General features: G+C 41.6%; 2 protein-coding genes across 3 annotated transcripts in view; one reads left to right on the top strand and one right to left on the bottom strand.

Moving 5' to 3' along the window:
* Positions 1-28,368: 28,368 nt before the first annotated feature.
* On the top strand, positions 28,369-46,649 carry NIPA2 (non imprinted in Prader-Willi/Angelman syndrome 2). 2 transcript variants are annotated; one of them, XM_006861870.1, is made up of 5 exons: positions 28,461-28,599; positions 30,998-31,054; positions 39,924-40,014; positions 41,132-41,292; positions 45,952-46,583. In XM_006861870.1, exons 1-5 carry the CDS (start codon positions 28,461-28,463, stop codon positions 46,581-46,583), a joined length of 1,080 nt encoding a protein of 359 aa, XP_006861932.1. The 2 variants fall into 2 exon arrangements, with proteins under 2 accessions (XP_006861933.1, XP_006861932.1); XM_006861871.1 differs by lacking the exon at positions 30,998-31,054 and having other exon boundaries at positions 28,369-28,599; positions 45,952-46,649.
* A 20,709-nt stretch (positions 46,650-67,358) lies between these two features.
* CYFIP1 (cytoplasmic FMR1 interacting protein 1) overlaps positions 67,359-72,089 on the bottom strand; it is an 86,323-nt gene continuing 81,592 nt past the window's right edge. The window contains exons 27-30 of the mRNA XM_006861919.1: positions 70,340-70,434; positions 69,734-69,972; positions 69,144-69,291; positions 67,359-67,523 (exon numbers count right to left, since the gene is read on the bottom strand). Of these exons, the coding sequence (XP_006861981.1) occupies positions 67,359-67,523; positions 69,144-69,291; positions 69,734-69,972; positions 70,340-70,434 (647 nt within the window). The remainder of the gene's footprint in view (positions 67,524-69,143; positions 69,292-69,733; positions 69,973-70,339; positions 70,435-72,089) is intronic.

The raw sequence follows: 72,089 nt of genomic DNA, 5'->3' as shown, positions 1-72,089 counted from the left end.
TGGCACTAGCCTTAGGTAATTAACATGACTAGATATTCAAACTTAACATAGAGCATGTACATTCTGATTTGAATGGTATTTTATAAATTCATGTTAGCATAATTCATTTGGAAACACAAAAGATATAAAAGTGAAGGATTATAGATAAGATGTATAGTTCTTAACTAAAACACAAAAGATATAAAAGTGAAGGACTATAGATAAGATTTATAGTTCTTAACTAAAAGCCTTCAAAGTGAGAGCTTTGGGAGAGGACCTTCTTAGAATAGGAATGGGTCTTTCTAAAAGCAAATACACATGAAACATTTCCATTGTTTTACTGTTTCACTGGATTTTATCTCAATAAACCTAAGAACAAAATATCTATTGTAAAGCTTCCTCTAAACAGCATGTTTCTTATCACAATTTGCAGATTTACTGTTGATAGATATTTAAATAGGCCATTTCTCTCATCTTCTATTTGGACTATACCATGTCTCCTCATCTGAATTTTTTATTAAGAAATTCCTTCTTGTCCTGCTCATTGATCAAGTGTTGGGCCTGTCTGAGAGACCACCTGGGCCATTTTGCTATTCTGTACAAGCTCCCACTCCTATCTTGGAAGAAGGTTCCTTGAAGGAAGTGGGTACCCTTGACCCAGTAGTGGTCTCGCTCATCCCTTATACTGTTATTATGATAGTCTTTTTATGTGAAGTGTTAGTGAAATCTACTTTGTTGCTCTCTGTACAGCAATAAATATTTTTTCAATTCTTATTTTCAAGCTAATTTGTTATACTAATTTCTATTTCTAGAAATTCATCCCAGTGCCAGTAGATTGGTTTTTGTTCTTTGGGTATCGTGTCTGTTTCTGATCGAAGAGAGCACTCTTCAGCTTCCCCACTCCTTGTGTTCCAGAACTCCTGGAGAACTCTGCAGGTGCAGTGTGGACACAGTGCCTAATCCCTTGACACACACCTGGTTAAATGACTGCCCTACTGTGCCACATAGTCCTTACTGGGGGAGGTCCTTTGTCCAGGTTGTTCAGCTAGCTTTAGAATTGTTAAGTGCTGTCCAGGTTGTTCTGATTCATAACCATCCTGTATAGGGTTTCCGAGGAGTGCCTGGTGAGTTATAACTGCTGACCTTGTGGTTCAAACCAACAGTGTGTAGGTTCAAACCAATCGGTGTGGTCCTACACTTATCCTAAAGTTTTAGAATAGATGTAGTAAGTGCTCAGAGCCACACCCCTCAAATTTTCCTGCATTATCTTGACTTTGGCTTCCTATGACAGACTAGGAAAATGGTTAAGAAAAAAAAAAGTTTTTTCAATTGAAAAGCTTTTCAAGACGCTGTAGATTAACTTTAAGGGTTTCAAGGCGTTGTCCTTTTTCATTGTATCTGTAAGAAGGAAGGCATTCATTTATCATGGAGGCCATCTCAGGGACAAAACTGTAACATTAAGTCTTGAGCACTGATCTTCCTCCCAAGGACATGCTCCCCTAATCACCATAGGTAGAGGTGTTACCTGAGTGGGTATAAGGAAAGACTAGTCTTCATGAGGATCACATCATAAGGCAGTTTATCGTGTGAAAACCTTTAATCTTCTGTATTCTTCATTTCCGCATTACAGTTGTATTGATGATGAATTTTAAGCATTTGTCTTATAACCCTGGAAACCCTACACTGCAGTTCAGCTCTGCCCTATAGGCTTGCTGTGAGCTGTGATCCATCTGACAGAAATGTGCTTGGATTATACTAACCTGTGAAATGGGGCTGTTTTGCTGTATTGAATTTGCAGTGAACTGATGCTGAATTGTCTGCTTTCAAGCAGATTGACTCGGACAGCTGTCAGGTCAATGTCAAAAAACCCCAAACCACCAGTGCCAAAGGATCACACTGAGTTGAAAAGTTTAGAATATCTCTTTTATTTATTTGTCAGAACATAATACTTTGATGCCCCTATCAGTGTTTTGGAATTTTGGAAAAATTAAAGGGTACTCTTTTTCAGTAGCATTCCTGAGATTTTTACCTTTTAAAATGATGAATATTACTTTCCTATAAAATGGAATATACATTCAAACCTTTCTTTATGTGGTCGCCACATCTATGAATTCTGCCAACCAGGAATAAAAAACATTCAGGAAAATACAAAACAATGAAGTGGTCAGAGCAATTCCTGAGAGGCTTAGAGGGAGGGGAGCAAAGTGCTATTAATGTAGCATGTACATTGTATCAGATACTTGAAGTAATCCAGAGATGATGTAAAGTATGCCAAGGATGTGTGTAGATTACATGCAAATACTATGCCATTTTATATAAGGGACTTGAGCAACAATAGAGTTTTGTATCTGCCAGGGTTTTGAAACCAGTTCTCCAAAGATTCTGAGGGATGACTGATTATGAAAGAGGAAGACTAGATTAAAAATGCAAAATGTTGATTGGCTACATAGAAGTTTTTTCATGTAAATATCAGTAGAGCTTCCTATTAGATACACACACATTGGTTAATGGCTTAGACTTGTTTGTGTTTTTCTTTATAAAAGTCATGACATGATGTAACTGCCTATGTAAATAAAAAGGATATCAAGTTTTCCAGTAATATATATTAATCTGTATGTATTTTAAAATAAACACTTCTAGCTGAACATATTTTGCTCTCCCCCCACCTCATTACTTGAAATGTTTTTATAGCTTCAGGTTCCGTATCATCCTAATTCTGTACTGAAAAGTCTCCAATTTTCTTTGTATAAATGAAGAAAGAGCCAAGGTTGCATAATGGTACAGAAAATGTCTCTATATGGTCAGGCCATCGTATGCCTACGTCATGACACAGTGAAATGATTGTTGAGAAGGCAACACTGCCTGAGCCATATCTCTCTCTCTCATACACACACCCTTTTCTGTCCCTTTTTCTTAGATATATGCTTTGATTTGTCCTTGCTTCTCAGATACTTGCTTTTATGAAGTGGATGGCCACTTACCTTAGTGTTGAAGCCTGCTCCTTCTTTGTGTGGCTTCTGAAAGAGTAACCACCCAAAAAACAGGCACCAGGAGAGTTAACCCTTTTGATCTATTTATCAGGACATGGGATCACCTTGTGAATTAATGCAAATGCTAGAGTACTAAGATTATATTGGGGGGGCGAGGCTTGCTGGTTAACATTGTTAATAATGAGGATAAACACTGCTTGTGAGGAACAGTGGCATCATTCCTCTTTGTGGGTGTCCCGGGAGCCTGCTTCCTAATAATAAAGGCTTTTCTCTTTGTTTATCTGGTGTATTTGTTAATTGCACCCAATGCCCCAGGGCATTGGATAGGAGCTTTTGGGGTAATAAATTTTGGTGCCCTAAATGGGGCCCCACCCTGGTTCTGTCCCCCTGGTGTCTGGTGCTGGGGAGACCAGGGAAAAGAGATGGTGCACCTCTCCTGGGACTAGGAAGCTCTGACTGCTTGACTTTTCATTAACTGTCGACATGGGAGGACTCCCGTGACCTTGAGCTGACAGCAAACAGAGAAAGAGACCTCTGTGATGGTTAAGGACACTTATCATTGGTTAGTGCCTGGATTCTAAATTCTCTGTAAAGGCCAGTGGGATATAATAAGTCCTGTGAGGACAATCCAAGAATGAAGTTCCATGGTGAAAGTACAAGAAAAGATGGGAAATTCTGTAAGGAAGAGCAGCTCAGGCGGCAAAGCAGGTCAGAGTCCTGGGAGGAGGCCGGGGAACCAATCTGGCAGGGCAGCTGTAGACATATCTTCTTGGTACCTAGCAGTAGACCAGGGAACTGTCTTCTCTATGGTAAGGCCTTTCTGACTCTTGAACCTCTTCAAGCCTTTTTTGATTCTTGAGACTTTCATTCTAAACCCTATTTTGCTTCTTCTTTCAGATTAGGAGACTGGAGATCCTAACAGGGCCAGAGGGTTGGCTCCCAGAATTTAGCTCGTGCTTACAAATTTTTGTTCAGACTATGCAAGAATACACCCGGCAGGGCCCTTCAGAGCAGACAGCAGCTTACCACAGAGTACAGGGAAGCTGGCAAAAAGCCTCCACCAAAGTTAGAGAAGAAATTTGAGATAGGTTAAAAAAAAAAATAAGCGTGTGTGTGTGTGTGTGTGTGTGTGCAGCCAACTGAGAGTTTGTTTCACTGTGTGAAATGGGTGTAAGATTCCCATTATGAGCCCCCTCAGGTGCACTGTGGCGAAAGGGTGCTGCTACTTTAAGGTGGTGGTGGTGGTGGTGGCGGGGACTCCGTCAAAAAGGGAAATTGAAGATGCTCTGAAAGCAGGTTTGGCAGCAGTATAATCTGGCAGTGATTTAGGTTCTAGTTTTATTCTGATTCATGTTTGAGTAAGTATCTATGGATGTATTTTTAAATTACCTTTCTTCTAACTTTGACCTAGATTTTATTAAGATTATGTGTGTATGTCTATATATATGATTACAAATATAATTCTGTGGAAAAAACAAAATAAAAGCTTCCCCATAATGTGAGGCCACAATATCACTTGGGTTGATAACAGCAAAGAGTTAATGTATCCAAAATCCTGGGTTCCCATGTCTGTATTATATAGCTTTTTATAAATCTGAGTTCTCATAATGTTTGTTTCACTTTACTGTAAAAGTTTCCTGTGTCTAAATTTCCGTTTTTCTAATAAGTTAAAAGCCATAGCTAGTGTTTTTCCATAAGGCAATCTAAAAATCTCAATTTTTTCCTAATGGGTGAAAAAATGGCTTCTTGTACCTGGCTTAAAATTCCTCATTCTTACTGGATTCAAAGTCAGTTGAGTGCTTGCGGGTTTAAAAGTCTAAGTATTGTAAAGAGATGATGAAGTGAATTCATTTTAACAAAGGTGATTGTGTTTTTAACAACTTTAAAAGCAAAATCTTTTAAAGTAATTTATAGTAAATATTACAAGATATAGTGTTTCTAACAAAAAGTTAATTTTGAGTAAAGGAAAATTGTTTTAAAAAACAAGGCCAGAGGAGAAAACAAACAAGATGGCGGATCCGGCAGCATTGCAGTGAGGAGCTCCGTCAGCAACAACACAGAATACCGGACCAAGCAGGCTCAGGGGATGGTGCCAGAGCTCTGAACCACATATAAAGGAATATTTACAAGGTTGGAAGGCTTATAGCCAGTGGAATTTGTAGCAGAAGGAAGAAATCCACTGCTTTCTAATGCAAGGTGCTCAGTTGCTCCCTGAGTGGCCATTGTGGGCAAGACCAAGCAGAGGAAGGATCCGAGCAGCCATGGACACGTAACAAACCCGCCAAGATAAAGGTGTGAACGTTCTTTTTTTGTATCTGTAGATCAGCACTGGACTGCGAACCACAAGGCTGGCAGTTCAAAACCACCAGCTTTTCTTTGGAAACCCTTTACAGGGTCACTATAAGTTGGAACCAACTCGACAGTACTTAACAACAACGTCTAGGATATCAATCTTTATGCATTCCATTTCATTTTTGACAACTTATAATTTTCCTAGATTCACACTTCATACATTCCATGGTCTGATTATTATTGGGTGTTTACAGCTGTTTCCCCTCGTTGTGAATTGTGCCCCATCAGCAAATGAAGGTCCTGAAAGGTACACTCCATTCGTATAATCAGAGTCAATTCTACTTTGAGGAGACACTGCTCTTCCCCAATCACATTTTGTGTGCCTTCTAACCTGAGGGGCACTATATCTGACAATATTCTGGTGCTATCTGACAGTGTTCCACTGCTATTCATAAGGTTTTCCATGGCTAAACATTCAGAGCATTCTGACTCTTCTTCCTAGTCTGTCTTAGTCTGGTAGTTCAGCTGTAACCCATGGCCCACCATGGGTCACTCTGCTGACATAGTTTCCAGCAACATACAAGCCACTCCAATACGACAACGACAGATGAGCGGTGGATTGACTATCCTCGTGTTGCACATAAATTCACTTTGAGTCATTCCTTTTTCAGAGAGCTTCCCCCTCCCTCACAAACAAATATTTGTGTGGAAAACATGTTTGAAAAACATTTGTAAGTTATCTTTGGCCTGGAATAAATGAAATAATAGTAACTGAAAAACTTTGCATACAGGAGACATTTTTATATGCCGGAGAATGAGACTATTCACACTGGAAAAATAAAGGGCAAATTTTAATAATAGGGACATGAACTAAAAAAAAAATCCAGTATGCTGTTTTCATGCTTTTGGTTAGAATCTTTGGTAGCAAAACCAAAACATGACAGTTTACACATAAAACTCTGAATTCCTAATACAGATTCTATGGGCAAAATATTAAGTAATGGAGAAAGTATCAAATGAAGATGGAAAGAATACAAAGAATCAAAGAATACAAAGAATACCAAAAAGAAATGGCTGATGTGCAACCATTTCAAGAGCCTATGATATTTTAGGAAGTCCAAGGTGCAAGGAAGGTGTTATCAAAGCAAAAGGCTCCGGAAATTGATGGAAATCATTGAACAACATCAATAATATCACATGCAAGTAAAATGTTGCTAAAGATAATAAAAAAAAAAACAAAAAACAGTTGCAACAGTACACTGACAAGGACTGCCAGAGGTTCAAGCCAGATTCAGATGAGGACACGGAATGAGGGATATCATTGCTAATATCAGATGGATTTTGGCTGAAAACATAGAATACCAGAAAGATGTTTACCTGTGCTTCATTGACTATGCAAAAGCTTTAGACTGTATGGATCATGACAAGCTATAGACAATATTGTGAAAAACGGGTATTCCAGAATTTGATTGTGTTCATGAGGAACCTGTACATAGAGGCAGTTGTTGAAACAGAACAAGGGGATACTGACTGGATTAAAGTCAGGGAACTTTAGTGTGCTTTAGGGTTGTATTCTTTCACCATACGCTGAGCAAAGAATCTCAGAAAGTGGATTATATGACACCTTGAAGAAGAATGTGGCATCAGGCTTGGAGGAAGACTCATTAACAACCTGTTTTATATAGATGATACAACTTTCTCTTGCTGAAAAGTGAAAAAGACCTAAAATACTTACTGATGAAGATCAAAGACCACAGCCTTCAGTATGGGTTGCTCCTCAATAAGAAGAAAATAAAAATCCTCACCACTGGACCAGTAAATTAACATGATGTATTGGGAAAAGCCTGAAGTTGTCAAAGACTTCATTTTGCTTGCATCCACTATCAACACTCATTGAAACAGCAGTTAAGAGATCCAATGATGTATTGCATTGGGCAGTCTGCTGCGCAACACCTATTTAAAGTGTTCAAGGGCAAAGATGTCAGTTTGAGGACTAAGGTGCACCTGACCCAAGCCATGGTATTTTCAGTAACTTCAGGATGCATGTGGAAGTTGAACAGTGAATAAAGAAATCCGTAGAACAATTGATGCATCTGAGTTATGGTGTTGGAGATGGACATTGAAAATACCATGAACTGCCAGAAGAACAAACAAGTCTGTATAGGAAGAAGTACAGTCCGAATGCTCCTTAGAAGCCAAGATGGTGTGCTTTTGTCTCTCATACTTTAGACATGTTATCAGGAGAGAGCATTCCCTGGACACGAACATCATGCTTGGTACAGTGGAGGATGGGCAAGGAAGAGGAAGACCTCCAAAGAGACAGATTGACACAGTGGCTGCAGCAATGGGTTCACGTATAACAAGTGTGAGGCTGGCGCAGGACAGGGCAGTATTTCCTTCTGTTGTGCATGGGCTTGTTATGAGTTGGAACTGAGTGGATGCTACCTAACAACAACAACAACATATATGAGTTGTTGAAATCCCTCTCTTAATAAGAATTCTGTAACCATGACAAAAGCATGATTTTAATGGCTATGTTTAGGTATGGCTCTGTAGAATCAGCACTGGACTGTGAACCACAGGGTAGGCAGTTCAAATCCACCAGCTGCTCCTCAGAAACCCTATGCAAGATTGCTATGAGTCAGAACTGACTTGATGGCACATTTAGGTATGATTTATATAAATAGGTATATAAAATGTAGTTTGGCAAATTTTGACATGTATACAAAACTACAATAAAAAATAATGAATGTAAGCCATCATTCCCAAAGTTTTTTTTGTTTTGTTGTTTAATAATTTCTCTCTCCTCTCTGATCCCCATCTCCAGGTAACCATTTCTCTGTTGTCACTGTACTAGTTGAAAAATTGAATGAAAAGACAATGGAATATTCCATGAACTTTTTGAAGCCTCCTTGTATATTAATTTACATATTCTAGAAACTGGTATAATGAAATATGATTATATGGGGAGTGATTGGGTTTCTCTTAGCATAATGATTTTGTGATTCAGTCATTTTATTGTGCATATCATTGTCTCCTTATCTTTTATAGCAAAGTCATATTTTATTATATCAACATACCACAGTTTATCAGTTCACCTGTTGATGGATTTGTTTTCCGTTTGGGGTTGCACACATAGGTGCTATTGAATATTGACATCCAAGTCTTTGTATGCTGTCATTTCTCTTGGAAAGAATGAAATCATACCAAGGAGTAGAGAGATTGGATCATATGGTTTGTGTAGGTTATTAAGAAACTGCCAAACTGGTTTTCAAGGAAGTTGTACCATTTTACAGGTCTATGAGCCGTGTGTGAGAAGGAATTGCATTAATAAAAGTTTAAAAATATGTCATGATCAGGGTTTGAGCACACACAGTTTACAAGATGTGCACATAGCAGCCAAAGTGATCTGTGCATTTAAGGAGCCTGCATCTTATTAGCAAAGTGCAGTTACACATGCAAAGATGACACATTGTGCAATGGGGTGGTGTCAGGTGAGAGGACCAGAAACAAACAAGAGGGGTCAGTGAGCTACAGTGATGAGAGAAAGTGGATTCGGTGTGGCAAGCTGAACCAGGATGATTGGAACACTGGCAGAAATGAGCTGCAAAGCAATTCATTCATTATGTTAAATTACTGTAACTGCAATTTCTAAGTATTCCTCTTCCTATAAACCAACCATTGTTCCTATTACAGTCACCTGACTCCTAGAGGTATCTGCTGACATCTTTATCAGTTACTTGTTGATACATAATAATCTACCCCAAGATGAGTGACTTAAAGGACAATCATTTATTGCTTTTCATAAACCTACAGGGCAACTGGGCAGTTCTGTTGATCTGGACTGGACTTGGCTGATATCACCTGAGATCAGTCATGGCTCTGCTAGCTGGTCAGTGGGTAGATGTGCTACTTGGCTAGCTTCTTTCACATGTGTGGGGCTTCACTGGAATACTTAGGCTCATCTATTCTGCAACACTTGATTTCATCCTCCAGCATGATCACTCCAGCTTCTTTCATGCGAGCTTACCTGGGACCTGGCCCACTGTGAGACTCAGGCTCCTGAAATGCACAGATCACTTTGGCTGCTAGGGACACTTACACTGTGTTCTGTTGCCCAACGCAAATATTAGAGCCAGCCCAGGTTCAGGAGATGAAGTGGAGGTGAGAAATCCTTTTGCAAAATGTATGAATGCATGAAAAAGTAGAAGACTGGAGACATTTGACATGTATACCATAGCATCAGAGAACAGTTTGCCAGCTATCTAGCTAGAACTTGGCTGAGACCATATTGTTGTTGTTGTTAAGGGTCATCGAGTTGATTCTGACCCATAGCAACCCCGTATAGGTTTCTGAGGAGCAGCTATTGAACTTGCACAAAAATCGACCTTTTGGGGGGAAAAAAAATCGACCTTTTGGTTCAAACCAATTTTGCAGTCCAGTGCAGTAACCCATAGTGCCACACCAGGGCTCTGGGCTGAGACCATAAAAGTAAGTAAACAATGGTCCTCTGAGACAGTTCTGGAATGGTTGGTGCTGTTAAGTGCTGTCCAGTCAGTTCCTACTCAGAATGACTCTGTGTAGGGTTTTCAAGGAGTGGCTGGTGGCTTTGAACCTGCAGCCTCATGGTTAGCAGTCCAGTGCTGATCCTACATCACCACAACAGTACACCTCTGGACTGGTACAAATTGTTAACGCCCTTAGCTACTGACGGAAAGGTTGAACACTGGATTGCAAACTGCAAAGTTGGCAGTTCAAACCCACCAGCCACTCTTTGGAAACTCTATACAGGATTAGAGTCCAAACCGACTCACTGGGACTTAAATATCAAGGGCCTGGTGAAATAACTCCTGAAAAATCAGTCACTGAAAAGTCTATGGAGCACGGTCCTACTCCAACATGCGTGGGATGGACATGACTTGGAGTCTACATTAAAACTGTGTTTGTTTTTGAGTTCTAAGATTCATGGCTGGCTAGTTGTCATGCTCACAGCAGACTGAAAGTGTTTAAATTGGAAGATGTAGTTGTCTATACTCAAACCAGAGTATAGATCCTTATAATCTAGAACAGAACAGTCTAAAGAGATTAGTTTGAAAAGGGCAAATTATACTGGGCATTTTCTGTCTACGTAAGCATGCAATTCATTTTAGAAACATTTCTATCCAAAATGAGACAATTGTATGTACAAGTGATTTTGTTGTTGTAGTTAGGTGCTGTCCGGTTGGTTCTGACTCATAGTGACCTTATACCCAACAGAACAAAACACTGCCCTGTCCCGTGCCAAACCTCACAATCGTTGTTTTGAACCCATTGCTACGGTCACTGTGTCAATAAAATATTCAGGTGCTCTTCATCATGTTTCAATATTCAATATTCTGGTGCTAACTGACAGTGTTTCACTGCTATTCCTAAGGTTGTCAGTGGCCAAACATTCTGAAGTAGTCCATCTCTCCTTCTTCCTAGTATTAGTCTGGAAGCTCAGCTGGAACCTGTCCACCATAGGTGACCCTGCTGGGCACTCAAGATACCAGTGGTATAGCTTCCAGGATCACAGCAACACGCCAGCCACCAACCACAGTGCATCACACCAATGGATTTCAAATTTAGTCAAAACCTAGAACAAGATCCCGAGGACCTTTACACTTTTAACCAATGTATTAGCAGGTCCCACTCCCAATCTGGAGTCCTGGTGTGAAGCAGGATAATGCACTGGACTGACAGGTTGGCAGCTGAAACTCACCAACTGCTCCTTGGAAACCCTATAAAGGGTGGCTCTGAGTCATGATCTATTCTATTATACTTAACAACAACTACCAGCAATCTAGAGGAACATGGTGGTTCTGGGAACCACGAGGTCAGTGGTTCTAGTCCATTAGCATCAACATAGTAGAAGGATGAGGCTTTCTGCTCTCACAAAGATTTACAGCCTTGGAAACCCCATACAGGGTAGCTATGATTGGAAACCAACTTGAGGGCACTTAACTCCCAATTTAACTAGCTGCTCTTCCACACTTACTATGAATAAGCCCTCTGTGCTTCCTGATAATTTGAGAGCCCTGCTGTGCTGCTGTAGGGTAAACACTGGGATGGTAACTACAAGGTCGACAGTTCAAACCTACCAGCCTCTCTGGAAAAATCCCAAACAGTGTTGCTGAGTCAAAACCTAATGGAAGGCACACAACAAGACCACTTTTGAATTCAAGGAGTTTCTGTATTCCTGGATGAGTCATGGGGCATGGCCTTAACAGTGGGTTTCCTATGTAACTTTTAAGGAAAATAGATCTTTGCTCCACTTGTCTTGAGCCTGGCATTTACCAAGCCACAAACCAAAGAATGGCCTTTTTCAAGACTGAGCTGTTATGGAAGGTCCCAGTAGCGCCTAGACCCCTGTCTCCTGCCCTGCTGGTGGTCTCACCGCCCTGTCCTCCCGCCCCTGCTTCTGCCCGGGTCTCCTGGCCTGCCCTTCACACCCGTCCCCAGAGCCCCCCGGGACCGTCACGGGAAAGCGATTCAAACGCAGCCTTCCACGCTGCCCACTCCCGGGAAACTGCACTTTAAATAAGCGTCGCACGGATTTATTTCGAGCCCTTGTAAAACACTACAACCCGCTTCCTGTCGGCCCATTGCCCATGGTACCTAGGGATTCCCGCTCACAGCAACCCGTTAAGAACAAGCACACTGCCCGCCGGTTTTCCAAGGTTGTATATCCTTAGGGTTTCTAATAGCCAATCTTTCCGTTACCTGCCGAGCGCTTAACCGCTGCGCCAGCAGGAAGCCTTTGCTCTCCGCTGATTGTTGTTAAGTGCCGTTGAGTGGGTTCTAACTCACAGCGAACCGGCATTGGGTTTCCAAGGTGGTGGACAATTGCTGTCACGGGCCATGGAGCTGTTCCTAATTAGTGGGGAACCCTTAGAGGGTTTGCAAGGAGCAGCTGCTAGGCTGGACTAGCCCACAGCACGGGTAGCATGGGAAACTCACACCTCTCCAGAAAGGCAAGGGCACCACGGCATTGCGCCTGCGCACCGCGCCGCCGCTTGCGTCACTTGGCCGCGCCCGGGTCCGCGGTGGGTGTTGGCGGCAGCGCTCGGGGACTTGGCTGCAGCCCAGATAGAGGTAGTTCGGGCAGGCTCTGCTCGCACTTCTCCCATGGAGGAGGTGAAGCCCGCCGCTTCAACCCCACATCCTCGCACTTCCCGCTGGACGGCTATGAAGGCGGCGGCTTTGCGAGCGGAGGAGTGGGCGACCTGGTCGTTGGGCGTGGAGGTGTGAGTGCTGTGAGCGGAGCGGCTCGCCAGCGGCAGTGTTGGACCCGGCCGCCGCCGCCGGCGTGAGAACGCGCCTCTGCGTGTGGGGCGAGCTTCGGGGCTGGACTCGGCCCTTCTTGAGCGCCTGAACTTCCCCTGGATACTGAGCCCCGCGTTCCGAGGAAGCGCACCGTGAGTTCAAATCCGCTTACATCCCCGAATGGGGCGCGTGATAATTAGTTCCTGAAAAAGGACCTCACTCAGCTTCTATGGAGGTCCTGACAGTTGAACAAGCCATCTGAGTGTTGTGTCAAGCTGTTTTCAGCGTAGCTGTTTCAGCCGAACTGTGCTAAAATCACCGGACCCTGCCTCCCTGTGCTGTTAAATTCCGCAGAGTAGGTTCCGACTCATAGCGACCCTGTGTCGGGTTTCTGAGGAGCAAGGAACAGCTGGTAGGTTTGAACTGCTGATCTTGTGGTTCGTGGATCAGTGCTGATCCTAGGATGCCACACTAGGTGTCCATAGCTTCCTCCCGAAGAGGGACTTGAACCCACCACCCTTAGATTAAAAGGTGTGATACTCTAGCCACTGAGCTATCCAGTCTCCTTAAAACCACGTAGAACTCAATATACGTGAGTGAGTCCAAAAAAGTATTTTAATTAAGTCATAGAAACCTTTAAACAAAAATATCAAAGTAGGTTGCTGTCGTTTATTAAGAGTCTTGGTGTGGCGCTGTAGGATAACACTAGGCTGCGGACCTCAGGGTTTACAGTTCAAGCCCACCAGCCGCGCCTTGGAAACCCTATACATAGTCGTTAGAGTTGGAACCAACTTGAAGTCACTTAACAGCAATCACACTGTTTATCATTATATCCTCCGTTTTAGGTTTATAAACGTCTTAAAACTGCTTTTATCGCCCTAGCCAGTCCCCTAGCAATTCTGGCTCTTTGATTTACACCTAAATGGCAGATTTAGCATCCTTCTTGTTGTATTGTTAAGTGCCATAGAGTCGGTTCCAACCCACGTTGTTGTTAAGTGCCATAGAGTCGGTTCCGACCCATAGCGACCCTGTATAGGGTTTCCAAGGAGCAGCTGGTGAGCTTGAACCACCGACCTTGCGGTGCACACTGACTTTACAGTTCAGCCCATTATCCCACAGCACCACACCGGGACTCCGTTCAGTCCCATAGCGACCCTATGTAGGGCCTCCTGAGAAGCAGCTAGTGAGCTTGAACCACTGACTTTGCAGCCCCATTGGTTAACACGCAGCGCCACACTAGGATTCCTTTGACATCCTGGAGGTAATCAAATCGTGTTTTGAGTTTGCGTTTTGGGAACAAAAAGAAATCTGAAGGGGCAAGTTTACGGTTGTAGGGTGGATGGGATAAGGCTTCCCAGCAATGGTGAAACAGCCCTGGTGAATCTTGAAGAATGAGCAGGTGCATTGGCATGGTGGAAAAATGCCCCTACACAACTTTTCTGTCTTTTCCTCACTAATGCAGTTGTCAGTTTAAAAAATTTCTTCCTGCTAAGCCCTTATGATTGAGTGTGTCCTTTGAGAACAACAGTCAAAATTACTTCTTTGGAATCCCCAAATCATACCTGAGCTGGACTTCGTGTTGAATTAATTTTTGAGGTCTTCCCAACCTTCCTTAGACACTGGTTTCATCTGCAACTTGTTTCATGTGGAGGAGTATTCCTGTAAACTCTTTTCCACATGAGTTTTGTTAAAATTTGATACAATCCTGTGATCCATCAGCACAAAAAATGTTTTCTTAAAGACGACTAAGACTAGTGTATTACTGAAAGAAATTATCTGCAGGTATACACTGATGGCAGAGACATGTTTAAACATACTTTGTTTGTAATAAACCTATATATTCAAGGAGCTCTAGTAGCGTGGTTACAAGTTGGGCTGCTAACCTCAAGGTCAGCAGTTCGAAACTACCAGCCATTTTGCGGGAGAAAGATGAGGCTTTCTGCTCCTGTAGAGATTTCCAGCCTTAGAAACTTTGGACAGGATCGCTGTGAGTTGGAACCGACTCCATGGCACATGACCACCACCACCATTTATGAACTGGAACTCTAATAGCAGTAGTTTTTGATTTATATGTTTGGTTTTGTTTGTTTCTCATTAATCTCTTCTAGGTTTTCAATTCATTGAATACGCTACTACATTCTTTATGTTTCTAGGAATTTTGTGCTCGATACATTTATTTTTAGTACTAAAAATAATTATGAGAGAACAGATATTTGTTTAATTCCAGTAAGCTGTTGAAGCAGTATTTGTACTTTTTATTTTCAGTTGACAGGTTTCAGTTAGTTTAAAAAGAATGAGTATGAGAGGTAGTAACTTCCCTATTCTGTAGTTTCTGAGTTACAGGCTAGAGCTGTTCTGCTAGGGTTAGAGACTTTACATGGGAATGTTGTTGTTGTTAAGTGCCACTGTTCTGACTCATAGCGACCCTATATAGGGCTTCCAAGGAGAAGCTGGTGTGTTTGAACCTCAACCTTATGGTTCAAACTGACCTCGTAGGCCAGTGCTTTATCTCACAGCACCTTAACAGGAATAAAGGGTAGTATTTACTTGGCGTCCTGGTGTGGCGCTATAGGATCACCTATAAACCCGTCAGCCACGCCTTAGAAACCTTATCATTAACAGGGTCACTGAGTCTGAAGGGACTTGATGGCACTTAGCAGCAACATTTATGAGGAAATGAGTGAATAAACCATCCTCTCACCTCTTCCAGACTGGTTTTCCTAAGATTTGTTGTTAGATGCCGTTGAGTCGGTTCTGACCCATAGTGACCCTGTATAGGATTTCCAAGGAGTGGCTGGTGAGCTTGAACCACCGACCTTGCAGTGCAGCGCATGAATCCACAGCACCACACTGCTAAACTTACATGTAAGTTGAAAGTTTGGTTTATAGCTAAATTGTCTTCATATGAACGGGATCACAATAGAGGGTCCCAGACAGAGTGGGACACAAACGAGGAACAGAAGTCAAAACCATAAAAATAGACCAGACTTGCTGTTCTGATAGAGACTGATGGAATCCCCAGTACTCCGGCCCTTAGTCACTCTCAGGCCTGAAAATACACAGTCAGCCAAACAACAGAAAGGTCTGTAGGCTGGACTTTAACACTAGAGAGATACGCACTCCTTAAAGTCATCAGCCACTTGAGATCAGAAGTGCTGCATCAGCCTAAAGACAAAGTTCAGAAGGCAGTGGAAAACTAATTTGCTCTGTAAACCCAACCCACAAGAAAAAGTAAAATAAAAAAAGATTTAAAGCCTTAAAAATTCTGTGGGGCCGCCATACTCTGTCCTGTTAGTTCACTGTGAGTGAGAGTTGCCCGATGGCAGTGGGTTTGGTTTAGTGTACAAGGGTTTTATGCAGTAGTTTATGCAGGAGTTTTCTGTAAAGAGGAAAGTCATTTATAAATGTAAGGATTAAATCATGTTATTCATCATTGTCTCTTTCATAGAACCCAGCATTGGGCTTATATCTCAGGATGTTTTTGCTCAATGTGTGCCTGAAACGAATAACAAACACTCGATAATTCAGTGTGGGGAAAAAAATCCTAAATTAAGGTTGGAGATTGCAATTTCCAGTATACTACTTTCAAAAAGAACTAGCCCTGTGACAGGTTGGAACAAAATAAAAGTTAATTTTGGACACCAGTGAAAACTAAGCCACAGTAAAGATGGGCTAAAATTTACCATGAGTGAGGCAGCTGAGTGGACATGTGAGTTCCAGTTCTGGAGTGTTAGCATTTACTTTTTGTATAATCCCTTGCATAGTCCTTAACCTCTTTGTGGTTTGGTGTTTCTATTGGTAAAATAGGGTAATGACAGCTGCTTCTTATTGTGTGGTTTAGAAATAAAGTATGCAAATCACTCAAAACAGTATGCCTAGGTAGGTGCTTAATAATAATAATATCAGTAGAGTTACACTTATTTTCAGGATATATCTGAAATACATATAACTGTATATATGTATATACCTATATATAGTATAAAAAAAGGTTCACTTGTATTTAAAACACTTGATTTTGAATATTACAATATTTCCTTCGATTGTTGTTGTTAAGTGCTCTCCTATCTGTTCCTACTCTGGGTGACCCTGTATAGGGTTTCTTTGTGGGAGCAGAAAGCATCATATTTGTCGTGTGGAGCTACTGGTAGGTTTGAACCATGTGCATTGTGAGTCACAGTCCTGTCATTATCGTTTGGAACCACTGTGCTCCCTTCTTTCCATTAGAAGATGTGATATGTTGTTGTGAAGTGCCGTTGAGTTGGCTCCAACCCTTAGAGACCCTTCTATAGGGTTTCCAAGGAGCAACTGGTAAGCTTGAACCGCTGACCTTGCAGTTCAGACAATTTGCAGTCTGGCACATTAACCCACAGCACCACACCAGGACTCCAGAAGATGTAATATACTAACATATAAATTTGGATTTTTGAATGGTGTATATTATGAAATTGAACAGAAGGACAGACTTAGCTGTATTGTAGAACTCCTCAGTTAAGAGACATGCTCACTCTTAAAACATTTACACATGTGAGCAAATCATCTGAGAAGCTGGGTTCTATGAAGAAAAATGTAGCATCAGGATTGGAGGAAGACTCATTAACAACCTGTGATATGCAGATGATACAACCTTGCTTGCTGAAAGTGAAGAGGACTTAAAGTATTTACTGATGAAGATCAAAGATCACAGCCTTTGGTATGGATTGCATCTCAATGTAAAGAAAACAAAAATCCTCACCACTGGACCAATAAACAACGTTCTTATCAATGGAGAAAAGATTGAAGTTGTCAAGAACTTCATTCTTCTTGGATCAACTATCAACACTCAAGGAAGCAGCAGTAAGAAATCAAAGGATGTATTGCATTAGGCAAATATGTTGCACAAGACCTTTTTAAAGTGTTAAAGAGCAAAGATGTCAGTTTGAGGACTAAGGTGCGCCTGATCCAAGCCATGGTATTTTTAGTAACCTCATATGCATACAAAAGCTGAACAGTGAATAAGGAAGTCCGTAGAATTGATGTTTTTGAGTTATGGTGTTGGAGGAGAATATTAAAAGTGCCATGGGCTGCCCATGGAACCAATAGCTCTGTGTTGAAAGAAGTGTAGCCAGAGTGCTCCTTGGATGCCAAGATGGCCAGACTTATTCTCTCCTACTTTGGATATATTGTCAGGAGGGACCAGTCGCTGGAGAAGGATATCATGTTTGGTGAGGTCGGGGGTCAGTGAAAAAGAGGAAGAACCCCTAGAGAGATGGATTGGCCAAGTGGCAGCATCAATGGGTTCCAGCGTGGCAACAGTGGTGAGGTTGGCCCAGGATCGGGCCATGTTTTGTTCTGCTGTGCATAAGGTTGCTATGGGTCGGTACCAACTCGATGGCACCTAACATCAACAACAGCAAGTATATTTATTTTAAGTAAGTAAACTTGAAATAGAACAAATTTGTAATCCTTGATAATGACCCTAGATAAAATATGTAATAATCTGGCAAAATAAATAGGTAAGTTCCCTGTTCTTTAGAGTTTTGTGTAGCCAACAGGTGCCTCTGGTGTGATGCCCTCATTCTCTTGCTCTGCTGGGACATGTCACCTGCCTTTGCTCCTCCTGCACTATCTGCCACAGTGGCCTTTCTGTTCTTAGAGAACTGCAGATGGACTTACACCTCAGAGCTTTGGCACTTGTTTGCGTTCTTCATGGAATGCTCTTTTCCCTTCTCTTTTTAAGCCTTTGGTCAGTGTTGCCTCCTCATTAAGGCCCTCTAAGCACTCCAAGAAAAGAGGCAGATTCCTGTGCCCAGTTCCCCAGCACCTGTGGCATACTTTACTTTTCACCACAGCATTGAACATCTTCCAAGATGTAATCGTTCCCACACACTTTTGTAGTCCCCTTAGGCTGTAGAAGGTTGTTACTTGTTTTGTTTATTGCCTCACCCTTCCTCCATTAATCTTTTAGTTTCATCTTTCCACTTTTTTTTTTTAAGCTATTATTGTGACTTGAGTGATAGTTTACATGGGAGAACATTGGTTTTGCACTCAACCTATTGTATTTTTGTTTCATTGCAATGATTACAATCCCCTCTATGCATCATTGGTTAACAGTATTTGCTTCTGTTCCCTCTTGGGTTTTTATGTTTGTGTGTTTTTGATGTACACAAAAATATGCAGGAATATATAATCGTTTAAACAACCCAAGGACACATTCTGCAAGCTTGCCTTCTGGCTGCTAGCACACGACCTTTCTCTTTCCATGAGTTTAGAGTCCTCAACTGCTCCATGCCTTCACCTCTGCCTCTATCTCTGGTGTCCCTGCTTCTCTGGATAGGGTCCCACATTCTGCCTGTGCTCTTCTCCCTAGATGGTCCTAGGGTCCTCTGTTCCTGGAATGTAAGATTAACTACTCCCTTCTTTTTGTTACAAAACTTTTACCTTTACAGTTGTTAGTCACAACTGTAGTCATAACAATTACTCCCTATTGAATCAAAAGAATCCTATTCCCATCTGTTTTCTCCAGACCCATCTAAACAAGATGAAAACTATTCAGTGGGAGTCTACCTACCCCCGCACACTCTGAACCTAAACTCCCTCTTGAAAACTTGTAAGCCAGCCACTTTATACCTTTATTGCCCCCCACTTTATGTAGCCAATGTCTAAGTTGCCCGCCCCAATCCACCCTGTGTACAGAGGGGATAGGATTGATCCATGATGTGAAGACTCCTTCCCTTTTGGTGTGTATTTTGAGTTACTACATCCAAAAGTATAGGTCAAGTTCATCAAATTGTAGCAATTTACACTTGGTTCCTTTATCTTCTTCTGGTCGAGTTTTGATCATCAAGCCATTGAAGCTAGGTCAGATGGGTACTATCTGCAAGTTTGGGCATTCTTGTGCGTCTCCCCTCACTTCATGTCAGCTGGATGCTTCACTCTCAACTCTAGCCCTCTATGGCTAGGGCAGTGCCCATGGGCTCAAGAGTCTCCCCAAACTTCGGACCAACCAGCTCTTCCTCTTCTCTTTCTCATTTCTAGGTCGATGGGAGAACTCAGCCTATATCTTCATTACTGCTGTTCCCCCAGTTCCACTCACATATAGACAAACGTGGTCACCAGTGAGCTTACATGCCTGCTCGTGTGTTTCCTTTGAGTTTCAGTCTTGGAGGGGGAGGTTGTCCTGAAGGGACTTGATTGCTTGCTTTGATAGCCCCGCAACAAACAACTTGCTTGTTCTTGTAATAGCCAAACAGACTTCTATTTTTGTTTTTGCATTTTCCTGCTGGTCTTTCTTTCAGGAAGTATCTTCTGTTCTTCTAGGCACTCTGGGCTGGTCTGCATATCCTTTCAAGTGGGAATGCCCCACCTCAGAAGGTTTTGGATGGGGCTCAGGATTCTACCTAAGGTCTCATACCCTACAAAGGCTCTGCAAGAAACCTATTTCACTGGGCAAATTAAAGAACTCCTTTTAGCTATTCCAGTCAGTTAAAGACTGAATCCACTATCTTTTGGAAGACCTTTTGTATGTAACCCAACATCAAGATGTGTAAATATGTAAAGCAAACACTGATAGAATTGAAGGGAGAAATACATTTATTGTTGTTAGGTATTTTCATTTCAGTTCTGACTCATGGTAACCGTAAGTACGACAGAATGAAACACCTCCTGGTCCTGCACATGCTCACATTCATTCCTATGTTTGAATCCATTGTTGAAGTCACTGTGTCAGTCCATCCCCTTGAGATTCTTCCTGGTTTCTTACTGACCCTCATCTTTACCAAGTATGATGTCTTCTTCCAGGGGCTAATCCCTTCCTCCTGATAACATGTCCAAGATAAGTGAGGCAAAGTCTCAACCAGCCTCAGTTCCCAAGAGCATTCTGGCTGTACTTCTTCAGATTTGATTATTCTTCTGATAGTCCATGGTGTTTTTAATATTCTTCACCAACACCGCAATTTAGAGGCATCAATTCATCAAAAAAAAACCTTCAAGGAAAAAAATCAAAAGAGAAATCCAAGTTTTTTAGAGTTCAGTGGAAATGAATGCACAGTACTCAGAGGGAATGCTTACATTAAAAACAACAAAAACAAAAAACAAAGAATGGCAAGATGGCGGACTAGGCAGACTTGCTGCACAAGACCTTCTATAACAAAGACACAAGAGACCAAATAAAACAGATATAGTTGATAATCTGGGAACCATGAGCTTCTGAGGAAATGGTAGAAATGTGGATTGAATACCGACTAGGAGAAAAAGCTGAGCAGAAGAAATGTGAGAGAAGACAGATGGGAGTATTGGAGGCTGTCCTGACTTGGTGTAGCCATCCTGAACTTTTGCAAGTGGCATTTGATCGAGACGGTTCATACTGGTGGCTGGCAGTGAGAAAAGTGTGATTCTCTGTTGCTACTCAGACTCTGCTGGTGACCAGAAGCTTGGTCAGTACTCACCCTCCTCACCCACACTGTGACCATTGACACCTCTCTGTGCACAATCCTGCGCTGCCTGAGGTCAGACCCATACACTGGAGGATTGTTACCCTGGCCAGCCGTGGGTGAGCCGGAACTCCTTTCATAGCCAGCTGCCCTGTCCTCAGCTACCCTTTGGGATTGAAAGAGTACCTTCTGACATGAGACAACACCTAGGCTTGCTGGAACTCCATCTAGGATGGGGTATCCCACCCTTCCCCATATTCTCCTCCCCCATGGGAATTTGGCTTGCAAAGGGTGCCAACTCATACTGGAATCTGCCCCTACAGTTTTCTCTGGATCCTACCCCTGCTCTAGTTTTCACCTTGCTTCCCCCTCTCCTTTTGTTTTTTAGCCCCCCTTGTCATTTTTTCCCCTTGTTTTCTCTCATCCCTTGTCTTAGTTTATTGTGGGTTTTTGTTTTTTTTTCTCGTTTTTATTTTCTTTTTCCTTTGTTTCTTTTAAGCTATTATTCTTGCTGCTTGATTTTGGTTTATTATTATTTGCTGTTGTTTTTGGTTTTCTCTTTTTTTTCTTCCTTGTCTCACGCATACAGTCCCACTTCACCTGTACCTGCTGCAACACCTCTCCTAAGTTAGGGCCACTGCCCACTTCTCTACCACCTGGTCAACAGTAGACAGCAGCCAACTCTAGTTGATACCACCCTGACCTGCGCGATACACACAACAATGGAGACCTGTGCAAACACTTTCATTCTTTATCAAACCAACCAGGAGGCAGGTGGTGAGTGTGTAAGAACACATCAGCATACATTCATAAATTAAATACAAATACAGTAAGTGACCAAAATACACAGCCAGAATATGTTTCTTAAGGAAAAAATGGTATTGGAACTACCTGGTAAGTAGTTCAAAAGGATGATATTTAGGTATTCTCAATGAGTGGAGAAAAAGGTAAAACTGCAGAAGAAAGAAAGAAAACACAAAGCGTTAGGAGAATTTAGGAAAACTGTATAAGAACAGACTGACAACATAAAGGGAAAATTGGACCATAAAAAAAAGCCAAAGGAGTATAATTGAATCATTGAAAGGCCAAATTAGTGAGCTTGAAGATGGCTCTCTCAGTGCTTATCTACTAGAGGAATAATCAGAAAAGAAGTGTGAAAAAAATCAGAAGAAAGGCTAAGAATTATGTGGCGCACCATCAAAAGGAATAATTTATGTGTGACCAGAATCCCAGATCATGAAGAGACCTTAAAAAAAAGCACAGAGAAAATTGGTGAAGAGTTGTTGGATGAAAACTTCCCTAACAGCATGAAAGACCAAAAGATAGGCATTCAGGAAGCTTAATGACTCACAAACAGCATAGACCACAAAAGAAAACCACTAAGACATATTTTAATCAAAATTTCCTAACCTAAGAACAAGAAAATCCTGAGAACAGTTTGGTAAAAATGAAAAATTTTCTACAATGGAGAGCCAGTAAGAGTAAGCTCTGATTCTTAGCAGAAACCAGGCAGGCTTGTATAACACTCTGAAAGAAAAAAATGCCAACCAAGAATCATATACAAGCAAAATTGCCCTTCAAATAAGAAAGTGAAACTAGGACGTTGTAAAAACCAGACAAGTTTTTACAGTAAATCCTGAAGACAGTTCTTTGAACAGTTAGCCAACAATAACAGATAACTGCCTGTGATTAGCATACATGATAGCACCACCCAGAAGTCAGCTACAAGACTGAATGTAGATAATGAAAAATATCAATTTGTAATGAAGATACAAAATAAACAAAGGAAATAGTGTAGTTATAGAAATTCTAAATGGAGAGGAAGTCAAGTAGATTTCATGATAAAACAGACTTTTACTTTGGGTGAGGGTGAAGGCAATATACAGTAAGTGGGAGGGTAGCAAAAAAAAAAAAAAAAAAAGAAAAGATGGAGGCAGGGGAAGACACGGGGAGGAGTGCAAGAGTTAAAGGCAACAGAGGTAAATATTACATACACAGCCCTGCCGTAATGATGCTATACGGGTAGATGAAGGAGCCCTGGTGTATTGCTGTAAGATAGAAACTGGACTGTTAACTGCCAGTCACTCCTTAGAAGCCCTGTCTATACAAGGTCATTATGGGTTGGAACCAACTTGACAGCATTTAACAACAACAAATGGGTAGATGAAAGCTGAATGGGTGTGAGAGAGAGAATGGGAGCGTACCCACAAATATATACATAGTTTTTTATAGTTGTTAAGTGCTGTAGCGTTGGTTCCGACTTAACAGTCTCTATATAGGGTTTCTGAGGAGTGGCTGGTGGGTTTGAACTGCTTACTTTGTGGTTAGCAGTCTAGTGCTTATCTTAGGTTGTCACACCTGTACCTCATTTAGAGTTTCTTGTTGTTGTTGTTGTTAAGTGCTGTCAAGTTGCTTCTGACTCAGCGACCCTGTATAGCATTTCCAAAGAAGTGGCTGGTGAATTTGAACTGTCAATGTTGTGGTTCAAACCGACCTTGTCCTGCCACACCAGGACTCCAGATGTAGTTTAGACAGAGACTATTTGTACATGGGTTTTTACCTTTGCTGCAGATGTATCTATGGATGTGGTGTAGCATAGAAGGACAAAGTTAGGAAAACATAACCTAACACCTTGAATGCATGACTTGCTGATCCTGGGGCTCAGAACCATGGTCTCGAGGGTCACTTGGCATAATATGTTCCACAGAAACAGTGGTCTGCATCCTACTGTGGTGAGCAGTGACTGGGGTCCTAGAAGCTCATGTGTTGCTGTCTAAGGTGAAATCATAGGCTCCCTGTCCCACAGAAAGGACAATGCTGACAGCTGAAGACATCTAGACACTATTAGTCCAGTGGACCATGTGTGAGCATCCATCTCACCACCCTCAGACCCGAAGAACTGGAAGGTGCTCAGCTGCCACTACCTGCTCTTCCAAAAAGGATCACAGTAGAGGGTTTTTGGATAGAGTGGGGAAAAAATGGAAGAAAAGTCAAAATCATGAGACCAGGCACATTGGTTGGATAGAGACCGGTGGAATCCCTGAGTCTATAGCCACCATCCGGTCTGGAAATGAGCTCCATTTTCCACCAAACATTAGACGAGTTTAGAACGGGAACAGTAACATTAGTGCGGTATACACACCTTAGAGAAATCAAAGCTGTGAGCTCCAAGGGCAGCATTGACTCAGAAGGGTTGAGAAAGAAGGAGAAATGGAAACAGGAAATTCGGGGGCAGGGGGAGTGCTGTAAGTGATGTTACATGGAGGGGATTGCAGTCAGTGAGAAGAAACAAGATGCTTATGACCTATTGACTGTAACACTGGTGATCTGCTCTGGAAACAGTCACTCAGATTGTAATGAAACCTCAGTAGGAAACAAAGATGAGGAAGGACACAAGAAGAACCCAAGGCGTCATCTTGTGGAGACAAGGCAGAGCCTGGGAGTGTGTGCTGTGTTTCAAGGACTGACCCCAGTAGCCAGAAGCCAGGAGAGATGCGTTAACAGTCCCCCAGAGCCCTCAGAAGGAACCAGCATGCCCGACGCCCTGATTTCTGACTTTTATCCTGTTTTGAGCCAATTCAAAGGTTTCTTTTTAACTATTACAGCTAGTCCACTTTGAGCCTTGTTTTTTTTTTTTAAGAAAGGAAATCATTCTGCCTACATGAATATACAAGAACTGCTAGAAATAAATTTCATGCTTTAAATAAATAAATAGAAGGAAGAAGAATTTCAAATTAACAATGGCCTAACTCTAAAAATTTTTGGAACTAGAAACAAAGAGCAAAGTAGCTTAAACCTGCCAGAAGAATGGAAATAACAAAGATAAGAGCATAGATAAAAAAAGAGAAAAACAATAGAGAAAATGCATAAAACCAAAAGTTGTTTTTTTTAGTAAAATTGACAAATGTTTAGCTAGACCGGTGGAGAACTTTTTTTCTGCCAAAATTTATATATCATTCGCGAACCATGCAAAATTATTAACTTAAAATTAGTCTGCTATATTTGGTCAAACATTTAATTAACTCATTCCTAATGTGATGGGTCGGAACCGACACAATGGCACTTAACAACAACAACAATGTGATGGCTGGAGTCCTGGCATAGAGCTGTGGGGTAAACACTGGACTTCAAGATCAGTTTGAACCACTAGGTCGGTGGTTCAAACTCCCCAGGTGCTCCTTATAGGGAAGGAGCTATGAGTCAGAACCAATTCAGTGGCACTTAACAACAACAACTATCCATTGCTGGTTAGAATACAAAATGACACAGCTTTTATTGACATTGTATGTTACTTAAAAAAAAACAACAGAAAACTAAAAATAGAACTACCATATGACCAGCAACTCCAGTCCTGTGGTTATACGCAGAAGACATGAAAGTAGAAATACAAAAAGATACCTCACACTAATGTTCATTTCAGCATGGTTCACACTAGCCAGAAGGTAGAAAGAACCAAAATGCGTATCAACAGATGATTGGGTAAGGAAAATGTGATACATACATAAATTGTCTATTAGTCAGTAGGAGAAAGAAGTCTTCATTTCTTCATTCATGCTACCAGTATGGGTAAAACCTGCTAAGTGAAATAAACCGGTCACAAAAGGACAAATGTTTTATGCTCTCACATGTATAAAAAGATAAGAACACGCAAATGTATGGAGACAAAAAAGTTTATTAGTGGTTACCCAGGGTGGGAGGCCATGACTAATCTGTCAGTTTGTCATACTTTGGTGGCTTGCATGTTGCTGTGAAGTTGCAAGCTATGCCACCTGTATTTTAAATGCCAGCAGGGTATACCCATGGTGGAGAGGTTTCAGCTGGACTTGTAGACTAGGAAGGAAGGCGAGGCAAACTACTTGTACATGTGTAGCCTTTTGAATAGTAGTGGAGCACAGTCAGCACCACAGTACTGAATATTGAAACATGAGGAGCACCACAGTACTGTCAGATACAGTGTTGGAATATGAGCCCCTCAGGTTGGAAGGCACTGGAAATATGATTGGGTAAGAGCTGTCTCCTCAAAGTAGAGATCACCCTGATGATATGAATGGAGTACAGTTTTCAGGGCCTTAGTTTGCTTATGGGGCACAACTCAAAATGAGAAACAGCTGTAAACATCCATTAATAATTAGAACATGAAATGTACGAAATGTGAATCTAGGCAAATTGGAAGTTGTCAAAAATGGAATGGAGCACATAAAGATTGACATCCTAGGCATTAGTGAGCTGAAAGGACTGATAATTAGCCATGTTGAAGCTGACAGTCTGACATGTGGTTTAGTATGCTAGGAATGACAAATTGAAGAGGGAGTGGTGTTACATTCATCATCAAATAGAACATTTCAAGATCTGTCTTGAAGGTAGTCATAATCGCAGTAAACTCTGCTGCTATAAATACTGTTTTTTTCTTTGTTTTCCACATTTTACTTTAGATTATATGTTAGTAGAATTCAGACTCCTGGTGTGGTACTGTAGGATCAACACTGTACTTCAAATCACAAAGTTGGCAGTTCAAACCTACCAGCTGCTTCTTGGAAGCCCTATACAGGGTTGCTATGAATCAGAACTTAACGACAGAGTTCATTAGTTGACCATTTGTAAAAGTGATTGCAGTCTTTTGTAAGCCTGTACTTCCTGTTTCAGTCTTGTTCATTGAGCCATTGTCTTCATGTTCTCTGAAGTCCAGTGGTGGCACACCCTGCACCTCTGGAAAACATTTATCTGCTAGAAGTGCCATCCCTTGCTAACAAAATAACATGAAATCTGCCTTCTCTATAAACTCACTGTCGTCAAGTTGATTCCAACTCAGAGTGAACTTACAGGAAAGAATAGAACTGCTCCTAAGAGTTTTAGAGACAATCATATGGGAACAGACGTTTTTCTCTCACAGAGTGCCTAAGGGATTTGAACCATCAGCCTTGTGATTAGCAGCCGGCTGCTTAACCCACTGTGCCATCAGGGTTCCTTGCCTTTTCTTTTTCACCCTGCTAGAAGTAATACAGCTGTGTCGTACACTTTTCTTAATTTTAAACCATCCAGGTTGTATTCTTTCACCGTACTTCTTCAACCTCTATGCTGAGCATATAATCCGAGAAGCTGGGTTCTATGAAGAAAAACGTGGCATCAGGATTGGAGGAAGACTCATTAACAACCTGCGATATGCAGATGATACAACCTTGCTTGCTGAAAGTGAAGAGGACTTAAAATACTTACTGATGAAGATCAAAGAGAACAGCCTTCAGTATGGATTGCATCTCAACGTAAAGAAAACAAAAATCCTCACCACTGGACCAATAAACAACATTCTTATCAAGGGATAAAAGATTGAAGTTGTCAAGGACTTCATTCTTCTTGGATCAGCTATCAACACTCAAGGAATCAGCAGTCAAGAAATCAAACGACGTATTGCGTTAGGCTAATCTGTTGCACAAGACCTTTTTAAAGTGTTGAAAAGTGAAGATGTCAGCTTGAAGACTAAGGTGTGCCTGACCCAAGCCATGGTATTTTCAGTAACGTCATATGCATGTGAAATTTGGACAGTAAATAAGGAAGACCATAGAAGAATTGATACTTTTGAGTTATGATGTTGGAGGAGAATATTGAAAGTGCCATGGGCTACCCATAGAACCAACAGATCTGTGTTGGAAGAAGTGCAGCCAGAGTGCTCCTTGGAGGCCAAGATGGTCAGACTTCATCTCTCATACTTTGGACATATTGTGAGGAGAGACCAGTCGCTGGAGAAGAATATCATGTTTGGTAAGGTGGAGGGTCAGAGAAAAAGAGGAAGACCCCCAATGAGATGGACTGGCCAAGTGGCAGCATCAATGGGCTGAAGCGTGGCAATATATGTGAGGTTGGCCCAGGATCGGGCAGTGTTTTGTTCTGCTGTGCATAAGGTCGCTATGGGTCGGTACCGACTTGATGGCAACTAACAACAACAACAACAACAACATAAGGAATAACTGATGATACGCTTATATCCACATTTTAAGAAATAATTGAAAATGTTAGAGTGAAGAAACTTAGTTTCTCAATGGATTATTCAAAAAGCATATTTGTGAAAGAGGTAAATGTAATTAAAAGCTAGATTTGTATACTGTTATGGCTAATTTTCATTATGTAAAAATCAGCAAAGTGTTATTACTATGAACTGTCCTCTAGGAATGGTAACAAGTTCTTCTATATAAACCTGAGTTTATAAAGTCATTGCAAACACCGTTTTATATCATCATCCCATCTTTTGTCATCGTGGAACAAACAGATTTGTGTTCAATTTAAATAGTTAATGTATTTGTTATCAGTACAAGTAATAAAAATGTTCTTCCTTTAAGTGAAGGTAAATGGAGTAACATTTTGGCTTGCAGGAGAGCTGTCATACTCATTTTATAAAACTCTTCTGTTTTTTATTGTTTAGATTTGAAGACTGTGTCATCTTGCCTGCAGACCCAGCAATCCCTGTGTTCTGTGATCAATGTGGATCACAGGAACGTCTTAAGCAGTAAACGACATGAGCCAGGGTCGTGGAAAGTATGACTTTTATATTGGTCTAGGACTGGCTATGAGCTCCAGCATCTTCATTGGAGGGAGTTTCATTTTGAAAAAAAAAGGCCTCTTGCGTCTTGCCAGAAAAGGTTCCATGAGAGCAGGTAGGTTTGTGTTGGGTGGTGTCTGAAATGCAGTCAGTGTTTGATATTAGCCTCACGCTTCTTAACGGCGGGAGCCCCCATTTTTACTTTTGTGGAGTGAATTCAAAACTGAGATGTCAAAATAAGTTAACCACCCACTCCTTTGGCTCCATTTTTTTTTTCTTACCAAACTAGGAAAAGGGACCAATGTCTAACTAGCATCTAGCCTTTTATTTAAAATTTTGTATGTCTTTTGAGAAAGAAATAAGGTTTCTTAAATAGTACTTAGAAATTTGTTGAAGGCTAGGATCTTTTTTTTTTTTTTTTTTTAAGTTTTATTGTGAATTATGTGGGTTTACGTGGGAGAACATCAGCTTTACACTCATCCTATTGTATTTCATTGCAGTGATTACAGTCCACTCCATATATCATCAGATAACCAAAGGGTACACCACACAGGCCTTCTCCCTCCCTGTGTCCAGTGTCCCCAGCGGCTCCATTTGTCTACGTCATCGCCTCTGTCTCCATCCCTGGCGTCACTGCCTCTCTAGCTAGGGTCCCGCTCTCTGTTCTCACTTGATAGTCCCAGGGACCTCCGTTCCTGGGCTACAAAATCAATCACTCCCCTCCTTTTGTCAAAAAACATCTACCTCTATATTTTGTAGCATCACAGTCAGTCCTGATGGCAATTATTCACTATTGTACCACAAGAGTCTTATCCCCATTTCCTTTTGCCAGTCAAGTCCCAAAACATTAGAAATCATTCAGTAGTGATTCTACCTTCCCCTGCCCCATCTGGAACTATGCTCCCTCATGAAGCTTGTAAGCCAGTCACTTCTTGCCTTTTTAGGCCCCCCATTTTGGGTAGTCAGTGTCTTAAGTTGCCCATTCCTGTCAACCTTGTGTACCGAGGGTGTGGGAGTGATCCTCGCTGTAAAGATTTGTTTCCTTTTTTGAGCTACTACATCCATAAGTATAGGTAAGGTTCATCAAATTGTAGCAGGTTACTCTTTTTTTTCCCCCCTTCTTCTTTTTTCTTCTAGTTGAGTTCTGATCATCCAGCCATTGAAGCCAGGTCAAGTGGGTACTATCTGCAAGTATGGGTGTTCTTGTGCATCTCCCCTCATTTCATATCAGCTGGACACTTCACTCTTCGCTCTAGTCCTCTGTGGCCATGTCACTGCCTCTGGGTCCAGGAGTCCCCAGGTCTTGCCATACTGTTGACCATCCAGGTCTCCACCCAAGTTCACAGGGGTCTATTGAATGTGGTTGGGTTTAGCTCGCAAATTCATTGCTGATTTTTCCCCCTCTTTCCCTTGTTGGTGACCAACATGGTCACCAGCTAGACCACATGCCTGCTCATGTATTCCCCTTAAGTGTCAGTTTTGGAAGGGGGTTTGCCCTGAGGGGTCCCGAGCACTTGCCTTGATGGCTCCCGGGCAGATAACTTGCTTGTTCTTGTGGTAACCAATCAAACTTCCATTACTGTTTTGGATTTTTCCTGCCGGTCTTTCTTTGACGAAGTATCTTCTGTTCTTATACCCGCTCCAAGCTGGTCTACTCATCCTTTCTAGTGGAAATTTCCACCTTAGTCAGTTCTGGATGGGGTTCTGGATTCCACCTATGGTCTTATGCAATGTAGAGGCTCCACAGGAGAATTTGTTGGCATCTAGTGCTTGTTCCTCAACCCCTCATTCTTGGTCTTACGTAATGGTTATAGTTGGCAAATCATTCATTCATACTGATTTTTTTCTTTTGGACAATAGCTTAAGTACCGATGACTTCCTTACTTTATTAGTTTGATTGAAATGCCAGTCAAGGAAAACAGCAGATGTTCATCCTGGTGGCCCCAGACTCTGAGCAGTGCTTAATCTGTGTCTGAGGAGCATAGGAACATAGGACTCAAGGTGACTATATCAGAAGTAGGTTCACCATACTTAAATGTCAGACTAAATTCGTTAGAAGTTAGAGCTAGTTCTTTTTTTTTTTATGTTTTATTGTGAATTATGTGATAGTTTACATTGGTGAACATTAGCTTTACATTCATCCTATTGTATATCGTTTCATTGCCATGGTTACAATCCCCTCCATGCATCATCAACCAACCAAAGGGTTGCCCCCCCGGTTGTCAGCACACAGCCCCTCTCCCTCTCTGGATCTAAAGTCCTTAGCTGCTCCATCTCTCCACGTCGTCTCTGCCTCCATTAGAGTTACTTCTTAATGGTGTTTTTCTTTACTTTGTGTATTGAAACTGAGTTTACAACAACAACAAAACAACTGACTATAATGATTGATTTAATTCCTTTACTCGAGTATAGTAGTTAAAAAATGAGATGAAAATGTCTATCAGTACTCATAGTTGTTATAATTTATGAGTCTAATAATCTTCAAAACCAGTAACGTGTTTCTTCATTCACAGGTCAAGGCGGCCATGCGTATCTTAAAGAGTGGCTGTGGTGGGCTGGACTTCTGTCAAGTATGTATAGAAAACACAGAAAATACTTCAGCTGTATGTTAGAGACTTTGCATATGCTGGGATAGTCTCATATCACTTGCAAATTTTAAAACTTTGAATAAAGACTGAACAAAATACTGACTGAAAAGTAATGAACCAAATTCAAAATATATAAAACTTAAACCTGTAAACATCATTCAATATTTTAGTAGCTTATTTAATTTGAATAGAAGTCTGATTAAAATGTTGTCTCGTGAAATTAAAAAAAAAATTGTTCTTAGTTTAAGAATGTCAGTTTGAAAATGAAATATCCTAGGAAACACAGTGTTTGTAGTGTCTCCACCTCCATTGATTCTCATTCCAAATTGTAGAGAGGGTATGTACTATATAAGACTGTCCAGACTTGTTTTAATAATAACTTTAAAAAGGCATATGGAAAAGAAAAAAAAAAAGGCATATGGAAGATGTGATCTTGAAAGATACTTATTCTTCAAGTATTCAGGATTGCACAATGGTATAAATGCTGTAAGGTAAACTCAAATGTAGATACTGAACCTCAGGATGTATAGCAAACTTTCTAAGTTTAAGAGCAAATTAGAGAAATTAAGAGACGAATAGTTTTGATATTCTGAGTAACAAATGTTTATTGATCACCTGTTATATGCCAGGAACTGTTCTAGGTGCTAGAGACTAGTGGGAAAAACAAACAAAACTGAAAATTCCTAACCTCCTACCAAAATGAAAGGAACCCAAGTGGCGTTTGTAGGATCAGCACTGAGTGACTAAGTGCAAGGTCAGCAGTTCACACACACGCATAGATTTCCGGTCTCAAACCCTGTATGAGTTGGAGTCAACTAAGTTGCAGTAGGTCTAAATGTAAATTGGGGGCAAAAGCTGCTTCAGAGTTGGTGGAGCTGCGCCTGACCAGCTGTTTACCAGTCACTCTCCCTTGCATCTGTCCCTGCGTGCCTTCTCCTGCCAGCAAGCACTCCATCCACTTGTCTAATTCTGCCCGAATTTTCCTCTGTGTTCATTTTATTTGTTCTGTTGTGTCTTTGTTGTAGGGGGTCCATGTAGTGATACACCTAGTCTGCAGTCTTACTGGAAGTCCTGGGAGTTTTTGAATGACCTGAGCAATTACAGATTTTCTACCTCAGATTGTTTTAGTTTGAGTAGATTCCTAGAAGTTTCATTTCATCTAGGTTTTGAGATTTGTTGTACGGTTCTTCATAGTGTGCTGCTATCATCCCCTGTTCCGGTAGGTTCTGTTGTGGCATTCCCCTTGATTCCTCTTTCCCGCCTTTCATTTTTTATTTGTGTCGTTCGCGTCTTCTTTTCTTTTGTTAAATTTCTCAGTGGTTTTTAACTTTTATTAATCCTTTCAAAGCACCAACTTCTAGTTTTGTTTATTCTTTATGTATTTTGTTTTTCTCTTTGTTTTTGCTCTAATCTTTATTAAAATTCCATTTCTTCTGATGCCTGTAGGTCTTTTTTTTTTTTTTTTTTTCTGGCTCTTTTTCTATTGGAGATACTGGGTTAATGTGTTGATATTTTGGTTCTGTTTTCTTTTGAATAATGTATGTTTATTGCATCCAGATAAAAACAAAGCCCTCTCTTGTATATGATAACATCATCCTGGCCTAAATTGTTTCTAGAAATAATTTTTCAAATAAAATATACAGGAGGAAAAAAACTAGAAACAAGTGAAATAAATAAAAATTAGCCCAAACAAGAGATAGTAATTAAACCCCAGACTTTCCAGCATAGACCATAAACCAAGCTCACTACAAGGGACTGTGATTCAGCTGGAGCTATTTCAGAAAGTGCTAAAAAGAAATTATATAATTGAAAACTACAACATTAGACATTAAATGAGTGATGTAGCAAAATGGAAGAGAGACTTAGTGAACAGAAAGATCATTTGGAAGAAATGATCTAGAATGAAGCAAGCAGAGACAAAAGGGTGGAAAGTGGGGGTAAGAAAATTATGAAATTTAGGAGTTAATTACTAATTTAAGTCCCAGAATAGGGAAGTATGACAAGAATGGAGCAGAAACAATGTTGGAAGAGAAAATAGCTAAGATTTATCCAAAACTGGACAATGTGATGAGACCATACATTAAAGGAACCCAGTTAGACACAAGTGGAATCTTTGAGAAGGACATTTGTATGTAGAGACAGCAGAATAAAAGGAGCACTGGCAACAGAGTGAGCTACAAGCCTGGCTCCTAACTGCGGGTCAGCAGTTCAAATTCAACTGCCGCTCCACAGGAGAAAGATGAGGCTTTCTGCTCCTGTAAAGATTTACAGCCTTGGAAAACCTGTGTAGAGTCGCTTTGAGTCTGACCTGACTTGATGGCACACGCCCATCACCACAGCATAATAAAATTGCAGAAAACCTAAGAAATACTTTCTTAAAAGCAGTCAGAGTACCTACAAAAGCGTGACAAACTAATACATGATTTTCAACAGCATTAAAAGCTTGAAAACAGGGAACTATATCTTAAAAAGTGCTGACAAGTGTAACTGGCATCTGAAGTCTCTACTCATTGAAACGATCCTTTAAGAACAAATGAATACGGTTTAGACACACCGAAAGCATAATTATGCTAAAGTTGGTGGAAAGACTGTTCTGCAGGTGACAAGACTTTTCTACAGAAGGGAGATTAGAGATATAGTAAGGAAAGAAGCGCAGGGAATGATGAGCGTGTGAAGAAGAAGAAAGCTAATCCTCAACTTTAGACGTGACAGGTCAAGCATGTGTGTCTTCACATCTAGGTGGACAGTATGGGTATGGGACTTCATGATCATGGAGGACTCATACAACCATCTTTTCTTTTTTTTAGGTAAGAAAGATGTTTATAGAATAGGACAGATGACACAGAAGAAAATGAAAATAATTAGAAATACAGAAAGTGTGACATCCTTCAAGGTTTTTTTGTTTTGTTTTTAAGTCACAGCCATGGATAATAGGAATGGGGGATTATCCTAGATGAAAAGGCATTTGAAATATTGCATCCAAATTCTTTGATTGAATCTTAAAAGGACAAAACCATTTATAGTAGGGATAGGGGAAATCTGAATATAAATTGCTTATTCAATTATATTAGTGGTTATTGTTGTTTTGTTAGGTTTAAAAATAATAGATTTTATAAAATAATAGATTTTATACCAGTATTTTTCCCATAATGTGAGATGTCAGAATGTTGTAATTTGTTAAAATATTTTAGCCAAAAGTAAAGCAGTTACCTTTAAAGAAAAAGATAAGAATCATATGTGGAAAATAGTTGTATTTATAATATCGGAGTGGCTATCATTTATATTCTTTTTGTCCAAATACTTGAAATGTTTTGTGAATAAAAGTTAAGAATTTAAAAAGAATAGCAAAATCATTAGAAAAGGATAGTATAGTGAGTGTATTTAAAGGTTGAACCCTGGTGGCATATAAAGCGTAAGGACATAAAATGGGTGAAAGAAAAGGATGTAAGTTCATCAACCGGAATAAAGTTGATACTGCTATTATTAACTGGGGTGGCTCTGTGGGTTAATGTGCTGCACTACAAGGTTGGTTTTAACTGCAAGGTCAATGGTTCAAGCTCACCACCCACTCAGAAGCCTTATACAGGGTCACTATGAGTCGGACCTGACTCACCAGCACTTAACAACAACAACAACATTAGATAAACTTTACTTCAAAGCAACCGTCAATATTGAAGATAGACAATAACTTCATAAATATAAAAGGCTCAACTCATCCGACAGCTGTACAATTTAAACTTTAATTACAAATATCTTAAAATGTATAAGTTACCAATTGTTTTATTATAATAAGGAGAAATAGAAACATCCAAAATCATAAAATTTTAGTGTATTACTTTTTGTAGTTGAAAGAATAGGCAGAGAATAGTTGTTACGGCTACAGAAAATTTACAAAGCAAATTTAACATAATAGATACATTTTCCAAGTCTCAACTATTTTTAGGGTAAGTGCATATGGTATATTTCTAAAAAAAAATGACCATTTGAGGGTCATAAAGCCAAAGCCAGAAAGAAGATGCATTACTGTTGAGTTGGTTTTGACTTGTGTTTTTGTGTGCAGTCGGGTACTGATGTTGTTGTTGTTAGGTGCCATCGAGTCAGTACCGACCCATAGTGACCTTATGCACAGCAGAACGAAACACTGCCTGGTCCTGGGCCAACCTCACTACTGCTACCACATTTGAGTCCATCGATACTGCCACTTGGCCAATCCATCTCGTTGGGGGTCTTCCTCTTTTCTTCTGACCCTCCACCTTACCAAACATGATATCCTTTTCCAGTGACTGGTCCCTCCTGACAATATGTCCAAAGTACGAGAGACGAAGTTTGGCCATCTTGGCCTTTAAGGAGCATTCTGGCTGCACTCAGCTGACTCTTAGTGCCTCTTTATAGGGTTTCCGAGAGTGGCTGCTGGGTTTGAACTGCCTACCTTGCAGTCAGAAGTCCAGTGCTTATTCTCTAGTGCCATGCCAGGGCTTTAAAGCAAACCTGTTGTTAGGTTTCACTCTCAGTGACCCTATAAAACAGACTAGAACGGCGTCTCAGGGTTTCCAAGGCTGTAATCTTCATAGAAGCAGACTGACCCGGTTTTCTCCCCTGGTGTGTCTGTGAGTTCCAACCATCAGCCTTGCAGTTGGTGGCTCAGCACTTAATTATTTTGCCACTAGGACTCCCTTATCATAGAACCAGTCTAGTATTTTTCCTAGGATTTAATGAAGTATATTTTATGGTTCAGTTTAATTATCGTGGAGACCTGGTGTGGCACTCTAGGCTAACCACTTGACTGCTAACCACAAGTTAGGCAGTTTAAACCCTACCACCTACCTGCTCCTTGAAATCCCATATAGAGCCACTGTGAGTCAGAAACTGACTTAACAGCACTGAGCAACAACAAAATAGGGAAATGAGTAGGGTACAACTCATAAGCAGAGATAACTCGGGGTACAGCCACTCTCCAGTCAGGAACACTGGGCTCAGGAGCCCACACAGCTCCCTGAACTGCAGACTAAACAGCCTGCCTTTTCTCTCTCAACGTTCTCTCTGTTCAGTTCAATCTTAGCCATACAAGTTAGGTCAGATGAGCACCAGCTAGTATTTTGGGGGCTCACACACACCTCCCTGTGCTTCAGACCAACTGTCCTCTTCACTTTCTCAACCCTAGGCCTCAGGAGGCTCAGGAGTTCACACGACTCCCTAAACTTCAGACCAGCCAGCCAGCCCTTCCTCTTCTCTTTCCTCTCTAGCCACTGTGGACCAGGTCAACAGATACCAGTGGAACCTGTCCAAACTTGGCACATCTCTCCATTGCTGCATTTCCCCCACTTCCACTCAACAAGTAAACCCAGTTGGTCACAGACTGCTCATTGGCTCTCTTTAACTTTCAGTCCTATAAGGGAGTTTTCTGTGATGGACAGACTTTTCCTGCTGTGATGCATCCAGTGGTAAATTGCTTGCTTGAAATTTTCTAAAAGCTAGTCTTTTTTTTTCTCCTGCAGGTCTTTTCTTCAACCTAAATCACCCAGTCTCTCAGCAGTTCTTGGTGGGTCTGCACTGCAAGTGTTTTCAGATACAAATTTCCTGAACTGATGGTGGGGCTCAGATCCCAACTAAGGCCCGTACTCTGAGGCAGGGGTGGGGAATCTTTTTCCTGCCAAAATTTATAACATCATTCCTGGGCCGTACAAAATTAACAACTTAAAAATTAGCCTGCTATGTTTGGGCAGACATTTAATTAACTCCCCGAACGTGATGAGTAGAACTGCAGTTGCCTTAGTAGGGCCAGACCAAATGATTTTGTGGGCTTCATAGAGCCTGTGGGTCGGACTTTCCCCACAGCTACTCTAAAGGCTTAAAACAAAAAGCCTGCTTCTGGGCAAATTCTACTCCCCTTTCAGCAAATTCAGTTGAGTGTGGGCTGATAGTGGGCTGACAGATTCTGTGATCGTAATCCTCTGGCTTCACAAGCAACCTTCGAACTCGGAATCAACCCAAGGCCCATTCTCATGAAGTGGAGGTGTGGCATGGCCTCTGATGACACCAGCTATCCCTCCCACAGCACTCTCTGCTTTACATCTGAGTTCGGTCATCCGTTGCAGTGACCACACAGAATTTTTAGACAATATTCACCGTTATGGGGGTTCTTAGGAAAGTGAACAGGACAGGGTAATATTCAGGATCAGAAACAACTCAGAATGCAACAGCTGTCTAGTCAGGAACATCTCTTCTGTGCCGTACTGCAAGTTCTCGTCACTCTCTGGCCTTTCACTGCTAGCACAAGTGTTAACAAAGCTCCCGTAGGCAGTCTGAATAGCCAAAGGACATTCCTGTGTCCACCTTCGGCCTCTTTGTGGCGTGGGCAAGTAAGCTCATGTCTCTTCTCCTGCCTCTCTATGATGCCATCTCAGCTCGTGCCTATGCCCCCACTGCTGCCTCTTTAGGTGGGGACTTCACACTCTAATTGGGGCTGCTCTTTCTTGATCATCCTGAGATCTTCTCTCTTTCAACTTCTGAGGAGATTCCTTAAAAGCCCAGCGGGATGGCAAGGCGATCCCTGTACACCTTACCTGTATGCCCCTCCCTGCTCATTTGATGGGAGTCACAAAGGCCAAGGCCAGAAGAGACTTGTTAAGTACATCCACAGTATCACACATAGCCACACACAATAAGTTCTGGGAAAGGTGGCCCCTAGAGAATAGTAAGAGATGTAAATATTGCTGTAACAATTTTGTACCTGTGTGGGAAAAAATAGTAGATTTGTACATTAATTACTCTTAAAAAAAATCAACTGCAGATATGGTTCATAGCCCTCTATGTGATAGATAGATAGATAGAACGCGTAATTTAGACAAAAAGGAATTTAGGAAAGATTTCTTAAGTAAGTTGTATGAAGCATTGGCTGTTCAAAAGAATAAAGGGAATGTAACAGTGTCACTGCAGCACCATCTGAAGAACAGCAGCCATGGCTGTGTGCCACGCTGTGTCCCTGGGCCTCAGCAAGGGCCCAACTAACTGAATGTGAGCAGGCCGAGGCACGGCTGCCACCGAGGGCACCTCACCAAGCACACCAAGTTTGTGTGGGACGGTATCAGGAGATGGGGGGCTCTGTGCACAATGAGTTGCATGCCATGAAGCTGCTCAAGGAGAGGAGCTCAGCAACGTCCTGGCTTCCATGGGGAAGGCACCTGCCACAGGGACTGAGCAGGTCTCTGTCCAATGGGTTCCCCCACTAAAAAAAACACAAAACTACAGAAAATAGGAAGAGAATGAAAAAGCAAATCACAATGTGAGAAAAATCGCAATATGTTTAATTTTAAAAAGTCATGTCTAAAATATACAAAGAATTTCTCAACTCTGTAGCAAGACAAATAAGCTAATAGACAAATGGGGAAGGTTGTACAGCTACTGCCCTAGAAAGGATGTCGCTGTGAGCACTGCAATGAATGGGGAAGAACAGTGAAAGACTCCTGCTCAGCCTTAAGAGAGAAGCAGAGTTTTGACTGACACTTTCAAGTGTTGGAAACCCTATAAAGGGTCGCTATGGGTCGGAACCGACTCAACGGCACTTAACAACAACAACAAATCAAGTGTTGGTGAGTGTGAAGCCAGTGGAGCTCTCACACACTCTGGAAGATGGGAGTGAAAATCGGAATGACCACTTTGGAAGAGAGCAAACTTTTTACTAACTCAAGACCTCCTTTGCATAAATTTCTCCAATGACTTTTCAGCTCAGCTCAGAACCCTTGCAGTGACTCCCGCGGTCTGGTATATGGCCCGTGCTACTTTTCTGACTCACCTGCCTTTTTCCCTCCTGCTCTCTTGCTGTTCAGATATGCCACACCTTTCCTTGAGTCAGTGTTTTGGAGTTGTTTTCTTCAGATAGTTGCATGAGAAACTAACTCACATCGTTTCAGACTGTTCAGAGAGCCCTGACCAAGCTGCCTAAAACAGTACTGTCAGCTGATCTGACTCATAGTGACCCTACGAATAGGGTTTCTGAGACTCAGTCTTTATGGGAGCAGACAACCTCTTCTTTCTCCCACCATGCAGGTGGTAATTGTGAACCACCGACCTTGAATTTCACAGTCCAGTGCCTAACCCACAGTGCCACCAGGACTCCTTCCTAACCAAATACGTGAATTAAAGCCGCATATTTTGTCCCTTTATTGTCACCCTGTTTCCTTTACTCTTCATAACCCTCTTAGCAGCTTCCTATACAGACTTAATCTGTCTTCTCGCTTAAAAGGAACCCTGATGACTTAGTGGTTAAGCATTCGACTAAGGCAGTAGAGTCCGCCAGCTGCTCTATGGCAGAGGGATGGAGTTTGCAGCCTTGGAAGCCCTGTAGGACAGTTCTACTCAATTCTCAGTCAGAATTGGCTCGGTGGCAATGGGTCTTTGGTTATCACACACATTTAAGTTTTATGAGAGTAATTTCTTTGTTTTGCTCCTGTCTTATTTCCTGATTTTAGACCAGGACCTGGCACATAGTAGAGGCCATAGGATGTGATCTGAATGTGAAGTGGTTAAGAAATAGAGAACCCACTAAGTCTGTTTTGTCTTACATAGATTTGTGTTTGTTGCCAAAGGATGTAAATATGTCTTATTTAATATCTTACTTAAAAATCTAAACATAAATTGGATTGCTTCCATTAAAATTTTGCAGTTTTAATTGATTTAAAAGCTTTTCTAGTCATAATTTGTAGGGAAAACTTAATGCTTTTCAATAGGTAGGAGAAATTAACTACTGGATACAGTTGAAATAATACATAGATATTGCATCAAATGCATGCATTTATACTTTAAGCATGTATACTCCTATTAAAGAGTTTTTCTTTTGCTATCCATATCCAAGTGGGAGCTGGTGAGGTGGCCAACTTCGCTGCATACGCATTTGCACCAGCCACGTTAGTGACTCCATTAGGTGCGCTCAGCGTCCTAGTAAGGTAAGGGTGATAAGGTAAGGACACTATGTCTCCTTTCATGTGACAGAGCAGTCATGGGGGCTGTAGTCTGTAAGAATACAGTGCCATCTCGTGACCTACTAAGCACAATTTGCAAATAAACAACCTTAGCTCCTTTTTAAATTGTGTTTCTGAAACATTAGTCTTGTATGCATAGGCATGCCTGTGGATTTGTGGGAGAAAATGCATTTATGCTTTCCCTTCCTTGGTGCTTAGTACTAGGTCTAGGTTGGTTTCTGTGTTTTAAAGTTCTGAGTTGTGCATGTCACAACATGCACTGTTTGACCTACGTGGTCTTCGTTAGGTGGTGGTTGGTGAAGAACAGACAATCTGAAGTACAGGCCTTGTGTACTTATTTGGAAGAAGCTGTCTAAAACTTAATTTTGGTATTTAATGAGTAGCCCAAACAGCTAAACACAAATTATAGTCTGCATTTTGATTTTTATTCCCCAAATTGATTGATAGGTACGTTTACCCTTTTTTTGATGTTAATGCACATGAAGGGTTGTGGTACATGCCTTTCCCCTTAATTTTCTGTAACTTTTATCATATTTATTGGCTTAGAATGTATTTTCTTAGTAGGTGTGAAAAACCCTAGCATGATGAAGCAATCTGCTCCTGCAAAGACTTGCAAGTTTTGGAAACCCTGTACGTGGTTGCTGTGAGCCGGAACCGACTCAATGGCACTTAACAACAGCAACAGGCAGATTACATAGAATTAAATGAAGAAATAAAAAGAATGCATCAACTAGTAGTGATAAAGTTGAGCCTTCTTTCAAGCGGCAGTTTGGTTACACATTCCTAATTAAGTAGTAAGTTGGTACAAATTACGCTCCTATTAAGTTTCGTATTAACTTTTTGTAGTAGAAAGATGGTAAGTAATTGGTTTTGTGTCTGATGAAGCAGATGATTCCATAGACACTTTTTGTTAACGGTTGTGTGTGCATGTTCTTTCCCGTGGCTGACAGCAGCATCTCTGCACTATTAACAGTGCTCCCGTGTGAGGTCACTTTTAAGCTCCATGTTGTGTTGATGTTTAAAAGAAAACTCATTGTGCTATTGACATCCCCCCCTTGTTTTTTTTGTTTGTGTTTTTTAGTGCTATTCTCTCTTCCTACTTTCTAAATGAAAGACTTAATCTTCATGGGAAAATTGGGTGCCTGCTAAGTATTTTAGGATCTACAGTTATGGTCATTCATGCTCCAAAAGAAGAGGAGATAGAGACTTTAAATGAAATGTCTCACAAGCTCGGTGATCCAGGTAGGAAAATACGAAAGCTTTATTTGTCTTCATTGTATTTACTTTTTTAGTGTTTACTTTAATCAAAATGTTACATGTAGAAAGAGTGAAATAGTTCTGGAAGGTTTATTATAAAAACTAGCAGTCATACTCCTCGTCCACAAGTACTTAGCCCCTTGTTCTGTTTTCTAGTTTTCTCTCAGTGCTGTGGTTATACTGCTTCTTGCTTGCTTGACTGTAGGGAATTGGCTTTACATTGTAAAAAGATGAGACTTTAGTGGTGTTGTTACTTGTTTACAGTGTCATCACTCCATGACTTTTATCCTCAGTTTCCCCATATTATGATACATTGTGGTTACTTTTCCTTTCTTGTATGGCATACGATTTTCCTGAACTACTATTCTTTTTGGAATCATCTTCCATCATGAAACTTTTTGCCTGTTGTCTGATTCAGCTCTTGGTTGGTCATTTCAAACATTTGAGGGATTCTTTGGAAATCTCTCACACAGAGATTGTTTTTGGCAATAGTTTACACTGATGTTTCTAGATTTCTAGGTCGGCAGAGAATCGTGTTAGAATTTTCCTTTATCATCAGTTGGGGATTTCCTCTGTTGGTTTTTTTTGTTGTTTGTTTTTTTTGCTGACTTCTAGGTGTGCACCTTCATTTTGGTGAAGTCACATTTATATGATAAGAGAAAAGGCACAACTCAGACTATTTAATCTACCCATTTTCTTCTCCCTTCCACTGTTGCTGTTAAGAAATCTAATGCAACTAACCGGCTCTGATTCTTTTTTATGTGACCAGTCTTTCATCCTTGGAAGCTTTTCAGATATTCTTTTTGCCCTTAGGATCTGAAATTTTCCATTTAAATTTCATTGTGGCCAGTTTTCATTCTTTGTACTAAGTACTTGATGGGCATTTTTTATTTGAAAATTGGTGTTTAATATGAGGAATATAATTACTCCTTTGAAATTCTCCTTTCCATTGTCTTACTTGTCTTTTGACTGGACTTCCTTAACTGGTTCATTTTCTTATATATATATTTTCTCATAGCTTTACTGTTTTGTCTTTTTCTTCTGTTTTCTGGGTAATTTCCTCAGTTGTGATTTCCAGCCCTTCTAGTGAGATTTTATTTCTGGTATTATGTTAGCAGTTTTGTCTGCACAGTGTCAATATCAGGGTTTTGTTTTTTTTCAGTTTTTCACTTTTGTCTTTTGGTATTTTCTTCTAAATTTCATGTCATTGTTTTTGAGAATGTGCACAGCCCAGTAATAAGAATTGAGCCGTTTCTGCCTGGACAGTTTAGTCACATTGATTCCATTCCTCCGTCTGTACTGCTCTGCTGACCTTCCTTTTCCTAGTTGTTCCTCCCTGATTAACGTCAGTTTACCACCCCTAAGCTTCCAATCCAGCCTTCTTAATTGGATAGTTCATAATGTCACTTTACTCTCATAAAGATAGTTCTTAAAAGAGCACAATGCTCAAGGCAGACCTTTGTACTCATTAAGGAAAATCTCCAGTGTGTATTACACATGGATGTTTCTTTTAGAAAGACCAGCGAGTGACTGGTCCCTATGAATTGAAGGTTAATGATAGCCCAGCTCTTTGACTATTTCAACATGTTACACTCCCCCGCAGTGCTTGATATCAGTCACCACTCCTCAAGTCCCAGAGTTCTGCAACACCCTGCAATGTCTCACAGAACCACCAGCTGCCAAAGGAAGTGGCCCACACAATTGTGGAGGCTGGCAAGTCCCAATCTGTAGTGCAGAGGTCAGTCTGGAGGAGTCCTCTCACCCATGGAGTCTGAGAAGCTGAGGAACCCAAATCGGCAGGACAGAAAACAGAGACTGTGGGAGCTGGTGAATCAGGTCAGGCACTGGGCACGAAGTCTCACAAAGTGGAGGTCAAACATACTAATCAGGTGCGGGATTCCGGGCAAGAGAAGTGAAGGGGGCTAACTTGAGCCACACCCGCTAGCAAAGTTTTGGTGTAGTTAGGTGCCGTCTAGTCATTTCCGACTCATAGGGACTCTGTATAGGGTTTTTGAGGAGCAGTTCATGAGCTTGAACTGTCGATCTAGCGGTTCAAACTGACCTTGTGGTCCAGCACCACTGTGGGACACCCTTAATCCTTAGTTGTACTGTATTGCTTACTCATTAGCCTCAGCTTCAGCCTTACTGTTTAGCAACTCTTTTCAGAATGAGTCCATCATCACAAGGCCAGACACATGGGTTTACAGTACATCACAGAGTGGAGAAGTGAAGCTGAACTGGAATGCACAAACTGCAGGCAAACAAGTTGCACAAGCACTTCTGCTGGTCACACCCAGTGGGAGGCAGTTGGTCAGTGCTTAGGAATACACAAACAGACAACCATCACCATAATACAAACACAGCAAAATGTCTTAAAAGTAGCAATTTCTGCTCACACTAAGAAACAGAACAGAGTGGCTCAACCAAGTGTCCAAGAGGCAGAGTTCACTATAAATACCCTGGACTGACCAGCATTTGTACTAATGTTTTTTAGGTTGTTTTTATTTGTATAGGCCTTTTTGTTTCTCTGGTTATATTTATTCCCACATATTTCATCTTTTGGGTGGATATTGTAAATGGTATTGTCTTGATTTCCTTTCAGAGCTCTCTTTATTAGTGTAAAGGTATCGCTTGCTGGTTTTTGTGTATTGTTATTGTATCTTGCCACTTTCCCAAATCCATCAATGAGCTCTAATGATTTCTTCCTGTATCTTTGTAATTTTCTAAGTATAGAATCATATCGACTACAAATAGAGTTTTACTTCTTTTTTTTACTTCCTTTTCTTGCTTTATAGCACTGGCTAATACTTTGAGCACAATATTTAATAGGATTGGTGATAAACGTCATCCTTGACTGGTTCCCATCCACAGTACACAAGGGGAATGGCTTCAGATTCTCACCATTGTGAATGATGTGGGCTTTTAGTTTTGAATATATGCCCTCTGTTATGTTGAGCAGTTACTCTTCTGTTCCTATTTTGTTACGTGTTTTTATCAGGGATGAGTGTTGGGTTTTGTCAGATGCCTTTGTTGTAGCAATTGACAAGATCATATGATTTAAGTAAAGACTTTTTTTTATTTATATGGTAAATTAAGTTGATTATTTCTCTAATATTGAGCCATCCCTGGTATGATTCTCACTTGGTCACGATGTGTTTTTTCTGATATATTACTGGATTTTATTTGTTCGGATTTTGTTACGAATTTTTGTATCTGTGTACATGAGGGGTGTCCAGTGTCTTCATAGGATAAGCTTTGGATTGTGAACCAGAAGGTTCGTGGTTTGAGCCCACTAGCCGCTCCACAGAAGAAAGATGAGGCTTTCTGCTCCCATGAAGATTTAAAGCATAGGAAACCCTATATTAAAGGTACCGTGGACTGCCAGAAGAACAAACAAATCTGTGTTGGAAGAAGTACAACTAGAATGTTCATTAGATGGCAAGACTCGTCTTTCACACTTTAGACATACTATCAGGACAGACCAGTCCCTAGAGTTGAACATTATGCTTGGTAAAATTGAGGGGCAAGGAGAAAGAGGGAGACCCTAATGAGATGGATTGGCACAGTGGCAGCAACAATGGGCTCAAGCGTACCAGCAACTGTGAGGATGGCAAAAGACTGGGCAGATTCGTTCTGTTGTACACAGGGTCACTGTTGGTAGGAACCATTTCTATAGCACCTAATAATAAGAAACCTTTTTGAATGTGTGGCAGGATTCATTAGTAAAGCCACCTGGTCTGGACTGTTTTTTAGTTGGGAGTTTTTAATGACTTTATCAGTTTCTTCTCTTATTATAGCCCTGTTTACATTTTCTGCTTCATCTTTTAGTTTAGGTAGGTCATTAGTTTCTAGAAATTTGCCTATTTCTTCTAGATTTTCAAATGTGTAGGAGTAAAATTTTTTATAATGTTCAGTTATCTTGGTTATGTTGTGACATCACTCATAGAATTATTTGTGTTATTTGCATCTTCTTTTTTTCTTTTGTTAGATTTGCCAGTGGGTTGTCTATTTTCTTAATCCTTTCAAAGAATGGGATTCTTGTCATGTTGTTTTTCTGTGTTCTATTTCATTTATTTCTGCTCTAACCAGTAGCAACAGCAGTGGGCTCAAGCTTGACTACTGTGAGGATAACGCAGGGCCAGGCAGCAGTGTATGCTGTTGTTCATAAGGGCACTGTGAGCCGACTGGCACCGACTCGGTGACACCTCAAAACAAACTTTACTGTTTTTCACTTGTGGTGGCTGTAGGCTTACTTCACTGCTCTGCTTTTTAACTGGATCGAGTGTTATGTTTATGAGGTCAACTTAGTTGATTGTGTTGTTGAGTTTCTAGATGTCTTGTCCTCCATCAAAAGTGCTGTCTTAATGTCTCCTGTTATTTATTGTTGTTGAGTGCCATTACGTCAGTTCTTTATAGGATTTCTGAGGAGTGGCTGCTGGGTTTGAACCGCTGTCCAGTGTTTATCCTACAGCACCACACCAGGGCTCCTGTAAAAAATGTTGATGGTGTCACAGTGAGAATATGAAAGCATGGTTTGATCCTCCAGTTTCTGGGTGTGTCTCTTTATTTCAGGGCCACACCTTCTCTCCTTCCTCCGAACTTCAACTTTTGTGACTAAATGTAACTTTTTTTTGCCTCCTCCAGGTTTTGTGGTTTTTGCAACACTTGTGGTCATTGTGTCCTTGATATTAATCTTTGTGGTGGGACCGCAGCATGGACAGACCAACATCCTTGTGTATATAACCATCTGTTCTGTGATTGGAGCATTTTCCGTCTCCTGTGTGAAGGGCCTAGGCATTGCCATCAAGGAACTGTTTGCGGGAAGGCCTGTGCTGCAGCACCCGCTGGTCTGGGTCCTGCTGCTGAGCCTGATCCTCTGTGTGAGCACACAGATCAATTACCTGAACAGAGCCCTGGACATATTCAACACTTCAATCGTCACTCCCATCTACTACGTAGGCTTCACAATATCAGTTTTAACATGTTCAGCTATTCTCTTCAAGGAGTGGCAGAATATGCCTGTTGATGATGTCATTGGCACTCTGAGTGGCTTTTTTACAATCATTGTGGGAATATTCTTGTTGCATGCCTTTAAAGATGTCAGTTTTAATCTAGCAAGTCTGCATATGTCTTTTCGGAAAGATGAAAAAGCCATGAACGGCAGTCTCTCTAGTATGTATGAAATTCTCAGTAGTGAAGAATCCTTAACCTGTGGGATTGAGCAACACACTGGGGAAAATATTTCTCGAAGAAATGGAAATCTGGCAGCTTTTTAGGAAAGATACAGTTAAAAGGTTAATCTAGAATTGTTATAAAATGAAAACGAGTATCAGAATGTGTCTCAAAAAGCATTGTCCTCAAATAATGTTCTCTAAAGACAATCTTTTTTAAGGTTTCACTGATTTGGACCAAGAAATTAGTTTTCTTATAAGTAAATGATAGTCGCTCACTACGATACCCTCATTCACTATCTGGCCAGTTTCTGTTTCTGTTAACATGGTATTAGTGTAGAGAGACCTTTTAAAGTTTGATTCCTTCACCAAAAACTAAATGCACTAATGACAGTTTTAAGTCTATGAAAATGCTTTATTTTTTCAATGGTGATAAAAGTTAAGAAGTGTACAATTGTCTTCCCCACTCTATCAAGTCCTGATCGCTTTAGGCTTTTTGATTTTAAAAAATATGGTTTATCTTACATTTGACAATTATTCTTGTTTGATGAATCATATAATTTTGAATTGTTAGTGTAAGGGAATTCTAAGTTACTGAGGGAACACTGTAGCCCACATAAAAAAAAAAGGAAATCACCTTGAAAACTCTTTTTCAGATTGTTACTTAGATTTCCATATGATGTCTTAGACAGTTTTGTTAAAATCAGCTGCATCTTGCATCTGTCTACTGGGACTAGGCTCTCTTGAGTTCGTCCGGTTTTGTTTTTCAGTTACTTTAATCTCATGATGACTTGAAGCTCGATTATTATTTTTACATCAGATCTTATACTTTTCTGTATGTCTTCCTAATGAATTATATGTCATTTATTGCCTTTTAACAGCCCTGGGAAATGAAGTTGGAAGACTAGGATCACATATTTCTCACATTAGTTTATAATACAAGAAATTGAAACAAAGATCTTTTTTAAGTCTAAATGCTTGGAACAAACTTAGTGTTTGTAAAATATGGTTTCTTTGTACCAAGTATTTTATTTTGCTTAAGTTTTCATTTGTACTATATAATTTGGTCTTTTAATATGTGTTTATGGAAATTTTTAAGCACATTCAAAAAAATAAATAAATAAACCTTATAATAAATCCCTATCCTGTGCCAAAACCTTTTAACTCTTACCTATTAATTGGCCTTAAAAAACCAATAGTTCTGGGGACACAATTTCCATTTGGGCTGTAGGTAGAACATGGTCTGTACCATTCTGCTATCCCTGGTCACGACTGTACATCTTGTGGGTCATACGCTGCACCTGCCCTGGCTTCGCCTCTGAACACTTCACTGAGCAGAGAAGGTAGAGGCCGCAACACAAGCCCACAGCCTCCGAGGTCTTCCCTGTCATCTCACCATTAGCATTAGCTGTGCCAGGCTGTTTGTATTCAGTCTCCACACTTCATGAACTCAGTTCTGTTTCCCTAATTTGTTTATTATTGTCCCCCTACAAAAGTCTTTTGGACCCCTTCCAATGCCTTTCCCCATGTAGTTTGGCTACCACACATTTACTTTTTACCCTATCTAGTTACGTACTTTATCTGTATTTTATACATGAGAACTGAGTTTCGTCCATTTATGGGTAGTATCGTCCCCAACAAGACTGGATGGGTTAATTAGTGCTAATAAATTCTTACTTTCACATTTGATAAAATACTTGAAATGGTCGTATACATGTTTAGTACATTTTATTTGGTTTATAATCTTACAAAACTCAGTAACCTGAACTATTTAGTTGTAGTCATTTTCTTTTGATCATATTCTCCACTTTCAGTATATGGTGATCGTCGTACCATCTCTTCATCTAGAAGTCCCTGGGAAGCCTGGTTAGTGCTTAACTGGAGTTATTTTTGGTTTTATTGTGCTATCCAGATTTCTTTTAACTCAGGTTTGTGGCAGCCCTTCACCATGTTTCCAACAGCATGTATTCACTTAGTGTTTCTGTGTAACATTTTTGTAATTATTACAAGATGTCTCAAACTGATTCAGAGTGCTAGGTGGTACATGTAACAGACTATGTTGTTGTGAAGTGACGCCTAGTCACAGCAACCCCGTATAGGGTTTTCAGGGAGCTGCTGGGGGTGAGTTTGAACTGCCAAACAGCCCACGGGAAGCTGACATGCTGACACACGGGGTGCAGTGGTGACTCAGCTGCTGGCCAGAGACTGGTGGATGGGGGCCTGGAAGCAGCGGACGTGCTCCACAGGCGTGCTCTCTCCATCTCCTGACTTCAGGTACTTGTCCAGGATATTGATGATCTCATCATTGAGAATCTGGAACTTGTGAATCCTCTCCACCATCTTCTTCAAGGGCTAGGATTGAAATTAGAGTGCGTTCAAAAGTAGAATTAGCATGCACTAATTTGAAATGTTGTGGATGTATTGTTTGTGTTTCAAATGTAGGAAAGTCATTTCCTCAGGAACAACGTCAACCAAATGGTACTGACACACATACCATCTCTTTAATACAACTATTGGAACTAGTTTTCAACAGAAACACATTTCTTTCTTTGTAGGTTTCCTGCTACTAACAGATACACTCACTCGTTCACATAACTTAAAGATCTATTCAATCACCTAATAGGTCAAAGGAATGCTATAGCACAGTAGTTGGGCTGCTAACTGCAAGGTCAACAGTTCAAATCTACCAGCCACTCTGCGGGAGAAAGATGAGGCTTTCTGCTTCCGTGTAAAGATCTTCAGCCTCAGAAACCCTACATAGTGTCAGAACCAACTCCACAGCACATCATCACCATCTCCACCACCACCCCACTAACCTGAAGGTTGGTGGTTTGAACCTACCAGCAGTCTAATGGGACAAAGATGTGGCATTCTGTTCCTATAAAGATTTATAGGCAGTTACACTCTGTTCTGTGGGTTGCTGAGTCAGAACTGACTTGATGGCAGTGAGTTTGGTTTGGAATAAAAGCAGGAAGACAAAGTTGAAGATGCTATCATCAGTAGGGGATCCAATTCTTAGGCTTTTGTAATTGCGGACAGGATGTGTTGCCAGACCCTTCTGCTATAGTAAACTCAAACTCACTGCCATGAAGTGGATTCCCACCCAGAGCAAATCCTGTCAAGGGTTTCTGAGGCCGTAAATGTTTACAAGAATAGAAAGCTGCATCTTTCTTCCCCTGAGCGGGTTCTGTGTCTTGAATGCTGACCTTGTGGTTAGCTGCCTAGGGCTCCTGCTTGTAATTGATGTGGATAAAAGATGCACACAAAAGACAACATGAAGGCATTGCTGGGGCTGCCTGTGCAGGACGTATAGGGTAGGTACCAACAGCAGCTATGGAGTGAGGAGCAGTAACCAAGGTGACTTATGCCTGGAGACCTGACCCTCTAATCTACACCCATCCCAGGTGGATAACTGCTGGAGATGAACAGGAACGAATGTAAATCTGGAAAGCAATTAAAATCAAGTTCAACAGGAGTTTGCAAATTTAAAAAATCTGTGTGGTGCTGTGGGTTAATGCGCCAGACTTCAAAGTCATTTGAATGGCAAGTTTGGCAGTTCAAGCTCACCAGCTGCTCCTCGGATACCCTATATAGGGTCGCTATGGGTCGGAACCGACTCAATGGCATTTCACAACAGCAAGGAGCTCTGGTAGCATAGTAGTTACGAATCGGGCTGCAAACCACAAGGTCAGCAGTTCAAAACTACCAGCTGTTCCATGGGAGAACGATGAGGCTTTCTGCTCCCATAAAGATTTACAGCCTCGGAAACCCTGTACAGGGTCGCCACGAGTCGAAATCGACTCAACGGCACATAACCACCAACCACCACAATGCACTGGAAGCATTTTAGAATAGAATTTTGATTCTTAGGCAAATTCGTGCCATATTGATCCAGGGACCACCTTTTTCTGACGCTAAAGCTGTGGTGGAGAATAAATACCCCTCCACATACCATCTGTGTCTTGTAAAAATCTGTTTCCCTTCTCTGGTCAGTCCAGACCTCAGCTGCTGTGGGCACTCCTTTCATACACAAACCCATGACGTCAAACCAGTTTATTCCAGTTTGAAGCCTTGATTCCCATTCACTACACCTGGAGTAGCCCTGGAGGATCTGCACTGGACTTCAACCTACAAGGTTGGCAGTTCAAACCCATCAGCAGCTCCCTGGAAACTACAGGGTTGCTATGGGTTGGAACTGACTTCCATAGCACTTAACATCAACAGGGGCTAGTTCAGGGTGCCGGCCCTTCTTCTGTGTCTTAGATATAATTCTAATTCTTTAAAACATTGAAAACTGGTAAGGACTGTCTTTAGTGGAAAATAAAGATAGGAACACACAGGGCAAGGTCCAGGGTGGGGTCTCCGTGCAAAGCTTCTGTGTCCCCAGGGGTGCTTACGCTCCCCGAAGCAGATGTTCCTTCTAGAAGTTCCACGGAACCTCGGTTTCTCAAGGCCTTTGTTGGCTTCGTCTCTGAGCTGGAACAGACTGGACAGTACTTAACAACATGTGGTCATTATTGAATGCATCATGCCCGAACGGCTAGTTAGCACCAGGCACCCAGAAGATATCCCTTGGGCTGATTAAGTCCCTACTCATTGACCTCAGGTGTGGTCCTGCTCTAAGGAACCAGAGCCCAAAGCTGAATTGTTTACTGCAAAGGAGTTCCAGCCTTGTACTTTCAGATTCAATGTGTAAAGAAAGGAAAATCAATTACTTCCCAGAAAGGACCTCTGGTGGAACAGTGAGGAAGGTCTTGCTACAAAGGCTCTGGAAGACGCCTCTGTCACTGGGCAAGTTCTAGCAACCCATTTAGGTATTCCAATCTGGTAGCGTAGTGGTTACAAATCGGGCTGCTAACCTCAGGGTCAGCAGTTTGAAACTACCCGCTGTTCCACGGGAGAAAGATGTGGCTTTCTGCTCCCGTAAAGATTTACAGCCTTGGAAGCCCTGTATAGGGTCGCTATGAGTCATAATCAACTCTATGGCACATAACCACCACCACCAGCTATAGGCTAAATACAGGCAGGGTGAAATACAGTCACACACTAATAATGAGTAGAACAGAGAGAAGGGTAAATAAGTTCATTCTCAAAGCAGAACTGGACATAGTTGGTATCTACTGTAAAATCAGTACTACAGGTAGCACTGCAGAGGTGCTGCTGGGTAAGCAGGGTCAGCCGTTCAAACTCACCAGCCGCTCCTTGGAAATCCTACACAGGGTCGCTACGGGACAACGACAAGAGAGAGGACTGTTAGTACGAGAACAGGAGAAACAGTACTGGGGCAGCAGAAAAGCAGCGTTGGGAAGATCAATAAAACCATAAAATAACCTCCAAATACGGAGGAACAGGATGTGGACGACAGAATCTATCTCGTCAGGCAGGATATAAATCAGATAAAATGGTAAAAACCATGGATCTCCTTGTGTGTACAGAACCCAGGGTCCTGGTGAGCCTCCCTCCCTATTCTGCAACCCAGGGCGCTTGTTAACCACCAGTTACACGTTGTTGTTAAGGTGCCACCGTGAGATACAAAGCTGTGATAGGATAATATGCATACGCCTACAGGGAAGACCAGTTAATAACTACTATTATTCAAATTCATGCACCAACCACTAAAGCCAGTGAGGATGGAACAGAAGAGTTCTAAGAACTTCTTCAATCTGAAATTGGTCAAACATGTAATCAAGCTACACATTGTTGTTAAGTGCCATTGAGTTGGTTCCACACATTAGCCTGCCCTTTGACTAGTTTTCAGCGTAGGCGCAAAACCGGCCATTTCTAGTATCCCAGATGACTGCTACCGAATCCATCCAGAAATCTGACTATCACTGACACCTGACGCGCAGGCGTGTGAACATGGAGCCGGAAGTGACCCACGTAGCGGAACTACGCAAGCAGGAGGGCCCGACCCCGCTCTGAAGGGTTCTTCCTTAAGTTCCTGCCAGGTGGTAGGCGGGAGATGCAGTTGTCCTTGGCTTGTCTCCCCTGAAGGTACTGTGTTCTCGTCTCTTGGGGCTACTGAGCACCTGAAATATGGCTACTGTGTTTGACGAGCTGAATTTTCAGTTTTATTTATAAACCAATTGGGATAGTTTGTTATTAAGTGCCGTTGAATCGCTTCCGACCCATAGAGACCCTGTATAAGGTTTCCAAGTATCAGCTGGTGAGCTTGAACCGCTGACCTTGAGGTCCAAAGCATTAACCAGAGCGCCACACGGAACTAGCCTTGCCTGTTGGCTTCCTTCTCCTGGATTTACCCATTTATCAGTCCCCCTGCACCCTTCCCCCGCTAATTTGCTGCGCCCACAGGATTTTAATAAAGCAGCTCTGGTAGCCTAGTGGATTAAAGCTGGGCTGCTAACCCAAAGGTCAGTGGTTCGAATTTACCCGGGGTTTCGTGGGAGAAAGATGAGGCTTTCTGCTCCCGTAAAGATTTTCAACCGCAGAAACTCCATACAGGGTTGCTGCGAGTTGGAACCGACTCCACAGCACACCACCACCACCACCAGGTGTCGCCAATGGAAGAGGAACATTTCTTCTGCTAACACCTCTAAAGGCAGAACTGTCGCTCCTCCCACAAAGTTTGTTAAGTGTCAATTCCGACCCATAGTGACCCTGCATAGTGTTTCCAAGGAGCAGCTGGTGAACTTGAACCGCCGACCTTGCAGTTCAAGCGACTTTGTAGTCTGGCGCATTAAGCCACAGCGCCACCCCAGAACTCCTCCATAGAGTTTAGAGTTTAGATAAAGGCATTCGGGACCTCCTTTGGGATCATGTACGTCTTTGTTTTTTAAAAAATTTTTATTGTGGAGATTTACAGAGCGAATCAGTTTTCCGTTCAGTAATCCATACATGTTTCACTCCATGTCATGGACTTCACTCCATACATCTTAACCTCACTCATCCCACTTCCTCCCTGGGTTTCCCACTTCCATCCTTCCTTATGTCCTAACCCTTCCGGCCTTCTGAACTTTGTCCTAGGATAGAGTCTGCTCTTTTGACCTTCAAATGTCGATTATTCTGAGAAGCACATACCGCCCTTGTTCCTGTTCAACTCATGGACCTGTGGACTATTGGCTTGAAAACTGAGGCCCACGGGATTGTTCCAGACCAGAAGGACGACACTAAGGGCCATAATCTCGGGCTTCCCGCAGTCTATATCCAACCAGTAAGGCTGTTTTTGTTTTTGAAAGGATTCTGAGTATTGTTCTACATTCTGTGCTTTCCAGATCTTCTAATGCGATACTTTTCAGAGTGGTTAGCAGTGGTAGCCAGACACCATTCTTGTCTCAGGGTGGTGTAGCCTGAGCTTCTCATGGTCCTTTCAGTCTTTGGAACAATTACTTCCGTACATTCTTTTTTTTTTTTTAACTTTATTGTGAATTGAGTGAAGGTTTACAGAGCAAATGATCAGTTTTTATTCAGCAAACAGACCCTTTGCTCCATGTAAACAGTACTCACCTCTGTTCACTCTATTGTATTCCTCCCTTTGGTAAAGAATGCTTCTTTAATCAAGAAAACCTTTGTTTTGACTTTTGGTCTTACACAATATTTATCCTTTTGTGATTGACTAATTTTACTCAGCATAATGTCCTCCAGGTGCATCCATGTTGTGAGGTGTTTCACAGATTCATTGTTAATTCTTCAATGTTGATACAAGATAACAAATATGACCCCTTTAGTTCAATTGCAACTAAAATGGCCCTTAAATAATGTCATTTTTGCTAAGAAAGAAGAAAATTGTGAATTAGGCTTCTAGTAATTTTACATATGGCTTTTGGGAATCAAAGGGTATTATTACCTTGTTGGTTTCAGTGTTTATACCCTTTGATTTATATGACTGGGGATGCTTTCATACAGCTTTGATTTTCTTCACTTTTCTTTGCTCTGGACAAGGAGAGACCAATAGTTGCACCACAGATGGTCACCCCCGCCCCCCCCCCCCAGGCTTTTAAGAGTCCAGTTGTTACTCACCAGAGTGGGGTGCTAAACATTGCCTTTGTGGAGTTTGCTATACCAGTTTATCAGGCCCAACAACTTGTGTCCTCAAGGTGTTTGTTGCTGTTGTGAAGTGCCGTTGAGTCGGTTCCGACCCGTAGCAACCCTGATTGGGTTTCCGAGGAGCAGCTGGTGAGCTTGAACGCTGACCTTGCAGTTCCAACAGCTTTGCAGTCTGGCATATTAACCCACGGTGCCACACCAGGACTCCTCAAGGTGTTTAGTTATGGCTAAAATATTTTTATAACTTTGCCCCCTGTATTTCCCTACTATATTCATGGATATAATTTCAGTATATACAAATACATAAGTAGAAATATTCTCTGCCAATCCTATATATATTTTTTGTTATGTTTGTTTCTTCCCATACTTGTTCAGTTTGTGTTTGTATGTATCTATCCACTGGTGAATTGCATCTGCACTGTTACTGCAGGATCCTGTAGAGTTACATCTGTTGCCTTTAACTCTTGTGCTCCCAGTGTCTTTGCCGTGATCATACTTTGTTGACCTTCCCTTATTGTACCCTGCCTTCACCCAAGGTACCGTGCGCTTACCTCTACTTAGTGATTGGCCCTGTCCTCCCGTCACACTCCTGAGCATTTAGGGTTTTCCCATCTTTTTGCCACTGTGAATAGTGCTGCATTACACATGCGTTTATCTGTTGGAATCATGTCTCTTCTTTCTTTAGAATATATACCTAATAGTTGGACTGCTGGACCCTTGGTGGGGTGCTGTAGGGTCAGCACTGGGCTGCAAACCACCAGGTCGGCAGTTCAAACCCACCAGCTGCTCTGGCTTGATAGCACATAACAATAACAACAATAGAAATTGGACTGTGGGATCAGATGATTTTCTATTTCCAATTTTCTTAAGAACATGCCATACTATTTTTCAACATTTGCTACTAGTAGATTATGAGGGTTTCAGATTCACCACACCCTCCCCATTATTTGTCATGGTGGTGGTATAGTATTTTGTTTAACTGGTGATTGCATGTTGGTGTGTTTTGCCCAGGTTTTTGTTTTTGTTTTCCTTTTTCTTTATTCTGTCTTTATATATCCAAGTGAATAGGGCAGGTATAGTGTTCTGCTTGCTAGCTTGGAGCTCTTGGACATTCACAACCTGTCTCTTGGTGGATGTGATGGAGACTGGGAGTATGTGCACATTTCTCTGTTCATGGAGCGCAGCTGAGGGCAGGGGGGCTGGTATAGCTGCCATTTAATATTGGTCAGGTGGTACAGGACCAGGTGTTTTCCCTTGCCCAGTGGGTGGGGTTGCAGGAGGTGTGGTTATGTCCCGGCTCTGTGGGCACAGTTGTTGTCTCCTTTCTGGTTGCTAGCTACCGGTGCTGGTACTGGTTTGGTCCTGGGCGAGTAGAGCTGATTATCAAATTGCTGTTCAGTCCGAATGCTGTTTGCACAAATTGGAAATGTTCACTTTTGTCAAGCAGGTTGACAATTGACTGGTATGTTTGTGTCCTTGCTCCTTTCAGTCCATTTCTTCTTGTAGTTCATATACTCTCCACTTCTTTATCCATCCCTTGATGTGCAGGGATCCAAGGATTACCATCCTTCTCCATTTCCTTTGGTTTCTTGTGTCTTCTTTGTAGAGGAACTGGGTAGTTTATATGTCTACTTACTCCATCTTGCTAGAGTCCTTAGAAACTCCTTTGAGGAAGTAAGAAACACCCTACACAAGGTTCTTTCTCCAGAAAACTAAACGTTTATAGAGAAAGGACACCTTTAATGTCACAGGTTGTAAAACCACAAAAACGCACCAGGAAACCAAAGACAAGTATTATTCATCATTGCAGAGCAGAGACTCTAGAACCCCTACAAAGGCCCCCAAACCGGTGCCCCTCATCACTACAGGGGCAGGAGGAAGACATACTCCACTCTGCACCCTGTGACCTCCCTGATGAATTAAAGTTCCCTGAAATCATCTCCCAATTTGATGAGAATTAGTGATTACAGAACTTCTGGCAGGATGGCGAACTAGGCAGACACACTACACGGACTCTCTAGCACAAAGATATAAGAGACGGATTAAACAGACACTGGTGAGAATTCTGGCACCCTGAACTGCAGAAGAAAGGTTCAAGAGGTGGATGGGTGCTTGCTGGGAGGAGAGGCCGAGCAGGGATGGTGAGAGAGGGAGGCTGACTGGTGAAGGGCTGGCCAGATGCGGATGGATCTTGTGAGCAGCTTTGGCAGTGAAGACAGGCCTGCCAGAGGAGATTCACATGGGCAATGGAAAAGGTGTGATTTCTCCTTTGTCCCTATGCTCCCTGGTGACCAGAAATGTGTGGCCCACACCTACTCTCATCCACTCCCAGCACAGACCCTGCTTGCCTGGAGTTCGGAGCCACGCCACCGTGAGATGGGGGCCGACTGCGTCTTTGTGGTGTGCTGAGTTGGTGCCTGGACTCAGGTGGGCTCGATTACAGAGTTCCCAAACCTGCACAGCCAGCCTTTAACCAGTTAAACTGCCCCCAGCCTCTCTGCTGAAACCAGCTCCATCAAAGCCCCCGTGAATGCCTTCCAGACTGACTGCCCTGAACATCGAGAACACTGAGGCCAATAGGAACTCCATCTACAGCCAGGCACTCTGCTGCCACATCCTTCCCACATCCCACACCCACCTTGGGAGCACCTTGAATTGCAGGCGCCCCTCAGAGAGTTCTCTGAATCCAACAACTGCTCTGTTTATTTCCACAAACAGAACAACCTCACAGTGTCCTGGAAACAACAGGCAACTTTAGCTCACGTGAAGAAGAGAGACAATGATGCAAACAAATGACCAAGATGCAGAGTCAGACAACGTTTCAGAGGAAGCACAGGTAATGGAATTAACTGAAAAATAACGCAAAAACAATGTTAGCTAGGTACCTTCAAAGGATTGATAGAAAGAGGGAGGAAAGCAAGGAAAACACAACGAAACCTTTAGAAGAATTCAGGAAAGCACTACAAGAACAATCAAAATAAATGCAAATTTTGACACAGTATAAAATCTGCAATTAATAATACTAAGAGCTCAGAAATGGATAATGTATTGAGAGGGCAAAGCAGTAGATGTGAAGCAATGGAAACCCAGATTCATGATCTTGAAGAGAAATCTCTAAATCCTCCTAGTATGCTAGGCAAACCGTCAGAAAGATTGTTCTGTAGAACACCATGAAGGGGAACAGTTTATGGATGATCAGAATACCAGAGCAGGAAGAGAGGTGCACAGGCAAAATTGCTGAAGAGTTGTTGAAAGAAAACTTTCCTAACATCATGAAAGATGAGAAGATAAGCATGTAAGAAGCGGAACAAACCCCAAACAGGATAGATCCCAAAAGAAAATCACCAAGATACATTAAAATCAAACTTTCCAAACTCAAAGACAAAGAAGAAACCCTAAGAGCAGCTCAGGAAAACCAAAACATTATCTACAAAGGAGAACCAATAAGACTAAGCTCTGATGTCTCTCTCAGAAACCTTGCAGGCAAGAAGGAAGTGGGACGACACATACAAAACTCTGTAAGAAAAAAACAGCCAAGCAAGAATCAGATAGCCAGCAAAGCTGTCCCTAACTACAACAGTGAAATTAGGACATTTCCTGAGAAACAGAAATGTAAGGAATTTGTAATGACAAGGCCCACTTTACAAGACATGCTAATGGACTGAGAACCAACAATAGCAGACAGCAACCTGAGATTACTGTACATGACACCACCACCCAAAACTCAGCCCAGATATAGAAGTATTTACAACAAACTACAAAACAGAAAATTCGGAACTAGAGATATCAATGTATCATTAAGTCAACTACAAAGCAGAAAGAGGGAATAGTATCCATACGGAACTTCCAAATGGCAAGGAAGTCAAGTAGACTTCAAGATAAAACAGGAGGGAAAAATTAACAAATTACTGGGTAAGCTCAAAGTAGCATAATATACCTGCACATAAAAAAAAAGGAAAATCAGAAAGTTTCAGTAAACATTAATACAACAGAAATGAAAATGAAAAGCAAACCCACAAACAAAATTAACTCAGTGTAGAAAATTATGTGAAACAAAGAAGCCAGCAGTACCACCAAAATAAAATATACACAAAAATGACAATCAATTTATATCTATAGATAATTACACTGAATGAAAATGGATTAAATGTCCCTGTTAATAGACATAAAGAGCAGAATGGGTAAGAAAATAGGATCCGTCAGTATGCTGCCTACAAGAGACATATCAAAAAAATGGAGACAGCCCAGCAGCAGAAGAGTGCTTAAACAAACCTTGATAGATACACACCTTGATGAGTTTGTGAAACACCTCACAACATGGTTGGAGCTGGACGACATTATGATGAGTGAAATTAGTCAATCACAAAGAGACAAACTGTGTATAAGATCAGTGCTGCAAAAAGTTTAAAAGAATGTAAAACTAATAATCTGCTCCAAAGATCTTCACTCAACTCCCAATAAAAAGTAAAAAAAAAAAGAGAGAGAGAGAGAGAATGAATAATTAAACACAGAAATGGCCATCATAGAGAAGATCCTCATTGCAGTGAGTTCTGGAAACACTAGGTCCAGGTCCCTGGGGACCTGACACTCCATCTCCCAGACTGGTTCCCAGTAGGCCAAGCTCCTGTAGGCAGACCCAGCCAGCCTGCTCTTCTTACAACAAGGGGAATGACACATTTACTCTAATATCTTCACTGGTCAGAGGGGGAGACACAAGTGTCATCACACCTACGGTTGCTATCCTAGGATGGGGTAAGGATTACTTCCAGGGAGATTCCCATTCTTGAGGACCTGGTGGAAACCATCAACCTTTGTTTCCAAAAGGGTAAACAGAACAGCACAAAATTCGAGTCTGTGGCTGGGCTTGGGGCACAAGTGTCCCACCTGACAGGTAGCTGTCTTCCAGTTTCTTGGCATAGATAAGTGAGCACCTCCACTGCCTACATGAATTTGTTGAAACATTTCAGTTGGAATTCCATCAATTTCTGGAGCCTTGTCCTTGCCAGTGTCTTCACTGCAGCTTGGAGTTCTTCCTTCGGTACCGTGACTTCTTGATCCTATGATATCACTTGAACTGGCTGAGCACTGACCATTTCTTTTTGGTACCGTGACTCTGTATTCCTTCCATCTTCTTTTGATTCAATATTTTGTCCATAGAATCCTTCAATATTTTAACCTGAGGCTAGAATTTTTTCCTTCCGTTCTTTCAGCTTGAGAAATGATGAGCATGTTCGTCCCTTTTGGTCTTCTGATTCCACATTGCGTTCACATTTCATTATTAATACTCTACTTTGTCTCCTTAAACTGCCCTGTAGAATTTTCTGTTTATAGCTCTTTCTGTTCCCTCACTCCTTCCATTTACCTTAGTTTTCTAGGTTCAAGAGCAAGTTTCAGTCTCTTCAGACATCCATTTTGATCTTTTCTTTCTTTCTCGAACATTCTACCTTTACGGGATCCTGATGTGGTGCTTCAGGATAATGCGCTGGACTGCAAGATCAGTTTGAACTCTGAGATTGATGGTTCAACTCCACCAGCCCCTCCTCAGAAACTCTATACAGGGTCGCTATGGCTTGGAACAGACTCAGTCACACGTAAGAACAACAATTCTCCTTGTCCTGTTCTCCTTCTAGGTAATTTTTATACATCCTCATTTGCAGGGTCCTCATTTGAGACCTAATGTCTAAATCAACTCCATTCTGTTTAGGTCAATAAGATACATGCTACCAGTCCCCACTCTTAATTTTAGATTTCATTTCTATGAAATTTGCTTCAAAAGAAAATAATTACTTTGATCCTGGGCACTGTTCCTTGGATCAAAAGAACTAAGTTTAGGTCATGAAAAACAAGAAGTTTTACAAAGGATGATACAACAAGGTGAACATTGAATACAGCAACAATTGACAATTCTTCGGACAGTACAAACCCGACCCTCTCTAACATGGACAGCCACTTTAGATTAAGTGACTAAGACAACTAACTTCCATTGTCTGCTTTAAAGAAGCCCGTACACTTAGGGCAGTGCTGGTCTGGGAGGTGGCATTAAGGGTCTTTACCAGTGTACAGGCAACTCTGCTGATTTCCACATTTAGGGTCAGGCCATAGCATGTTTTACTAAAAGGGGTAGGGTCCCATGCTCAGCTGAACTGAACAGATGCAGATGGATATGGAAGTCAAGTGGGGGGAGCACTAGCGATGAGGTCTATCAGTCAGGTCCTGTCTCTGGGGTAGGAAGGTGGTAAGTCTTCAAAATGTCCAGGGCCTCTCCTCCCTCCACCCTGCCCCAGTAAAGCTAGCAGGAAAGTAGAAGGCCTTAGTTCAGAGGAAAAACTATCATGCTAGAGCCGTGTTACAAAAGTACTAACAGCAATCCCTCTTTGAACAGAAATCAGATGCATTCATTACATGCTTGCCCAGGTATATCTAAGCATTTTCATCCCAGAAATAGGGGATTAGATCTGAGTGTCCAACGTATAGTAGGAGAAAAGTTTAACGCAGCTTTAATCACAGTTTGAGGCTGGAGGAAGAATGAACGGCCCATTATTGTCCAGGCTTTTTCTTCACTCGTGTGTGCAGGTCTTGAGGCACATGAGTTAGCAGTGGGGGTGGTCAGCAGACTCTTCTAGGACCCGGTCCTCTTCTCCTCTAACTGGCCATCAGGTTTGTCTTTCCGTGTTTGAGCAGGATGCAATCTCTAGACTGGAAGGGATGCAGGTTACCTGTAGGGAGGGAAGAAACCTGGGAAAAACAAATTTAAGAATACTAGAAAGTGCGTGACGGGGGTGTTGTGCATCCCACTGCATCTTCAAATCTTGGTTGAGGAAAGCTGCCTGGAAAGTGCTACCATATACAATTTTGTAAGGGCACAATTTAAGCCTACTTCCCTTCCATCTTTTTTTTTTTCCAGTTTTTATTTTGAATTGGGTGATGTATATTACATGGGAGAACATCAGCTTTACATTCTTCCTACCGTATTTCATTTCATTGCAATGATTACAATCCCCTTCATGCATAATCGTTCAACAGCATTTGCATTCATTCCCTCTCATTTTTTTTTTTTTCCCCAGATGTACACTGAAGCACTCAGGAATATATAACCATTTAAACAACCAAAGGGTGCACCCTGCAAGCCTGCCCCCTGGCCATCAGCACACAGCCCCTCTCCCTCCCTGAGTCCAGAGTCCCCAGCTGCTCCATCTCTCTACGTTATTTCTGCCTTCATCCATGGCATCACTGGTTCTCTGGATAGGGTCCTGCACTCAGCTCTTCTCCCTTGATGATCCCAGGGTCCTCCACTCCTGCACTGCAAGATCAAGCCTCCCCTCCTTTTGTTATAAAACATCTACCTTTGCATTTGCAACACTCACAGTCAGTCCTGATAGCAATTATTCACTATTGAACCGCAAGAGTCTTATCCCCATCTCCTTTCATCAGTCCTGCCCAGACAGGTTGGAAACCACTCAGTGGAGATTCTGCCTTCCCCCAAACCCTCTGAAACTAGGCTCCCTCTTGAAAGCTTGCAAGCCAGTCACTTTGTGCCTTTGTAGCACCCTCATTTTGGGTAACCAGTGTCTGAGTTGCCCATCCCTGTCAACCCTGTGTATCGAGGAGGTAGGAATGATACTCTCTGTAAAGATTTGTTCCCTCTTTCAAGCTACTACATCCATAAGTATAGGTCAGGTTCATCAAATTGTGGCAGATAATGCTTTTTTCCCTTCTTCTTTCTTCCTCTAGTTGTTCTGATCATCCAGCCATTGAAGCCAGGTCAAATGGGTGCTATCTGTAAGTATGGGTGCATCTCCCCTCACTTCCTATCAGCTGGGCGCTTCACTCTCCACTCTAGTCATCTGTGTCCATGTCTCTGTCCCTGGGTCCAGGAGTCCCCAGGTCTCGCCATACTGCTAGCCAACCAGGTCTCAATCCAGGTGGACAGCAGTCTGGTGAACATGATTGGACTTAGCTCACAACTTCATTGCTGTTGTTCCCCCCACTTCCACTTATCAGTAGACCAATGTGATCACCAGCAAGAGTACATGCCTGCTCATGTACTCCCCTTGAGTCTCAGTCTTGGAAGGGGGTTTGCACTGAGGGGACCCTACCACTTCCCTTGATGGCCCCCCTGGCAAACAGCTTGCTTATTCCTTTAGTCAGTTGGACTGCCGTTATTGTTTTCTATGTTTCCTGCTGGTCTTTCTTTTAAGAAGTGTCTTCTGTTCTTCTAGCAGCTCCAGGCTGGTCTGCTTGTCCTTTCAAGTGGAAATTTCCCACCTCAGAACATTCTTGATAGGGTTTCAGATTCCACCTATGGTCTTACACAACTTTCTTCTTCTTTAGATGCTTCCTGCATCATTCAATATTTTCTCCATAGAATCCTCAGTGTTTTAATCTGAGGCTAGAATTTGTTTCTTCTGTTCTTTCAGCTTGAGAAATGATGAGCATGTTCTTCCCTTTTTGTCTTCTGATTCCACATTGTGTTCACATTTCATTATTAATACTCTATCTTAAGATGCCCTTGGGAATTTTCTTTTTAGCTCTTTTTGTTCACTTCCTTCTTCCATTTACTTTAGTTCTCTAAGCTCAAGAGCAAGTTTCAGTCTCTTTAGACATCCATTTTGATCTTTTCTTGCTTGCTTGTTCTTGTGTGTGTGCGCACGCTATTCATTTTTTAAAACTATATATACTTATTGTGAATTGATTGAAGGTTTATAGAGCAGATCATCAGTGTTACATTTAAAAAATATATATACTTTGCTTGTAATCCCCTCCACGTACCATCAGTTAAGAGCATTTACCTTTATTCACTTTAACTCTTACCTTCCTATGTGGAAACCCTTCTCTAGGCTGGGTTTTCTAGAGAAGCAAAACCAGTAAAACTTACATCTGAATAAAGAGAAAGAAATGGCCATAATTATAGAGCTCCAGGTCCCCACTATAAGGGGACAAGCTTTTCCTGCATGTCCATTATATTGGGAGCAGGCCATTCCCACAAGGAAATTCCTTTGCAGTTGATGGTCTGCTCATAACCAGTCATCGTAGATTTACCTATAAACTGCCGAACGATTGGAAATCTTTGTGTCACGTTGCCACAAAATCCTAACTATCCTGTACCTTCATCTTTCTTCTCCACCCTCCCTCTTGTTAGCCCCATCGCCCATGTTGACATGTGTATACCTTCTAGCCCACGAATTGTTTTCCCTCCCTTAGCCCCATATGGGAACCATCCTGAAGTATTTCTTTTATAAGAAGACATTTTCTTAACCTTTTTCAACAGTGGTACAATACTTGCCCTTTTTTGATTGAGTAAATTCACTCATGATGATGTCCTCCAAGTTTATCTGTGTTGTGAGGTGCTTTGATTTTTCATTATTCTTCAGCATTGTATAGTATTCTATTGTGTGTATGTACCAAAGTTATGTTTACCCATTCTCCTGTTGGTGAGCATTTAGACTGTCTCCATTGTTTTGCTGTTGTGAATAGTGCTGCAGTGAACATGGGTGTGCACGTATCTGTGCCAGGGCTCTTATTTCTTCATGATATAAACCATGTAGAGGGATTGCTGGGTTATATATACGGTATTTCTGTTTCCATCTTTTTGAGACTGTGTCATACTGCCTTCCACAGTGATTGCATGATTTAACAGTTCCACCAGCAGTGTAAGAGGTTCCTGTTCTCCACATCTTCGCCACATTTGTTGTTTTCTGTTTTTTTGGAACTATGCTATCAATGCTGGAGCAACATGATTCCTAATTGTTGTTTTGATTTGCATCTCTTTAATAACTTGAGACATATACTTATGAAGATCACAGAGCACAGCCTTCAATATGGATTACATCTCAGTGTTAAGAAAACAAAAATCCTCACCACTGGACCAATAAACAACATTCTTATCAATGGAGAAGAGATTGAAGTTGTCAAGGACTTCATTCTTCTTGGATCAACTATCAACACTCGCAGAAGCAGCGGTCAAGAGATTAGACGACGTATTGCATTGGGCAGATCTGCTGCATGGAACTTTTTAAAGTATTGAAGAGCAGAGATGTCAGCTTGAGGACTAAGGTGCACCTGAGCCAAGCCATAGTATTTTCAATAACCTCATATGGATGCGAAAGCTGGACAGTGAATAAGGAAGATCATAGAAGAATTGATGCCTTTGAGTTATGGTGTTGGAGGAGGATACTGAAAGTGCTGTGGACTGCCAAAAGAACCAACAGCTCTGTTTTGGAAGAAGTGCAGCCAGAGTGCTTCTTGGAGGTCAAGATGGCTAAGCTTCGTTTCTCCTACTTTGGACACATTGTCTGGAGAGAACAGTCGCTGGAGAAGGATGTCATGCTGGGTAAGGTGGAGGGTCAGAAAAAAAGAGGAAGACCCCCAATGAGATGGATCGGCCAGGTGGCATCATTGATGGCGTCAAGTGTGGCAGCGGTAGTGAGGTTGGCCCAGGATCGGACATTGTTTTGTTCTGCTGTGCATGGAGTTGCTATGAGTCGGTTCCGACTCGATGGCACCTGACAACAACAATAGATAGCTAATGATGATGAGCATTTCTTCATATGTTTATTGCCCACCTGAGTGTCTGTTCATATCGTCTGCCCATATTTTAATTGGATTATTTGTCATCATCTTATTGAAGTGTTGAAGTGTTTTATAAATTAGAGAGTAGTGCTTTGTCTGATACATCATTGCCAAACATTGTTCCCCGTGTGTGGGTTCTCCTTTCACTCTGTTGGTGAAGTCCTTTAATGCACATAAATGTCTAATTTTTAGGAAGGTCGCAGTCATCTATTTTGTATCCTGTTTTGTGTTTTCAGTTACGTCTGATGATGCATTTATACCATAGATCAGAGCCCCTGTGTCCACGTTTTTTTCATAGAGGATTGTCATGGTTCTAGGTTTACATTTAGGTCTTTAATCCTCTATTTCTGAAGGTCTCTTTTGGTTAATTGTTGTTAAGTGCCATTGAGTCAATTCCAACCCATAGCGACCCTGTATAGGGTTTCCAAGGTGTGGCTGATGAGTTTGAACCACCAACTTTGCAGTTCATACTGACTTTGCAGACCAACTCATTACTCCCACAGCCCCACAAAGTGGGTTTTTTGGTGGTTTTTTTTTTTCATTTTTGTAATTTAAAATATTTATTATAGTTTCAAAAACATCAGTGTTTAAATAATTCAATACATTTTATCAATCCTTGATGTAGAATGATTTTTAACAAGGTTTGAATTGTGATACTCCTCAGTTAACCATAAATACCCTGGTCTCCCTAGGACTGTCCAGCATTTGTACTAGTGTTTTGTAGGGGTTTTTTGGTATAGGTCTTTGGTTTTCTGGTTATGTTTATTCCCACATATTTCATCTTTTGGGTGGCTATTGTAAATGGTATTGTCTTGATTTCCTCTCAGCGCTCTCTTTATTACTGTAAAGATATCCTGCTGACTTTAGTGTGTTGTTTTTGTATCCTGCCACATTGCCATTTCTATCAATGATTTCCAATAATTTCTTCCTGCATCTTAGGAATTTTTAAAATATAGGATCATATCACCTGCAAATCGAGAGTTTTCCTTCTTATTTGCCAGTTTAGATGCCTTTACTTTCCTTTTCTTGCTTTACATCTCTGGCTGAGATTTTCAGCACAATATTGAATAGGAGTGGTGATAAAGGGCAGCTGTAACTGGTTCGTGTTCTCAAGGAGAATGGCTTCAGATTCTCACCATTGCAAATGATGCCTTTAGTTTCTCAGTTCATCTATTTCCATGACACATAAAAGTAGATCAGAATGCTTTCAGTTGGACTTGTCACTGCTGTTGAGTGTCCTCAAGTTGGTTCTGACTCACGGCGGCCCTGCATAGGGCTTCCGATGAGTGGCTTGTGAGTTTGAACCACTGACCTTCTGGTTGTGTGCTTATCCTACAGTGCCCCCAGGACTCCCAGTTGGCCTCAGTTCACCCAGCAGTTGGAATGACTGCAGGGGTGGTCAAGCAGAGGCGTTCTGTCTGTTGTCTTGGGTTCCCTGCCTTGGGCACTGTCAGGCCACTCTCCTGTCTTCACTTTGGCTGACCTCAGCCTCACACCCACAAGAGAGCACTGTTTGTGTCTAAGCTTCATTTGCATAGCTTTGATGTCATCCCCCTAGAAATGTAAGTGTAAACCTAAGAAACAATGTGTGAGTGGTTGGAGAGTATTGCTTTCAAGTGATGTCATGATTTTGTCCCATCTAAGACCCCCTAGACCTAGTCTGTAAGTTCCGATAACTGGAGGGAGCCTGGGATCATAGTAAATGATGTACAAACAAATAGGTGTCATTAGTTTTATTTCTGTGACCTTTAAATCATGACTCACAAATTATATTTTCTTACACCTGGACTTGGACAGCAGAAAAATCAAGGTCATTTTTCTGAAACAATGACAAGAAAGGAAACAATGATTTAGAAAAGATACTCATAAAAGACCGTCGGAAAAATCCCTAAACGAAAGCAGAATCGTTAAAAGTTGAATGCTAGTTCAGGATTTTATTATAATTAGCTGTTTATTAATGTCGTGTGTAAGTTTATAAATGGTCCCGATTACTAAGAGGTAACGGACTCAACCCAGCAACACTTTCTGACACATTAACTGGGGGCTCAACTCATGGGAAATGGAAGAATTTGTAATAACCTGATGGCAGCAAGCAGCAATCAGCAGCTAATCTTCTCAGACTTCTTAATTACCAAAAGCATACAATTTTGATATAGAAAAATAGGTCAATTTTATAAAATTTAGCCTGTAGATCAAAAAGCACCTCTTTTAAACAGGCAGAGAGATACGGAAAAAATAGTCCCTTAAAAATGTCACCAAACAGCCCATGGGAAGCTGATACGCTGATACACGGGGTGCAGCAGTGACTCAGCTGCTGGCCAGAGACTGGTGGATCGGGGGCTGGAAGCAGCGGACGTGCTCCACAGGCGTGCTCTCTCCGTCTCCTGACTTCAGGTACTTGTCCAGGATATTGATGATCTCATCATTGAGTATCTGGAACTTGCGAATCCTCTCCACCATCTTCTTCAAGGGCTAGGAATTGAAATTAGAGTGTGTTCAAAAGTAGAATTAGCATGCACTAATTTGAAATGTTGTGCATGTATTGCTTATGTTTCAAATGTAGGAAAGTCATTTGCTCAGGAACAACGTCAACCAAATGGTACTGACACACATACTATCTCTTTAATGCAACTATTGGAACTAGTTTTCAACAGAAACATATTTCTTTGTAGGTCTCCTGCTACTGACAGATACACTCGTTGATATAACTTAAAGATCTATTCAGTCACCTAATAGGTCAAAGGAACGCTGTAGCACAGTAGTTAGCCCTTGAGTTGGGCTGCTAACTGCATGGTCAACAGTTCAAATCTACCAACGCACTCTGTGGGAGAAAGATGAGGCGTTCTGCTCCCGTAAAGATTTACAGCCTCGGAAACCCTACACAGGGCTGCTATGATTTGGAACCGACTCGACAGCACTTAACAACGGGCTAGTTCAGGGTGCTGGTCCTTCTCCTGTGTCTTAGATATAATTCGACTGTTTAAAACAATGAAAGCTGCAGGGTAAGGACTGTCTTTAGCAGAAAATAAAGATAGGAACACACAGGGCAAGGTCCAGGGTGGAGTCTCCTTCTAGAAGCTCCATGGAGCCTCCATTTCCCAAAGCCTTTGTTGGCCTTGTTTCTGAGCTGGAACAGACTGGACAGCACTTAATAACATGTGATCATTATAGAATACATCATGTCTGAGCGGCTAGTTAGCACCGGGCACCCAGAAGATTCCCCTTGGGCTCATAAGTCCCTACTCGGCCTCAGGTGTGGTCCTGCTCTCAGGAGCCAGAGCCAAAAGCCAAATTGTTTACTGCAAAGGAGTTCCAGCCTTGTACCTTCAGATTCAATGTGTAAAGAAAGGAAAATGATCAATTACTTCCCAGAAAGGATCTTTGGTGGCACAATGGGTAATGTTTCAGTTATGAAACAAAAGGTCAGTGCTGTGAATCCACCAGTGGCTCATGTGATGAGAGACCTGGCGATGCACCCTCATTTCACCCTAGGGAACCCTAAGGAGCAATGCATTCAGAATTGACTTGTGTAGCATCAACAACCCAGATCTAAGGACTGAACTCTTGATTGCTGAAATCTATAAACTGCACTAAACTAGACACAGCTGAAGTGAATGGGATCGATGTGAAGACACCAGTCACAGGAATGGAAACTATGAGGGCGTCCAATGGCCCCTACGGATCTCCAGGCCCTGATCCCTACAACCTTAAATGGCAGCAGCAGGAGGTTTTCACATGAACTCTAAATATGGACCTGATAATAGGCGTGTCCTGGGTTATACAAGTGGATCTAAGCTAGTATGTTCCAACAGGGAACTTTATCCAGGTGGCATGAGAGATGGTGCAAAAGGGGAAGTCAGATGAGCAGAAGCATGGCAGGAGCTTGACCTTCTCCTGCACTGTGCAAAGGGAAATGGTACGTATAGTAAGCACTTTCACTGCCAGACAGCTTTAAATCCCAATTGCATTTAGATTCATTTTGTGAATGGGAAAAAAAACAAAAAACCCTTCAGTTAGTGATATCTCATTCACTGGGATAAAAACCACTCCCGGGCATGTTAAATCAATAATATATGATTTTTTTCCACTTACCACGTTTTTTATAATCTCATCTTTGCCATCATGTTTTTGGACTTTGAGCAAATGGTAGCAAAAATCCAGCACAGCAAAGCGTCGCTGTTGCCCAAGAAGTACAATGATCATACATCCAGCCCAGTGGAGCCCGTCACCAAAACATTGCCTACCAACGAGAAGAGAAAAATGGGAGATCAATTAACAAAAGTCATGAGTTTGTCTACAGACATCACTGTCGTTCCACAGCCAGCTGGACTTGGATCTGTCATAGAACGGTAAGCAGCAGGTGAGGTTTCATTTCGGCCTAACACCTTTTTTGGGTTCCTCTGGTATACTATTTCGGAACCTTTTTCTAATTGTAGTCTCTCCATGAAGAATGACTTCATGAAGCCATGGACCTTCTCCCAGGAAAAATACACTCTACTTTGCGTACATTTGCATGGGTTCAGTGACTCCCTGAAGTGTGCCCCAAATCATTTCATTGGTATGAAATCTGCCATGCTGTCTAAGTAAGCTTCTGGTCTGGTCTGCCCAACATCAGCTTCTACTTCTCCTCCTCTACTGGAACTGGACCTTGCTCCACAGGGTAAGACTAAGCACATACTTACTCAACCGTAAACTCATGTGTCCCCACAGGAATGCAGTAGACAAATTGCATGGCGCTCCAAAGCCTGTGAAACTCAACACACTCGTCCACATGCATGACCCCATTGCTGGGAAGAGGGCCACGCCAGATAGGATCATCCAGAAAGGTCCGAACCCGAGTCAAGATGACTTCGAACATTGACAGGCCACAGCAGAGGCGCTCCTTGGTCAGCAGGTCCCCCTCTCTTGCTATTGCAATTTGCTGCAGAAAGGAAAAGTGATCAAGTATTATGGGTCATAGCAGGAAACAGGTGCTACCCTAGCTTTGTTTATGACTCAGTGGGAAATAGCTCAGCTTACAGAATAAAGCCATCAGCAGTGACCTATGAGGGGACTTTAAAAAGTCTGTAGGAAAGTTCCATCATGTCTTAATTCTATTTTCATAAACTTCTTGAAGCCCCCTCGTATTTGCCTGACAAAACTTGGTATATTTCAGATCAAAGGGCAGTCATCCAGTACAGTTCTTAACCAGGAGCCAGCGATGGTCAGGGTGTGTGATCGGAAGCCTTCCAGGTCAGCCTGGTCCCGCTGCCCGTGCTGATTAGGGCACAATGCCAGAGCACACCTACCTGAGGGGTCCCCAGTCTCTCAATCAGAGGAACAAGGTGCAGTGGGGCATACTTTGATTCCAATCTCTTCATTTTGGCTTCCAGTCTCTCTCCCTCTGCAGTGGAAACAATATATTATCCTAGGTTCTGTTGTATGGAAAAATGACTCTGAACGTTCATTTTCTTTTTCCGACAACACAGATCAACAACAAAAAACCTTATTGTTTACATAATATTTCATTGTGTTTTTGGTGAACGTTTACAAGAAGTTTAAGTTCTCATTTAACAAGTTCTACAAAAATTATTCAGGGCTACTGGTTACACTGTTTGAAAAATGTATAAATATTGTCATTAATTCTGTTATATTCCCTTTCCAGTAGTCAGGTTTCCCTGCCCCGCCCGTTACTTTCTCAACTTCGCTTCAGGGTAGCTGCTGTATGACTGGATTGGTCATTTTTCATAGCATCACAGGACGGAACCACTCTGCTATCAGCACAGGTGATAGTTTAAAGAGAAAATGAGAACAATAGTGTCAGGGCATACTCCAGTGTCAACGAATCCAGTAAGTCTGGACAATTTAAGAACTGGAGTCTTGTACCACGTTTTTCTAGCATTCTACAAGATCTATCTACTGTGGACCTGAACTGTGGGTGGCCCTGGAGTGCTAGTCAGGCTTTATCTTGTTCTGCTGGGCTCAGTTCTCCTTGGTAGACTATTTGTTCTGTAGACGAGTTCCTTCTTTCTCTTTTGATCTGGACAAGTAGAGAACAATAGTCAAAGTCTCCTACTCTTATTGCAGGAGTACTGGTGACTGTAGGATAAGCACAGGACTACCAGCCACAACATCTGCAGGAGAAAGATAAAAAACTTTTTGCTCTTGTAAAGATTTACTACAGTCTTGGAAACACTGTACATGGTTGCTACGAGTTGTAATCAGCATGAATGCACCTAAGAACAACAAAACACATGTAGCGTTCTCGATTTCTGTGTTCAATGGTTTGTTTTATTTATGTATTTTGCATCTCTCATTGGGTGCATAGATATATTCAATATGGTTATGTCCTTTTCTTCAAGTGATCCTAATCATTAGATAACGTCCTATGTCTCTTATGCTCGTTTTTGTTTTAAAGTCTGTTTTATCAAAAATGAATATTACTATTCTGTTTCTTGATTGCTGTTAGCTTTATTTTATTTTCCATTCATTGATTTAAATTTTTTTTTTGAACTATATGCCAGTCCTAGTGTAGAGTACTACTATAGGATAAACACTGGACTGCTAACAAAGTTAGCAGTTCAAATCCAGCAGCTGGTCCGTGAGACCCTATACAAGGTTGCTGTGAACAGGAACCAACACAACAGGGCATACCAACTTCTGCTGCATCTGAGTTTTGGTATCTTGTATTTTCAATCTTGTTCCATCCTAAATATTTTCAAATTTCAGTTTTCATTTCTTCTATGACCAAGTAGTTGTTAGTAGTATGTGATTTAATTTCATTTATATATTTCCTTTCATTATTTCTGTTGTAGATTTCTACTATCATATCATTGTGGTCAAAGATGTTTTATATGATTTCAATCTTTGAGAATTTCTTGAGGTTTAATTTGTGACTTAAAATATAGTATATTTAGGAGACTGTCCTAGCCAGGTGCCTTGCAAAAGAGTGTATATTTTGCTGCCTTTTGACGGTGAACTTATATGTGCCTATGAGGTCCAGTTGGCTAATACAATCATTCAGATCTGCTGTACTTTATTAATTTTAGCTTTATTCTG

Source organism: Chrysochloris asiatica, unplaced genomic scaffold (assembly GCF_000296735.1).
Source record: "Chrysochloris asiatica unplaced genomic scaffold, ChrAsi1.0 scaffold00044, whole genome shotgun sequence".
In the NCBI taxonomy this organism is placed as follows: domain Eukaryota; kingdom Metazoa; phylum Chordata; class Mammalia; order Afrosoricida; family Chrysochloridae; genus Chrysochloris; species Chrysochloris asiatica.
The sequence above is the reverse complement of the archived record's forward strand: the minus strand, read 5'-3'. Positions and strand labels throughout refer to the sequence as shown.

What these genes read in the sequence shown, in the direction of transcription:
- NIPA2 (XM_006861870.1), top strand. Translation starts at nt 28,461, where the DNA reads ATGAGCCAGGGTCGTGGAAAGTATGACTTTTATATTGGTCTAGGACTG. An exon ending in AAAAGGTTCCATGAGAGCAG is followed by an intron (nt 28,600 to 30,997) that starts GTAGGTTTGTGT and finishes CTTCATTCACAG; the next exon opens with GTCAAGGCGGCCATGCGTAT. An exon ending in GTGGGCTGGACTTCTGTCAA is followed by an intron (nt 31,055 to 39,923) that starts GTATGTATAGAA and finishes TCCATATCCAAG; the next exon opens with TGGGAGCTGGTGAGGTGGCC.